This window comes from Cololabis saira, chromosome 5 (genome assembly GCF_033807715.1).
Source record: "Cololabis saira isolate AMF1-May2022 chromosome 5, fColSai1.1, whole genome shotgun sequence".
In the NCBI taxonomy this organism is placed as follows: domain Eukaryota; kingdom Metazoa; phylum Chordata; class Actinopteri; order Beloniformes; family Belonidae; genus Cololabis; species Cololabis saira.
The window spans coordinates 6,285,374-6,357,462 of record NC_084591.1 but is presented as its reverse complement, the minus strand read 5'-3'; the positions used below and the strand labels follow the sequence as shown (position 1 = coordinate 6,357,462).

The 72,089-nt window shown below is 40.0% G+C and overlaps 1 protein-coding gene across 1 annotated transcript; it reads right to left on the bottom strand.

The window, feature by feature from the left end:
- Nucleotides 1-15,564: 15,564 nt before the first annotated feature.
- On the bottom strand, nt 15,565-57,633 carry sin3aa (SIN3 transcription regulator family member Aa). The gene is made up of 21 exons (XM_061720840.1): nt 57,451-57,633; nt 51,516-51,732; nt 50,173-50,355; nt 42,866-42,972; nt 42,098-42,392; nt 40,455-40,703; nt 39,354-39,506; nt 34,039-34,194; nt 33,827-33,916; nt 33,188-33,305; nt 32,887-33,098; nt 31,739-31,855; nt 31,415-31,653; nt 29,473-29,656; nt 27,456-28,044; nt 25,379-25,548; nt 25,124-25,297; nt 22,432-22,524; nt 22,198-22,292; nt 19,788-19,980; nt 15,565-17,413 (listed from the first exon to the last, which is right to left on the bottom strand). The coding sequence occupies exons 2-21, from the start codon at nt 51,699-51,701 to the stop codon at nt 17,183-17,185; spliced, it is 3,834 nt and encodes a 1,277-aa protein (XP_061576824.1). The 5' UTR covers nt 51,702-51,732; nt 57,451-57,633; the 3' UTR covers nt 15,565-17,182.
- Between the last annotated feature and the right edge of the window lie 14,456 nt (nt 57,634-72,089).

Below are 72,089 nucleotides of genomic sequence, written 5' to 3'. Positions count from 1 at the left end.
ATACCTGCTGAAAGGTTGGGCTGTGAACTCCAGTGGTCTGCTGTGCTGCTGATGTGTCATTCATTCATCAGCTGACCGGTCTGGTAGCCTCGTCGAAATTAGTTTGCCCCTTCGTCCCCAATGACGGTGTTGCTTACCTGCTTCTGGATTTCAATAGACTTTCTGATCTATAGTTTGAATTCACTGGTCTCCAACGTAATGATCTTTGCCTTGACCCAGTCCATGACATGGTTCATCCTCCTGCGGTCATCTGTGATGGCTGATTTCTTGTTTTTACCTTGTTACCTCTTTTCTTATCATTTTATTTCAGTTATTTGCAGTACTCGAGTTGTAAAAATAAATCAGGGGGGATGGTGGATTTTATCATATGGGGACAGATAATTTGTGCTGATTACAAATAATATAATATATTACAAATAATATCAGCGACCAAAACACCTGCAGAAATACTGCAGGAATGACATAGCAGCAGTTAAATGCAGCCTTCTGTAAGCTTTAAATATCCACTGGGCTTACATCAAATACATCAAAACACTACAATTAAAAACACTTTTCTGAACTTATCAATATGACTCTGTCCTTCACAGGATAAGTTAAATGGATCACTGCAAAAACTCACAATCTTAACAAGAATATTTGTCTTATTTCTAGTTAAAATGTCTCATTTTAGTAAAAAAATCTCATTACACTTAAAACAAGACTCATCCCTGGAAAAAACAACAATTTTCACCTGTTTCGAGTAGATTTTCACTTAAAATAAGTAGAAAATCTGTATGTGGAAAAAGATTTTTTTGCTTGTAATGAGAAGATAAATCTTGTCCCACTGGCAGATTTTCCTACTTATTTCAAGTGAAAATTGACTTGAAACAGGTGAAAATTGTCAAATAAGTTATTTTTCTGGTGATGACTCTAAATGTTGAAATAGCAGTAAAACCACATTCATTGATGAAATGACATAAGGGATGGCAGTTTTACAGGGGGGATGATTTGGACCGTTTTTATTTCAGGGGGGGATGCCATCCCCCCTCAACTCCAGTACTGCTTATTTGCTATTTAAAGGAGCATGAGGCTCCTTTTAAGAAATGAGACTCTCTAGCGCCACCCTTCATCACGACGGCCGTTGGGGGTACTGCAGCCAACAGTGAAGCCAGCACGGGAGAACGGGGAGAACGTGCATGCAGCGTCATGTGACGTCACATCCACAGGACAGCGCGGGAAATTCGGGACCGAATTGCAGCACATTTTGCAGCACACAGCCTGTTCAAGGCAACGGAGAGATACACTAGAGGAATCATTCTTTTTGGTTTGGAACGCTTCATCTGACATTATTACCAGAAAACTTAAAATGTATACGGATTTTTTTCATAAATCTTGCCACAATCCGGCCTCAAGCTCCTTTAAACGTACTCTTAAATTAAATACTTTCTGAAAACCGCAAATGAGATGTGTACGTGCAGTACTCTACTGCCCTTAGTTTTCAGCAACTTGTGCTTGTTATTATTTTATCTTCTTTTCTCATAATTTTATTTCATTTTATGTGTTATTTATTGTTTAATTATGTCTTGCCGCTTATAATGTTAATGTAAAGCACTTTGAATTATCTTGTGTTGAATTGTGCTATATAAATAAACTTGCCTTGCCTTTTTTTGTTCTGTTCTGTTCTTCTGTGTCCCGGTGAGTCGCCCCACCGTTTCTTTTTCACATTGTTTTTTATGTTCTTTCTTCCGTGTGTACTAAGCCTTCCCCGTTTTCCCAATGTACAGGACTGTCTCAGAAAATTAGAATATTGTGATTTTCTGTAATGCAATTACAAAAACAAAAATGTCATACATTCTGGATTCATTACAAATCAACTGAAATATTGCAAGCCTTTTATTATTTTAATATTGCTGATTATGGCTTACAGCTTAAGGAAACTCAAATATCCTATCTAAAAAAAATTGAATATTCTGGGAATCTTAATCTTAAACTGTAATCCATGATCAGCAATATTAAAATAATAAAAGGCTTGCAATATTTCAGTTGATTTCTAATGAATCCAGAATGTATGACATTTTTGTTTTTGTAATTGCATTACAGAAAATAAAGAACTTTATCACAATATTCTAATTTTCTGAGACAGTCCTGTATACTCTCTGACATCATTTGCAGAGTATTTGCTAAATGACGTTGCATTTTTTTGTCCAGTTCTATCCTTTGGGTGTACTAGTTTGGCGTGTGGTTTGACAGGATGCCTCGTATCGGTTCTGTTATAGTTTATAGGCAGGAACAAATGCTTTCTAAGATAATAGCTGATGCCTTTCCTCCTTGGCATTATGTTAACACACACCTGAATGCTCCAAAGCAGCAAACTGCTTGAGTTTGGCCACATTTTTAGTTTGGTGCCTACTTTTAAATACCGATACACCACAGATAATTATTCTTTTAATTGTGTGGTGATGTGTAAAACAGTAGACGTGAAAGAGCGTGCACTCTCTTTCTCGCCTGACCTTATGTGTGTGGTTGGTTGGGGGGTTGTCACTTTAAATTACCAGGCGTGCTTTGTGCCTCTGACATCCCCGGTTACTTTCATCTTGTGGTATATTTAGTCACGCTTAAGTCTCAATAAATGGCACTCTCAGGAGGGAGCACACATTTTCAGAGCACTTTCCCAGAACAACTATGCACCAATTCCTCCTGAGAAAAGAGAACCATAGAGGAAAAAAGGAATACATGTGATAGTTTGGATGACAATGAGAATATTGCTGTGAAAATAAATAAATAAACTCATGCAAAAAGGCCAAGGATGACAACACGTCTCACGGTTTTCAGCCTGATTTCCTTTCCCTTCGTCAGACAAAAACAACCAATGTGTGAAACCTGCCAGTGATTCTCATAAGTGCTTTAGTCCTAGATCAGGGGTGTCAAATGTGCGGCCCGAGAGAGATTTTCATGCGGCCCGCGAGAAGTTTCCAACGCAAAAAAACGAAATGTTAATTTACTAAAAAGGAAGGCATAAATAATTGCCATGAATCGCAGCATATCCGATAATATATTTCTTCTACAAATCCATCGTTATTCCACAAATAGAGCAGTTTTCGAATTTTTTTTAGTTTTCTAGAATGCATTTGCCGATTTTATTTCTTTGTAGACGGTCGTTTATTTTTATTAAATGACTACTATTATATATTTTCGCAGGAAAAATATCACTGCTAAAAAAGATGATAGAAGATATTTATTCAGAGAATTTCAGTTTTGAATACGGGGATAGTGACAAAGTAAAACAGTTAAAAAAGAAGTGCTGACTTTTTCGGCACACTGGCGTAAATATCCGCGCCAATTTTTAAAAATAAATACACTAATTTTACTGGAAAAATCTCTAAATCACAAAGAAACACTCTCGGATGTAATAAGAAAAATGTTGCTTTTAATTAAATTTCCTATAAAAAAGCGAAATATAAAAAAAACATACTTGTTTCTGTTTATCTTTGTAAAATGATATTAAAAGTATCTTACATAATTAGAAAAAAAACGAGAAATTTCAAGAAAACATCCTGAAGAAATATATTTTACATAATTAGAGTGTAAACAAAGTGCATATTTCCTTTAAAATTAACTAAACTGATATTGGATTAGATAACAATAGTAAAAAAAAGAATTAGAAAAAAACATTTTTGCACCGTTTTTGTTATTTTGAGCGTGCGGCCCGCGAGAAGAAAATTGCTAAAATCCGGCCCCCCAAGCAAAATTAGTTTGACACCCCTGTCCTAGATGCTTCAAACTTAACAAAATATATTTTTTAGAGCTGGATTTGAGGACTCTTGGATAAACGAAAACAGCTCCTACAATAAAATCCAATTTTGAATAATGACACCTAATGGACTCATTTATTTCCTTTCATTCAGGAAGTTCATACTGAGTTTGTCCCTCCAAGATTTTGTCTCATCATCCCCCAACAAATATGAATCATCTGCATTCATGGTCATTTAGCTAATGCCTTTTGCTGCGACCCAAAGTATTAACTAATTAAAATTCTGTTTCGGTAAGACGCCTCGTAAAATAACGGTCCCAGTAACTGTTAGCATGAGCTTCTAATTATTTTCTGTGACTCAAAACACATTTGTCATTGGAAATGTTTTTGATACAAGTCCGTGTTGTGAGAGATAAAGTTGGCAATAATATGAAAATCATATCAGTGGGATACAAAGTCGTAAATATAATTGAATAATCGGTGACATAACTGTCCCAAAGCTCCTGAACCGGGCCAAACTTGGGTTTTGGCACTCGATGTATGAGTCAGACGGAGCCCAAATCTAATCAGCGAGCTTTGACACAGGACACAGCGAGTGTTGGGGCCCGGAGAAAACGGAGAGCTGGGTCACATCTCCTGGATACGTAGGCCAGGTTTAAGCAGTTGATCCATCCGTCAAAGCTAAATGTGGGCCAAAAGAAGAATGATGTCATTCCTAAGAATCAAACTACAGCTCGACCACCAACTGTTTTTGTCTTCAAATTTTCAAATTGTATTTTTTTTTTTGCTTTTATGAATATTATATTCATATATTCAACACCTTGGTGGATATCCATCCTCCAATGCTACAATCAGACCACAGAGCTCCACTGAAGGTAATACATGAGGCTTTAAAGCCACTCTATGTAGTAATGCCACATCTGACCACAGGGGGGCAGAGCTGCTGCGTTGACCAAATGAGTGGGGGTGGGAAGGCCTGTCTTTTAATACCACTTCGTGACAATAGACTTAGGCCCTGTCCCAATACTACCACTACCACTCGTTTTCATCCCTCCCCCTAAATTTTGCGCGTTCCCGTGAGGGTAGTGGTGTCCCAATTCCTCTTTTCACCTAGGGGGAGTGGGGAAAACGAGGGCGAGTGGCTATTTCAGATGCTGACTCGCTGATCTAGGGCCAGAAAAATTTCCCAGAATGCTTTTCGTCGTCATTTGCCGACTGAATCCAAAAAAAAAAACATGGCGGACATTTCTTATTTTTTAGTGAATAAAATCAATATTTTGAGTTAGTTTCTGCATAAAAATTAGTTTTGATTACATTTCTAGCGAGAAATATATATTTTACTTTCATAATATTCACTCAGTGAATGTACATAATCACTTTTTTGCCGGTTGTTCACGAAGGTCGCGCTGGAATAAAGGCTGTTAGGTTACGCCGTAGGCTACATAAGCTACGCCGTAGGCTACGTAACCTACGCCGTAGGCTCTGCGTCGATTTGACTCGCCGACCGAGGGCAAACATTTGCAGACTCATCTCAGATTGTGTCCGAGGGAGCAAGCATTTTTTTGTGAGAAATAGAGAGAAATAATCCTGTGACTCGTCAGATTGGTTTTGGATGTTTCTGATATAATAGTTTTCAGAAACCACAAAGCTGTTATCTGGGTAATTTACACACTTTCAGATAAAGCTGAAGTGAAGATAGCGGAGCTGATTTATGGGTCCGCGTTAATTTGACGCAGAGCCTACGGCGTAGGTTACGCGGCGACGCCGACGACGAGAACCATAAATCAGCTCCGGAGCCGGCAGTCAGGTCCATCTGTCCGTGGCACTCACGGCTTTTAGCGCAGCAACGCCATGCTGCCACTCACTCGCTTTATTTTATACTATCTATATACTTTTTCTAATTTAACTGTGACCACCAAATAATGTGGTTTTCCTGTCCTCCACCGCATCCACAACATTTTGATCTCAGTCTCCGTGAAATTTAGTGGCACGGTGGCTCAACACGTCTCATTCATCCTGACGCGCAGCAGAAACAGACTGCAGGAAGCCACTGCGCATGCTCAGCAGGCTCATTCATTGGCAAATACAGTCATGGAGTAGTTTGCATTGCCCATTTATGGTAAAAAGTGGGCGTGTAGAGGGCGGATATGAGGCAAATTCACCTGCGCAACCTTCCAGCTGGACTGTGATTTATAAAGCGAACATTCCGTGCAACTATGCGTGCACACAGTTTTATAAATCCGGATTTTTTTTGCGCCCGCCATTTTCGGCTTTTGGGTTTACGTGCACTTTTAGTATGAATTCTACACACTCTTTTATAAATGAGACCCCAGGTCCTCGGGAAGTCCAGCTCCTTCCTAGGTTGTCCTCTGGACCCGGTGCGGGAGGTGGGGGACAGCAGGGTCCTTGCTAATTCGGATCACACCCCCTGCAGGACAGACGGACCCCCCCTCGCTGTGTGAAAGACAGATCCACTGTGGGACAAATAAAAGTTTTCTTCTTCCTCCTCCTCCTCCTCCTCTTCTTCTCTGCTTGAGTGCCACCTCCAAAAACAGAGGTCCCTGACATGATGAGCTGTGTCTTGTCCTGCTGACGCCTCCGGCTGGAATTAGCACGGAAGCCTGTCAGTCAGGGATCATGGCAGCTGTGAAAAAGAAGGTGGAAATCAGGAACTATTTTAACGACGAGAGCGTGACTCGTCGAAGAAAGTAGTCCCTCAGCTGCTAATGAGTCCAGAGTTCCCGTCAGTCGTGTCTTAATCATGCTTGGTGACGGGACCATCATCCTGATGGAGAGAAGGGTCAAAGCAGTTTGGAGGTGAAATTAAACTTTAATGGTCGTTATTTCATGATCAAACGGGAAAAGATGAGTAAACCCAAATAAAACAGGTGGATAAAACTTGCTGGGTTCACGGATACAACCAGCAGGCATGCATTTTGATGAGCCTCATTGAGAAGGAAACTAAACTAAATAAATAAAATATAGCCAGAAGGGTGGATATGTCCCCTAGCTTTTATTTTTGACTGGACATTTTTAGATATTCTGTAAAAGCTCATCTTCCCTTTTTTAGGGACCGAGCACCAGCAAGGCTTGTGCGAAGCCCTATGGAAATCTGTACGATTATTATTATTTTATCCGAAAACAATTGCGTTTTTGAGGCGCATAACTTACTCAAAAAGTTGTGAAACTTGGAACGCACGTCCCATGTGGCGAAAAATTACGTATTCTAATAGTGTCAAAAAGGGGCGTGGCCTAATGGCTCAACAGCGCCCCCTAGAAAACTTTGTGCCTCAAGCCCCACAATACGGTTTGACGTACATGCATGAAAATCGGTACTCACAGGATGGAGACGCACATTTTGATGTATAACACACCTGGGTGCACGTTACGGTTCAGATTCTGAAGCGGCTGAAGAAATGCCATAAATTTCGCAGAAATGACGATTAATTTAAAATGTTCAAAATGTCCGACTTCCTGTTGGGTTTCGGCCATGACGCCAAGAGACTTTTCTTTAAGTTGCGACACGATACAGGTGTGTACCGATTTTCGTTCATGTACGTCAAACCGTATTGTGGGGCTTGAGGCACAAAGTTTTCTAGGGGGCGCTGTTGAGCCATTAGGCCACGCCCATTAATGCAAACCATGAAATATCAAATTTATCGCCAGGCCTGGCTTGCGTACAAAATTTGGTGACTTTTGGGGCACTTTTATTACTTTCAATTTCCACCAAAAAAACGATGCTGAAGACTTCCTTCCACACGGATCTGAGGTCCTGAGACAACAGCTGTGTGTGACCCCTCAAACTGAGAGGGACCTCAAGGCTGGGAGAGCGGTTGCAACCTCGTCTTACCAGCAACACAGGGCGGTGACAGTTCAATTCAATTTTATTTATATAGCGTCTAATACAACAAAGGTTGTCTCTAGACGCTTTACAGAGACCCAGAACATGAACATAAACCCCCGAGCAGTCATTACATAAACAATGGCAGGTAAAAACTCCCCTAGTGGGAGAAAAACCTTAAGCCAAACAGTGGCAAGGAAAAGTCCCCTTTAGGAGGGAAGAAACCTTGAGCAGGACCAGGCTCATAAGGGGGGACCTTCCTGCCGAGGGCCAGACTGGTGGTTGGGGACGGCAACAGCACAGCAGGCAGGTGGAAGCAGCAACGGGATGACCGGGGGTGGGGACCGCAGGCCAGCACGCAGCTCCCGAAGCTCCGGCCCAATCAGCAAGTCCCAGGTTGGGGTGCAGGGCCAGGGAGAGGAGTCTTGAGGGACGAACCTTCTCCGCCGCCCAAAAGGGGCCGTTACCCTGCGGGGGGCAGGATCCGGTGTTGTGCATTCGGAGATGCTCTTCGCCACCGGCAGAGGATGCTGCAACATGTACAAAAGAGCGCAAGAAACTACAGGAGCGACCCTAACACACTAGAGTTTACACTACCTAGAGATTTACCAACACCAGCTAGAGGTTTACTAAACACTAACTATAGGCTTTACTAAACAGAAATGTTTTAAGTTTAGTTTTAAAGGTGGTGGTGTTGTCAGCCTCCTTAACCCAGATTGGAAGTTGGTTCCATAGTAATGGTAACAGTGAACCTTCGGATGAGGAAGCCTCTTCTGTTGGGTGTCTGTGAAACCAGAAGTTTGAGATTCTTTCTTTCCTGCTACAGCAGGGCATATAAACCGGTCTGTACATCCCAGCGGCTTGCAGAGTTTACATAAGAGCGTCAGACTCGGCTAATCGGTTTATGGAGGAGAGGAGCCTGCGGCGGGGAAATGCTTTCTCATCCCGGAGACAGATCGTTCTGTAAGGCAGAAATCTCCAGACAGACGACAATCCTCCCGTAAACACACGAACCCCCCCCCCCCCGGATGCTGCAGGTGGGAAAATAAAAAGTGATGTGTTTCTGTTATTAATAGCTTGGATTCTTTTCATCTGTCAGGCTTTAAACCGTAAAAACCTTCCAAAAATAATCCTGGGAACAGAGACATCTTTGGACGCGCCGTCCTCATCCGACAAGGGCACAGCTGTGTTGGGTTCACACGGTGCGGGGGGGGGCAGTCGGCGAACGCCGGCGAGGCCGTGCCAGGACCGCCCGGAACGCCGCTGCTCACCGTGATGTACGACAAGTGCAACATTACGGCTCGTCAGTGAGCAGAAATGCCCCGCTGAATCCCCAAACACTCGACAAACCAGAACAATGAGCGGGGGATCCGCATGGTTACCCGGTAAGTTAATTGCTCTGCATGTCAGGTGCCAGGGCCCCCAAGCCGGGGGGGGGGGGGGACAAAGACATCTCTGTGGCCGAGACAATGGCTTTGCTCTTTGAGTTCAGAAGTTGCGGAAGTGCCGACACTGGGAAGCTGAAAGCTGTGGAGAGCTCAGGAGTGTGCACTCCGAGGAGGTAATCACCCAGAAGAGGGTTGGGGGGTTCTGGGGGCAGTGGCGTCAATTCAGTCAAAGCTAAGGTATGGCAAGGTTACGAGTCACAGAACTTAACTACAGTATCAACCAACATGCACAGTATACTCATCACAGAAGTCTATGCTATGTAGCTTATCTGTGTGGTCAAGAAAATTTGAATTTTTTCAATAACAGCCTCATTCACATCCTGCTAACTATGAACACTACACTTAAGGCTGATTTATGGTTCCGCGTTACACCAACGCAGAGCCTACACCGTAGGCTACGCCGTCGATTTAATGCAGAACCATAATTCAGGTTTTACGTGCTGATAACGCAATACACATCCGTTTCGGCACAGACAGCAAGCGGCAGAGTTAGAATTAGAGAGCAGAAAAAGCGTATCTGACAAACGCCCTTTAACTCATTCTGTTCACTTCATCCACTTTGTCAGTGCAACAATATCACGTGGACATCCCAGTTTAACTTAAAACAGTTAAAGTCCAAATGCAAAAAGGACAGGGAGGGAGCAGAAGAGAGAAAGAGAGTAATAAAAAGTCAAATATTTCCCTTAAACAGATTTATAAGAGGGTAGGGTGATTTGATATCTTACCTTAAGATGAACTTGCATAATTAATCCATCAGTGGCTAACAGCCTTGTTAATATCCTGACTGGGGCAACATTGGACCATCACTTGCCTTCTTTCTTTGAAAAACAATGATGTCATACAAAGATGGTTATTAATATTATTATTATTATTATGATAGTATATCATATTATTATTAGTATAGATATCGGATAGGTGAATGGATGAATGAATGGGATGCCTGGGTCTGGGGCCCTCCGTTGTCGGGCCCGCGCGAGTGTCGCCCTGTTGGGGGGTTCCCTCTCTCCGGGCCTGTCTCCGGTCCCCCCCGCTGCCTCCGCGGCGGGGCGCCCCTCTGGTCTTGGAGGGCCACTTTCGTGGGGGCGGGTGATCCTGCCCACGTCGGCGGCCGGGGCGGCTCTGTCTCTCCGGGCAGGCTGGTCCCTCGCCGGGTGGGGGTCGTTGGCCTGGGGGGTGAGGGCCTCCTGGCCGCCGCCGTCAGGGGGAGGGGGGGGTCGCAGGCGGTGGGTTGCCTCCCTCCTACTTCTCCCCTCTCTGGGGTTGCTGGTGGCCTGGGTTCCAGGTTCTTCCTGGTCAGCCCCTGGTCTCGCGGGGTGGCAGGGTGGCTCCCCCCCCTCCTCCTCCCCCACTATAGATACACTTCAGGTGGAGCTTTGATAGGATTATTATATATATACACACACACACACACGCACACGCACACGCACACGCACACGCACACGCACACGCACACGCACACGCACTGGCCTGTTCACCTGCATGCTTGCTCTGTAGTTTTTGGGGTTAGTTAGCGGTAGCTTAGCTCAGACTGTGATTTGGGTCGATTGCTGCTTGTGTTTTGGTCGGCTCTGTGTTGGTTTTGTGTTTTGTTTGTGGTTTTTGTTGCAGATTTCCAGTGCTTGTGACGTGACGTGTGCCTCCGTGTGTTCCTGCTTCCTGGATTGGCAGTGGACAGCCCCGCTGGCATGCGACCCCCTCACCACGAGCTGGAAGCAGGTGAAGCTCCGTGTGAGCGACGGGTTCTCACCGAGCTCAGGACGGGTGTTTTATGTGAGGGGGGTTGGGAGGGCTGTTGACAACTCAAGTGCAAACGTTTTGACCCCAGTGAAGGTCAAACAAGTGCAAAGAACTCCAGACGTGTCCGCCAGCTTCTCTGTAGACCTAAACTACTGCGTATGAACGTGGTCGTCATAGTGACGAGGCAGGATGGACAGACGAGAGGATGAACCAGGCCCCCCCGGTCTCGCACTCAGCAGGCACGCCGATTTTTCCCAGTGGCCAGCCGCGGTACTGCAACAAAAAATCCCATGGGGTCCAAAAAGCTTTTTTCCCATAGACCGCAATAGTAAAAGAGAAGCCTCTAAAACTGTTCACAGGAACCTCCAGCTGTAATCACCGGCAATTACTAATCTTTGTATTCTATATTTTTAAGTCATGGACTTTATATCCGTCAAAAATGTTTTATAACGGCCAGAAAAGTCAAAGAAAAGTCTCTTTCTGGCCGTGACGTCACGACTGAGGTAACAGCCGTGTCCGTGCATTCCACGGATGTTTTATATTAATACATATTATATAATTATATTATATTAATACATTAATAATATATGTAATAATATACATGTAATAATATACATTAATTAATAAATTACATTAATACATATTATATTAATATTCGCGTCATTGCCCCAGAGCATCATGGGAGGTGACTCAACTGCGCATGCTCTATGGGCCCCACAACGCGGAAGTAAACCTGGAAGTCAGGAAATGTTTTCGGCGTATGCGCTGAGTGAGCAAATTGCATTGAAATGAACGGCGGCCATTTTCCTGTCCGGTATCCAGTTAATATAATACATCCATGTGATGAACGGACGTCAGGGTCCATGATGACATCATGACCTCCAGCTCCAGTTCTAGAGTATTTGGGTGTAAAATACTGATGATTCTTGTTCAGTTTGAGGGCAGCTCATTAACACGTTTACCGCTGTGCAGGATCCTCTCGTCGTTTAACAACCGTCTCTCCGGGGCACGGACCTCAGGAGAACAGCTGCTGGAGCTCCATGTTTTCATCGGTGACAGAACGGCTCAGCAGCCCAACTTTTCTACTCCAGAAGTTCACTGTAAATAGATAGTCTAACTATCTAACTAACTAAAACAAAAAACATCTGCATGTGAGCATTTTCTGCTCTACGATCTGCATCCTTATGTTTCCTTTCCAGATGTGAACCCTGTCCTGCAGGAACTAATGTATCCTGAACGTCAGAGGGCTGATGCTCCGTCTCCTCTCAGCATCCACGCTTTCATTTCATCTGACCGGAATCAGCGGAGCAGCAGTCGGCTTTATTCTGTTAGTTGAATGTAGACAAACCAGCTGAGCTCGAGGTAAACTGCACAGTTGTTCAGGACGAAATACCTCTATGTGCAAAACTCGGTAATTAGAGGCTAGATCAGGGGTCGGCAACCCGCTGCTCTAGAGATGCATGCGGCTCTTTAGCGCCGCCCTAGTGGCTCCTGGAGCTTTTTCAAAAATGTTTGACCTTTTTTTCCTTTATTCCTTTTTTTTTTCCTTTTTTTCTTCTTTTTTCCTTTTTTCTTCTTTTTTCCTTTCCTTTTTAATCTCGACATTTCGACTTTTTTCTCAACATTTCAACTTTTTTCTCGACATTTCGACTTTTTTCACGAAATTCAAATTATTTCCTCGACATTTTGACTTTTTTCTCAACATTTCTCCTTTCGCCATTTGCCTTAATTCTAAGGCTTATACAAGATTTTTCATTTTTTGAGGGTCCAGACATATTTGTTTTTGGTCCAATATGGCTCTTTCAACATTTTGGGTTGCAGACCCCTGGGCTAGATGTTAAAAAAAAAACATCTAAAAGTTTTTCAGACTCTCCTATACGTGTGTCTCTCCTATAATGTCTGCAACATCAGTTTCTATTCTGGGTTTCCTGAGTCTAGATGAGGCTGAAAAACAAACACAAACTCTTATAAACCAACTGAGACTGAAGACAGTTAACAGCTGATCACTACACTAATATAAATGTTTCACTGGAATGAAACCAGAGTTCTGTTTGAACCGTCTCGTGTCCTGCAGACGACTGACATCGAGTCTTTGACTGGGAGTAAAAACGATCAGTGGAATCGCAGCACCAGCACTGCAGTGCTGTCAGAGAGGAGACGGGGAGCAGCGGTGGTGTTGGATGGCGCGAGAGCGCCCTCTGCAGGACCGGGATGAAATGGAAGAGTCTCCACCAGTGCCCCCGATGAACCGGCTGTGGCTGTCGCCGGTAAAGGACACGTGTCCCGGGCGTACGCCGCCCCGCTCAGCCACGCCTGGGACAGACGTCAGACCAGACTCCAACCCCCGACAGGCCAGAAAATGGATGGATGGATCCTGAAGAATCCCTTTCCTGGAACATCTCCTGCTGATTATTGGTTAAATACAGATAAAAGAAGCCCTTTATGCTTTTCAAAGTATTTTAACCACCAAGTGCGTCATTCTGAAAATAACCCCTTACTTGTCCTTCTGCCTCCAACCTCCCGCAGGTGGGGGAGGTCCAGGTCCCCTCAAGTCATTTTTTGATTGATTGATTGACTTACTTGCTGCCCTGCCTGTCGGTGTTTGTCTGATGTCACCTGTCATGTTGCCTATTAGTTTGTCTAGCTATAATGTTGCCTTTTGTGCATGGCTTTTTATTCTGTTTTTAGTGCTTTTGTCTTGTTTGTTTTTGGCCTGTTAGTTTGTTATTGTGTCTTGTGTTATTAATGTTGATGTTACTGTTGCTGCTTCATGTTGTTTCTGTTTTCGTTTGTAGCAATTGTCTGTTGTTGAGCTTATGTTAACCTGTGTGTTTATGTATTTTAGCTTAGTTTTTAACTTTTTTTACCTTTTAATCTCTATTCTGATATAGCCTTTTTTCATTGATTGTATCTAATAATTTTTTCTTTTAGGTTGACTATTTTTACACCAGTCCAGGGACAGCGGATGCAAAATAGCCTTTTTGGCTAATTCCGGCACATTTGACATTTGTTTAAATGTGTTATTAATGTGCATTGTCCCTGTTATCTAAACCTTTAAATAGATAAATAAATAAATAAATTTAATCGAAAATAGGCGCATGAACCGATCACAATGAAGATTATTCCAATATTTCTCTCATTTAGAGGTGATTCCAGAGCAAACTGATCTCTGCTGATGGCGGGTGTTGAGTCGGAGACATCTGGAGGAGTGTGTGTCTGCATGTGTGAGGATGAGGATACAAATCAGGATGCATCGTTGACTGGATTCAGGACTGGATTGAGCCTAATGGCACTTTTCCACTAGTATCTACTCAGCTCGGCTCGCCTCCACTCGGCTTGGTTCTTTCCCACTAGGGGTCTAACGTGCAGAGTAGATACTTTTCTGTATCTATTCTGCCGAGGTTCTAAGCGGCTGAGTCGGCTGTATCTGATGTCATCACACTACAGGCCACCGATTGGTCGGGGGGTTGGAGTCAGACGTCTGAGTCAGGATGTGACATCAGAGAAAAAGACTCTGACGGAGCTTCTTGTTCATTTTATTCCAGCAGCAACGGCAGCAGAAGTCTGTTTCATGATCCAACTCTGAGGTGCAGATGTTCATAAACCTGGTGCTGAGGAGAGAATTAAAAAGGGATGTAGACGGAGATAAGGAACGAACAGATCTACCAGGAGCTCTGTCACTTCATAGCTGCTCACGGCTCCAGCTGACTTTTCAGCAGCGCCGAGACAAACTAAAACAAAATAAAAAGTGTTGCCGCTTGAAGCTTCTCTCACTCTCATTTTTTAACTTGTTATTGAACACAAGCCACAGACCCAGCAGCACATCTATCATCTCCTCCAGGTTCTACATCTTTAGTGTTGTTGTCTTCTTTGTTTAGACCACACAATTAAATACGCAGAGGTGTCAAGTAACGAAGTACAAATACTTTGTTACCTTACTTAAGTAGAAATTTTGGTTATCTATACTTCACTGGAGTAATTATTTTTCAGACGACTTTTTACTTTTACTCCTTACATTTTAAAAACAGCCTTGTTATTCTATTTCATTTCGGCCTTTAAAAAAAAACTATCCAGTTAAATTGCTCCATCCGGATAGAGTGAATTTGGTTGTGGTTGTTTCAGATGTTCTTGTCCAGTTTTGTTCTTACATCCGTTCCCTCAGATTCCTGCAACTAAACTTGGATGTACATTCCAATAAAGGTTAGGATAAATGATAACATGCCTCTGAAGTTTGACTTTTTGCACCATAACAATACTTATAGACAACTAGTCATCATATCTGCTGCTCTCTGAAACACATGTTAATGCTCAATAGTACACATATATGGTTCTTTAATATATTTACATTATACTAAGATGCATTCATTTTCAATGGCTTTTGTCCTTAATGGCTTTTTTCCCCCTTACATTACTTTTACTTTTATACTTTAAGTAGTTTTGAAACCAGTACTTTTATACTTTTACTTGAGTAAAAAACTTGAGTTGATACTTCAACTTCTACAGGAGTATTTTTAAACTCTAGTATCTATACTTCTACCTGAGTAATGAATGTGAATACTTTTGACACCTCTGTAAATACGTCACAGCAGTTTCTCCAACCTCCTTCTTCTGCTCCAGGTGCTGAATTGTTATGGAAAAGAAACCAGGACAAGTAGAGTTGAGTGGAACTGAGTAGGTTCTAGTGGAAAAGCTCCATTAAAACGGTGCTGCTCTCTCGTCACGTCCAACACGGACACACGGCGCTCGACATCTCAGGAGAAATCAAATGATAGGACTCAAAAACTCCACAAAAGGCTATGTAAGCTACAAATGTGGTTTTTATTATTACTTTAAATAATGTCTAAATAAAGGGACTAAAGACATGCTCGTGTGACTTCTTCCATTATCAAAAATATGGTGGCGGGTCGAAGTTTGCAGCAGAAGTCTAGTCGGGGGGGGGGAGAACGACGCGGCGAGTCTCGCCGTCGTCAAAAACAGGGAGGGGGGCAGTGATTTTTAACCAAACAATCGTCACATTCAGAGGAGAAAAGAAAAAACATCTTTTTCTTATATAAAAACTCAAAGACCTGGATACATTTCTACTTTTCCCCGTGTTTTTACTACAGAAATTAAAAAGCAAAAAAGACATAAAGGAACAGACAAAGGGGGCAAAAAACAGCTATTCCAATATCAACTCCCTTTGGTAAAAACGGTAATAAATGGTCTGGCATTCGTCTTTTTCATATACATTACTAACTTGAGCCATTTATCACTGAAGTCCACAGTAAGCTGGGGAAGTTTTTTTGTCTTTTTTTTGTAGTTTTTTTTTTTTTTTAACTAGCACAACAACACAGATCTGTCATAAAAAGTCTGAGACTATTTACAGTGTATTTACAGCATGAGCGGTACGTGGACAGTCCTCCCACAGAGACGAGTGTGTACGTGTGTGTGTGTGTGTGTATAAGCTGGTGTATTGGCAGAGAGGGCATCTTAAAATGGTTGACGTCCAGGGCGGCGAGGATCATGTGTGTTTATAGAACTATATATAATATATATACACAACACATACACTGGAATAACATGTCAGGATCTGACATTCACGAGCTATTTTTTTTACAATTTTACAGTCTGAGACCCAACAGTGTTGTGAGGCTAATGTTCTTTATACATTAGATGCAACAGTGCTTTTTACTATGTTAACCCCACAATACAGCTCAGGGCTCAGGCACAGTTTCTAATAATGCTGCCATGTGTTTTGGAACAGGAAGTGTCAGCCCCCACCCGTCTGTCTGGTGACGATACATGATTGTGATTTTGGCCGTAACGCAGGAATGTCGGACGTCTCAGGCGGCGGACTGAGCTCCCTCCCAAACCCTCTTCCTAAATAAGTGCACTTGTCCATCGTATCGTTCTCCGGGGCTAGCTTAGGGGGCAGCGCTGCTGTCGCCGCGGCTCCCCCGTGGGACTGTATTTTTGCTGGAAACGGCTCGGCGTGCCACGCGGGGCCGGTAAAAAGCTAAACCGGAGCTCAGTTTTGCGATAAAGTACAAAAAAAAGCACCACCGTCTCTCGCGGAGTTGCGGGGCTCGCCGCTTTGCTCTTTCCCCCCCCGGGCCAAGTCCAGTCGTTCTGGCTCGGAGAAAGGTGGTGGCGTCGCTCCAAGTGCTGGTACGAGCTCAGGTCTGCGACTGGACCTGACTATTCCTAGTTTTGGCACCGAAGGCCCTGTGGAAAAAAAACGAAATGGGCCCAGCTAAAAACGCTGGTAAAAACTCGGTAATCCTGCCGCCCTGGGTGCAACTACGCCTGGTAGCTGGCTTCATTGTGCTCCCATATTGACCTTAAAAACACGTTAGTAAGCCCTCGGCCCCGCCTCTGCTCCTGACCCGTTTGGTTCTCTGACCAAAACCCCCCGGAGGTGAATCTGAGTCCTGGTTTCCCCCGCGGCTACGGCGCCTTGCTGGGCGGGCCGTATTTGACGCGGTACTTGTTGATGTTCATGAAGTGCAGCACCTCCGGGTGGCGGCTGGTGGTGCAGGGCAGCAGGCCGTCCCGGCCCTCGCCCATCAGCCACTTGTCTGTCTCGGCGCTCATGTCGCGGGTCACGTGCTCCGCCACCCAGGCGTCCACCCAGGCCTGGAAGCGCTTGTGCAGTCGCGTGCTGACCCGCTCGTGGGACTGGGGAGAGAAAAGAGGGAACAGACGGTCACCGAGTGGCAGCGCGACACACACACACACACACACACACACACACACACACACACACACACACACACACGGAAACATGACATTTAACACATTAAACAGAAGTTCAAAACAGCAGCGAAGCAACGCTGCATTGGAGCTTCCTCCTTTTGCAAAGTAAACTAAAATCTGCGGATTTTCCTGTTTTATATGTGCAAAAAATAGGCCTGTGTTGAAAAAAAACGATTGCCCAATTCTAAATCAATTCTCATATTAATTCCTAAAAATCGATTCATATGTCTGAAGGTATTTTTTTTTTTTCTTTTATTTATTTATGTATTTTTTTTTTCATCATTACATTACAACTTTTGGTTATTTTTTTGTTTATCCCCAAAAAAGGAATGTTTTGTTGGAGACGAGAATAACTAGTGCCATATTTTTGCCTTTAAATATGTTTAAAGGTATGAAAACATTAAAGTGTTAAATTAAAAAAATGCTAAAAACCAAATGGACCGAAAAAGGAACAAATAAAAATGGAATGTGGGAAAAAATAAAACCAATTTCACCGTCTCTGTTTCCTCCCTGGATCTGTTTGGTAATTCTGACCCACGATGTTTCTGAAAGCAGTTCTATCAGCATTCTGGGAGCTGATTGGTCCTTACAGCATCATTAGCTGCAAATACTTTCTGTTTAATCTCAATATAATACTAGTAGTAATATTTTGCATAACTACAGTCATATAATTCATGCAACAACTCAAAAAACAGTTATTTAATAACACTAACCCAAATCGATATTGGAATCGAATCGAATCAAATCTTGATAATCGATTCTGAATCTTAAGAATCGGAATCAAATCGATTCTTGACATTTGAATCGATCCCCAGCCCTAACAAAAAACCTAAAAAAATATGAAATGTCGCTACGCTTTGAATGGTGTTGCTATCGAATGGCAACGGCGTGACATTGGAGGAGAACTGCTTCATCACAAAGAACTTCTAAACTCTCTCTGCTTGGGTTTTTCTTCCATCTCTACTTTCTCGAGTCTGCCTTCCTCCTTTCAGACAGACGGCAGTTTCAGGGAATTTATCTGAATGTTAAACCGGCCACTGCTGGAGTCTGAACCAGCAGAGCCATTCGCCTTGTCGTGTTATTACATAACACTTATTTATTTTGTATCCATATAATTCTATTTATGGCACTGCACTTTTTATTTTTTTATTTCTATTTTTTGTTTCTATTTTTATCTTTATATGGGTGTTTGATTTGTATATGACAGTGCTGAGTGAGTGAGATGGAGATGTCTATTTCCTGGAGGGAACCTCCCAAAGGGATTAATAAAGTCGTCTGAATCTGAATCTGAATGTGAGACGTGGAGCTAAATAAACTGATATGTGAAGCATCACATACAAATATTATATAAATACAAACATAGAAAAAGAGGTGAAAGCAGACTGGGATGAGGGCTAAGTGGAGGAGCAACATCTCTCTGCTGACGCAGAGACTCATCAGAAGTCTCCTGAATTATTTAATTCTAATTAAAGGTTAGTTGCATCTCCACATATTATCAAAACAAACTAAATAAAATCAATAATTAATTAATGAAATACCATTTGGTCGGTGACAGAAACTAGGGCTGGGCGATATATCGAGATTTTAATATTTATCGATATATTTTGATATAGCTTATTTTGTGACAAATGACTTGTGACTTGAATGTTTTATTTGAGATTTGCACAAATGTTTTGTTATTTGCACAACTGTCAACCTCAGTGGAAAAGTCTGCCTGTTACTGTCTACATTGTATTAATTGCACAGTGTATTTTAATTTAATTGTTATGCAGGAAAGGGATATTTGTTTTATTTTATTCAAGAAGCATTTTTATTCTATATCTGCAGGCAGTTTATTTTTATTTCATTTGTTTTATACATTTTGATATTGTGCAGACCTCTGTTAATAAAGGAACCTGTGTGACATTTGGCACGAGGCTTTGTATTAAAACTGACTGTTTTTTTAAGGGTTTCCCTCAGAAAAAATGAAGCTAACAGAGATGCTAACAGAGATGCTATGCTATAATTCTTTGGGGGAAACCCCAATTATGGCACAGAAAAAATATCGATATATATCGAGTATCGCCATTCAGCTAGAAAATATCCAGATATAACTTTTGGTCCATATCGCCCAGCCCTAACAGAAACCATAGTAGAAGGAAATTATTTTCATCAATAATCCTTAACTGGGTTTCAGACAAAATATGGCGACTTTTAGTGAAGCAGATTAATCAAATAGAGCAGAATAAAAACTTTTAAGAATCTTTCAGGCCTGGGGCTCATAAGAGCCCGTCAGAAGAGCGACGCTCTACTGTACCTGGTGAGCTCGCATCAGGGCCGTGCGTCGGTACATGTAGTCCTCGGACTTGAAGACGTACACCATCTTGTAAGAGTTGAGCTTGAACATGCACTCCATCTTCTCCTTCTCCAGCGTCTTCTTCCCGCCCTCGCAGGCTTCCTTGTCCATCTGTTCTCTCCCCTTCTGGTACTTCCGGATCCGCCTCAGGTTCCTGGTCCAGGGTGCAGAGATAAACGGATGAGAGCCGCTCGTGAGGCGCTGTGGCGTCGGACGCCAGCGAACGGGTCACGCAAGATTTAAAGGGGACCCATTATGGCATCCAATACCTATTTTAAACAGGCCTTGAATGTCTTAAAAACAAGCTTTTGGTTGTTTTTGCTAAATAAATTAGAAATTCAGCCTCTAAACCAGGGGTGTCAAACCGCACGCTCAAAATAACAAAAACGGTGCGGAAAATTTTTTCTCTAATACTTTTTTTTTTAGTTTAGTTCATTTTAAAGGGATTGTGACATGAAAAACACATTTTTCTTGATTTTTTGTGTTTTGTTGGGTGTCTTGACATCAATTACACCCAAAAAACAACGAACTTTTAACATTCAGTGTATTGTGTGCTTTCTGGGATTTTCCGCATAACTGTGCAAAAACGGCGCATGTGGTTTGGTGGCGGATCGTTACGTAACGGCCCGCTAAATCACCGCCCCCTCCACCCAGCTCCCTGCCTCCGCTCCTCTCCAGCGCACCATAAAGGCTGATTTATGGTTCCGCGTTACACTGATGCAGAGCCTACGGCGTAGGGTTACGCGGCGACGCGCACCGTACGCTGAACCCTACGGCGTAGGCTCTGCGTCGATTTAACGCGGAACCATAAATGAGGCTTAACACGCCTCTTTTGTTCTGATCACCGGAGGAAAACTGCTAAGAAGACCTGCGGCCACTGACTGGACTTAAGATAAGGGGGACAGTGCTGCTTGCATGCCTTTATTTTTATGATTGTTTGCTGTGGTTCGCCCTCCTGCTTTTCCGTGCATGCTTCGCCTGTCGCTCCGACGCCGCTGTGAGCGTATGGCTGGAGGAGGAGGAGGTTTGGAGGAGGAGCGGAGCAATGATTGACAGGAAAGGGGGGAAAGGAAGCATTTTTCACGGCGCAAAAAAACACTGTAATAAAGAGCCAGGAAAAGAGTACTAGAGTGAAGTTTTTCTTGTTACACTCTTTTAGACACATTTGAGGGATGTTGCCCAAGACTTTTAATAGTGTTAAAAGCATGTTAAAAATGATGTCACAATACCTTTAAAGGAAATACGCACTTTCTACGCACTTTTCTTTTCTTTACTTTCTTAATATATTTCTTCAGGATCTTTTCTTGTAATGTCTCATTTTTTTTCAAATTATGTAAGATACTTTTAATATCATTTTACAAAGATAAACAGAAACAAGTATGTTTTTTTTATATTTCGCTTTTTTATAGGAAATTTAATTAAAAGCTAAATCTTTCTTATTACATCCGAGAGTGTTTCTTTGTGATTTAGAGATTTTTCCAGTACAATTAAGTGTATTTATTTTTAAAAATTGGCGCGGATATTTATGCCAGTGTGCTGAAAAAGTCAGCACTTTTCTTTTAACTGTTTTACTTTGTCACTATCCTCGTATTCAAAACTGAAATTCTCCGAATAAATATCTTCTATCATCTTTTTTAGCAGTGATATTTTTCCTGCGAAAATATATAATAGTAGTCAGTTAATAAAAATAAACGACCGTCTGCAAAGAAATAAAATCGGCAAATGCATTCTAGAAAACTAAAAAAATGTTGAAAACTGCTCTATTTGTGGAATAACGATGGATTTGTAGAAGAAATATTTTATCGGATATGCTGCGATTCATGGCAATTATTTATGCCTTCCTTTTTAGTAAATTAACATTTCGTTTTTTTGCGTTGGAAACTTCTCGCGGGCCGCATGAAAATCTCTCTCGGGCCACACATTTGACACCCCTGCTCTAAACCATGTCTTTATCTTCCCAGTCTCTAACCTCATTATCTATGTGGGATTCTCAGTGGGTGGGGCTATGGTAATGAGGCTCTGTGCTGATTGGCTGCCTGAATGACGGGATACACCACTACGAAAAAATGGCCGGCAGAGTTAGTTTAGGGCAGGTTTCCCGAAGCGGAGGCCAACCGATGTAAATCGCATTTTCGTTACGTAACGACGGGAGCAGAATCTGAACGGCTCATAGATCCACATCACACTGGACGGCTCATCCGGGCGGCTGTACAGATGCTGCAGAATTTGGTTGCTTTGCTCCTTCTCTGAGTTTACAGGCTGAGGGGAGACCACTTTATACATTTTAAAGCAAGAAAAAATCTGTTTTTCATAATAGGTCCCCTTTAAAAGGAAGAAGAAGAAGAAGAAGAAGCCAGATGGGACAACTCACCTGGGAAGAAAGACCGGTTTCTGAGCGAGATGCTCCCTCAACTCTGGAGTGGTGGAATCTGGGTTCAAGTAGCGGCCCACGTAATCGGACCAACGCTGCAGACACAGGATGAGCACAGAAACTCATTTAACAGAACGTGCATGAATGCAGCCTCTGCTCCCGAAGTGTAATCATCATTCTGTAGGATATAAAGACACTAAATATTTTAGGAGCCGACCCGGTTCAGGTTCTTACCTCGACCTCCATGGGCTCGTCCGAGTTCTCCTCGTCCGTGTCCAGCAGCTCCATGGTGAGCTGCACCTGCCCTGCGTTTCTCAGAAACATCACCTGAGGAAACGGCAGCCGGGAGGAGGAGAGTCAGGTACATTTACGGTGTGAGGGAATTACAAAAAACGAGTCTCGGGGCGTCAGAGGACGAGAAACCCCGGTCCTCTGTCCGTGACAAGCTTCCCAGAATCCCCCCGGTGGTCACTTTCAGAACTGAACTGAACTGGCAAAACAATATGAAGGTTAACTGTATATTGTTATGTGTAAAAGTTAGTGATGACTCTCAGCGCCGTTCCTAGTGACCAGTGTTAAAATGAGAGCAAATGGGGAAGTTGTTATGTTTTCCCTCGAGCCGTCACACAGGAGCTTCACTCTGAAGACTTCCTTTGTTACGATGCTGAGAGGCTTTAGTACCGCAGAACAAACTCAAGAACGTAACTCGAATAAAATGATATGAGAAATCCCAATTATTTTTTTTTTTTAGTTTTTATAAGTGCGCAAAACAAGAACAAAAACACATACAGGTACAGGACAAGAGGGGACACTAGAAAACAAACTAAACAAACAGACAAAAAAACAGCAGAAAACAACACAATCATTTTTTTTGCTCAGATTTCTTCTGTGTGTGTGTGTGTGTGTGTGTGTGTGTGTGTGTGTGTGTGTTTGTGTGTGAGTATAATGGTTTTCTAGAATGATGGTTTTTTTAGAAGAGACAGAGCAGCCAAAAAAATAAAGAAAATACATAACTAAATAAGGAAAAATGATGAAAAAAGGGGGTTTAAAAGGGGGAGTCAGTAACGCAGAAAGATATGACAGAGAAAGGGAGGAGGGGGAAGAGAAGAGAAGAAGAGAACAAAGGGAAAAACAAACAAGCAAAAAGAGCCCATGATCTTGAGAAATCATAATTTAATATAAGTGGGATGTTCCTGCAAAAGAAACAACAAAAAACAAAAAACATCCATCATGTGGAAGAAAAACTCTTCTGTTAAGTTCGGCTCTTGGACTTTAAAAGTTTCATAATCTCTTGGAACCACGTGACACGACCCTTACGTGACCTCTACGTCAGTGGTCCCCAACCTTTTCTGAACCGCGGACCAGTTTAATGTCTGACAATATTTTCACGGCCCAATCTAAAGGTGTAGTTGATAAAAACTAAATAAAATGACAAGATCGGCATTAAAAACTGTGGGATTTTCTCTATAGTAATAATAATACTGAATAATAATAAAACATAATTTTCGAAAAAATAAAATAAAATAATGGAAATTGTAAATTACCTTTATGAGTATTTCCATAAATGTGTTTTTATGTTTTTATGTCTCATTAACGTTATTTTAAGCCAGGCTTTTATTTTATTTATTAAGGAGATCGATATTTAGTGCTTTTATTTTGAAGGCGTCTCGCCGAGACCTTGTAAACATCCGGTGCTTCGGACTTTAATGGTAAAAGTTTAACGGCAGTAGAAAGTGTGTCTGAAAGACTAAACTAGTGTCGGGAATGCTAAAGTGGAGCCTAACTGACACAAAAAGCACCTTCTGATAAGATTTGTTTTCTTTGCAAATGTTATGCCGTATTTATGTACATATTGAGTTTGGCTGTCATGGTTACTCATGTATTGTGGTTAGCGGTTAGCGGTTAAATCGACGGCGTAGCCTACGGCGTAGGTTGCGCGGCGACACACACCCTACGCCGTAGGCCAGGGGTATTCAACTAGATTTGGCCGGGGGCCACATCTGCAAAAGGACTGTATGGAGAGGGCCGCACAATTTGAAAATGTGGTGGTTTTCAAAATGTATTTTGCACTCAAAGACGATGACTTATGTAAATATAATACATTTTTATTATACATTTGAATATATCTAGTTTACATATGAATTATGTATTAATTGTCTCAAGATTTAGTAATTGTGAATGTTAAATATAATATTCAGATAAAGAAATATTATTTTGAATGCAAGTTCATTTTGAAACCGTGCATTGTGCAAACTTAATGAAGTTAATATTGACCTACTTTTAATAAAACACGCCATAATGACAAAGCACCACTTTCCACTAAGATTTCCTTATTTGAATATTATATTAAGCATTGAGCACAACCATTTTAGTCCATAGTAGCCAAAAATATTAAAAAAAAAAAAAAAAAAAAAATGTATTTATTTTTTATTTTTTCCAACAAACAACCCCTTTTTTTGAAATATGACCAGGGGCCACATAAAAGCTCCTGGCGGGCCGCATGTGGCCCGCGGGCCGCCAATTGAATAGCCCTGCCGTAGGCCCTGCGTAGGTGTAACGCGGAACCATAAATCAGCCTGTGTAGCTGTTATTACCGACCGAGCAGCAGCTGCGTCAGTCTGTATTTAAGTTAAATGAAACTTATATAAATGTAGGAAGACTAACTTTATTTTATTTTACTCCTTTATAGCTCTTACAGTGTGTTTGCAGTGTATTTACATCCAAGGAATAAAAACATTGTGAACGATCAGTTTGAGTCAACCATCATCAGGGGAGGCCACAGAAATTATTTTTTCTCTCTGTGCGGCCCGGTACCAGATGACCCACGGCCCGGTACCGGGCCGGGGCCCGGGGGTTGGGGACCACTGCTTTAGGTGACCTTTACGTGACCTTTACGTGACCTTTCCGCGACCCCGCCCGAACCCACCTTGAAGCAGTTCTCGTCGGACATGATCTGCTCGGCTTTCCGCTGGTACATGGCCTCGGCGGCGCTCCGCGACGGCTGCGTGGACACGGCTCCTCCGGCGGCGCCGCTGGAGCCCTCGGCCAGGTACAGGTCCGTCACCTGGACGCAGATCTCGTCGCTCACTATGTGCTGGAGCTGGAAGAGGAGGAGAGACTGGGTTGGGCGGCTGAGTGAACGGACGGCGCTGCGCTCTGCCTCCGAGGGAAGGAGGAGTACCTGCCGGACGATGCTCTGGATCAGCTTGTCCATGGTGAAGGCGATGTAGGCGTGGATGGTGAACATTTCCCTCAGCGAGTCCTCGTACTGGGACGACTCCATGTTTCCATCCAGCAAATTCCTGACCATCTCCAGGAAGGCCGAGTAGTAGTCTTCAACCTCAATGTCCACTGCAGCAACAAAGCAAATGTTCATTTGACTGGTAACTGCTTCAGTTTGACAATCTGTGCTCAAAAGCAACCTGTCGAGTCTCCTGTTTTAGCCGGGAAACCACTAGGAATGGGCGATATTTTACCGTTCACGATTTACCGTCAAAAAAATTCCCGACGGTAAGAATTTGTATCTCGCGGTAAAAAACGATAAATTCCCGTGGATGACGTTTTTGTGTAAAGCTGATTAATGGTTCTGAGTTAAATCCACGCACAACATACGTGAAGGAAGGAAGGAAGGAAGGAAGGAAGGAAGGAAGGAAGCCAGAAAGAAAGAAAAAAAAGAAGAAAGAAAGATAGATATGAGCCTAAAAAGAAAGAAAGAAAGAAAGAAATGAGCCTAAAAAGAAAGAAAAAAAGAAAGAGATTAGCCTAAAAAAAGAAAGAAAGAAAGAAATATATTAGGAAGGAAGGAAGGAAGGAAGGAAATGAGCCAGAAAGAAAGAAAGAAAGAAAGAAAGAAAGAAAGAAAGAAAGAAAGAAAGAAAGAAAGAAAGAAAGAAAGAAAGAAAGAAAGAAAGAAAGAAAGAAAGAAAGAAAGAAAGAAAGAAAGAAAGAAAGAAAGAAAGAAAGAAAGAAAGAAAGAAAGAAAGAAAGAAAGAAAGAAAGAAAGAAAGAAAGAAAGAAAGAAAGAAAGAAAGAAAGAAAGAAAGAAAGAAAGAACGATAAATTCCCGTTGATGGCGTTTTTGTATTGGTATTTTTTTTTTTATCGTTATCGGGATAAATGCCAGAAATTATCGATACATTTTTTTAGTCCATATCACCCATCCCTAGAAACTACTGTATTTTACTCCTCTTTCCCGCCGTCATCCCGTATTAGTATTTTCCCGCAAATTTCCCATTTAATAATATAATAATTTTGAAACTGCAAACTGAATTGTCACTAGCCTGGAGAGAACTGCCCCCTGCAGTATCCTGGGTGGAAGTTCTCGCGAAGTTAGCGGTTACATGGGGAGGAAACTCGGAGGAAACAAATCAGAGATGGATGGATGTGACCAGAAAGAAGACATTTCTGGCAAAAAAGAAACTGAAGTTATTTTCCTAAGAAAGAAATGAGCAAGAAAGAAAGAAAGAAAGAAAGAAAGAAAGAAAGAAAGAAATGAGCAAGAAAGAAAGAAAGAAAGAAAGAAAGAAATGAGCAAGAAAGAAAGAAAGAAATGAGCAAGAAAGAAAGAAAGAAAGAAAGAAATGAGCAAGAAAGAAAGAAAGAAAGAAAGAAATGAGCAAGAAAGAAAGAAAGAAAGAAAGAAATGAGCAAGAAAGAAAGAAAGAAATGAGCAAGAAAGAAAGAAAGAAAGAAAGAAATGAGCAAGAAAGAAAGAAAGAAAGGAGCAAGAAAGAAAAAAAAGAAAGAAATGAGCAAGAAAGAAAGAAAGGAGCAAGAAAGAAAGAAATGAGCGACAAAGAAAGAAAGAAATAAGCAAGAAAGAAAGAAAGAAAGAAAGAAAGAAAGAAAGAAAGAAAGAAAGAAAGAAAGAAAGAAAAAGGATAAATTCCCGTTGATGAGGTGTTTGTGTAACAAACATGGCGGATCTGAGAGAGAGGAGTTTGAGTCATTCCAGTTTTGCAGTACAGGTGTAACTCATTTAATTGGTTTTTATCAATTCATTTTAATTGGTGTAGTTTAGTAGCATTTATTATTTATATTCTTTTAGAGCAGTGATTTGGGGGCTCCAAAGACTGAATGTGTTGATAGATTTATAGTTACAAAGGTGGAGTTGAATTGGTATTTTTTTTACCGTTATCAGGATAAATGCCAGAAATTATCGTGATACATTTTTTAGTCCATACCGCCCATCCCTAGCGGTATCAAAAGCAAGCGAGTACGATGAGAAGTAACGAGACAACACAGATGCTTTTACTCACTGGGCTCCTTCAGTCTCAGCTGGATGGCTGGGTTGTCGTTCTTGTCCTTCTTGAGTCCCAGGACTTCCCGTTCCCAGTCCCGCTCCCGGACCTCCTCCTCGATCTGCCGCTCCGCCTGGCCGTACAGCCGCAGCAGCCGCGAGCACAGCGTCTGGTGCAGCCGCAGGAAGATGTACCAGTTGTTGTTGACGAAGAACAGGTTGTAGGCGTCGTCGTGGCAGCCGCGCAGCTTCTGCGCCGCCGTGTTGCCGAACAGCAGCTTGGACTTGGAGGGGCTCCTGCTGCCGGGGACGCCGTTGTGCTTTTTAGAAACCCCGTCTTCCAGCTCCAGCTCCTCCTCGTCCTCCTCGTCCTCCTCCTCCTCCACGTCTGAGAGCTCGCCGCGCTGGGAGAACAGCATGTCGGGGATGAAGTGGTAGATGATCTGCTTGATCTTGTACTTGTCCTCCTTCTGGATGCCGGTCTGCCGCTTCACGTGGTGGATGATGAGCGCCGCCGCGTCCTCCAGGATCTGGCTGTCCTCGTGGGCCAGCGTCAGGTGGGGGCCCATGATGGGGCTGGCGTTTTCTTCGGAGGCCTGCTCCTGGCGCTGCAGCGACAAAGAGATGGAAGAGGTTAATCACAGCTGCCTCTGTGTCAACTAGGCCTGTGTTGAAAAAATAGATTTCCCAATTCTAAATCGATTCTCATATTAATTCCTAAAAATCGATTCATATGTCTAAAAGATAGATATTTTTTTTTTTTTTTTTTTATTTATTTATGTTTTTTTTTTTCATCATTACATTACAACTTTTGGTTATTTTTTTGTTTATCCCAAAAAGGAATGTTTTGTTGGACACGAGAATAACTGGTGCCATGTTTTTGCCTTTTAAATATGTTTAAAGGTATGAAAACATTAAAGTGTTAGGTTATAATTACATAAATTGTCTATATTTCATTACTTTATATACTGTCTTGGGGTTAATTTTGCAAAAAATGCTAAAAACCAAATGCTCAAAAATTAAAAACCAAAATAGACCGAAAATGGAACAAATAGAAACGGAAATATGGGAAAAAATCCGATTTCATCCGTCTCCGTTTCCTCCCTGGATCTGTTTGGTAATTCTGACCCACATGATGTTTCTGTTTCAGTTCTATCAGCATTCTGGGAGCTGATTGGTCCTTACAGCATCATTAGCTGCAATACTTGCTGTTGAATCTCAATATAATACTAGTAGTAATATGTTGCAGAACTACAGTCATATAATTCATGCAACAGCTCAAAAAACAGTTTTAATAACACTAACCCAAATCAATAGCGGAATCGGATCGAATCAAATCTTGATAAACGATTCTGAATTTCAAGAATCGGAATCGAATCGATTCTTGACATTTGAATCGATCCCCAGCCCTAATGTCAACTTAGAAAATTACTGTCTGGTTGAACAACAAGCTTTTTAAAGCCGTCTACATTCATTAAAACAAACACAAACACAAACGCACAAAAAAGATAGGCGTGGGTATTGCCAAACACCTCACGATACGATGCACATCATGATACAATGCAATATTGCAATATCCAAATTTTGCGATATATTGCAATACAAAGTTATACAAAGTTTGCTGAAAACTGTAAAAGGCATTATGCATCTTAAAATCTGAGTTGCACGTACATCAGACTATGGTGATAATTCATGGGACAAATTATCAAATTATCCATGCCATTTTATTGTAACTATATAAGCTAAAGTTACAACATATTTGCATGTTTTTCATATTATTTACGTCATATGAAATGAAATCAACATTAACAATATTATTTAAGCCCATGTATACAATAAAGTCGTACTGGATTTAACATCAGTCTGAAACAGGATTTATTATTTGAAGAAGAAAGAAAAAAAAGGTTTTAATTCGATATTCAAATTTAGAATATCGATATAAGTATCAGCCGGCAAAGTATCGCGATATATTGCCATGGATATTTTTTGCCCATACCTACAAAAACTTCCGATCAGTTTACTAAGAAAAGCTTTACCTCATCATAGATGGTTTCGATTTCGTTGAGCAAGGACTTGGATCGAAGCACTTTGGTGTCATTCTGTTTGAAGTTGATGCCTTGATGGTCCAGAGATTTGAGGTAATATTTCTCGTTCTGCTCCCTCCAGATCTTGTTGAAGCCCCGCTGGGCTTCCCGCCACTCTTCTTCCTTCGTTTTTAACCTGGTTGAGAAAGATCAACGCTCAACACTCAACACTAGAAACTAGGGGTGTAACAATATATTGTGCCACGAAATTTCTCGATACAAAAACGTCACAATACGTGTCGTGGAGGTGACAAACTGTATCGCGATATTGGGTTATTAATATTAATCTATTGTGTTGACTAGTAACGCGCATCCAACCGCGCCTCGACCCGCGGACCAAAATCTTACTAAACTCAGAAGAAACTAGTCCCATTTTGAGCTCTGAACTTTTACTTATGTAAGGCTGGTGTAGAGTTGAGCCGTACCTTATTAAATTAAACCTTTTTGGGGTCGTGAGTAGGATAAACACGGGGAAACTTCTGCTGAGTTCCAGTGTACTTTAATGTCCCTCAACAGTGTAGGATTTTAGAACATCAACACAGCAGCTAGTGCCGTACTGTGGCGTATCACTCCGCCCAATCTAAAACAGACTAATCACTACAGATAAACTGACTAGTGTCATTATAGTCCCTGATTTACATCAGAATATAAAGAATATATTTATAAAATAATGAACCCTGAATTACCAAAATTACCTTCTTAACAAAAATAAATCTCCTCTTACACTTATAAGGTGAGCATGAATCAATCTGTTTTATGATGTAAAATTGTATGCATTTATTTACTTCTATTTATTTATTTATTTAATTTTAGTTGTTAAATTTCTGGAAAAGAAAAAAGTCAAATCATACATGAGAGAAACTATTCAATTTGTGGCAAAATATTTTTACTTGAAACTGAAGATGCATAATGCAAACCTGACATTTACTTTTAGTTCAGTTTGTGGAAAATGGTTGGCCTGGCTTTCTCTTTAAAACTCAAACAGTTATAAAGCATTACAAACTGTAACAATAGGACAAACGTACAGCATTGTTTTGTATTTTGTGTCTTTCAAATAAAAGACCATTTTTTCCAGTCATATGTTCCTCATTCAAGGTTGTTAAAAAAATACTGCTATAATATTGTATCGTTATCGTGACCTCAGTATCGTGTATCGTATCGTGAGATTAGTGTATCGTTACACCCCTACTAACTGTCCACCCGGGTGTGCTAGTAAATTTTTATTTGTGCTACTAAAATTTTTAACTTGCTAGCACCAGTGCTACCATTCAAAAAAGTAAGCGTACAGCCCTGTACGAGACAATATCGTTTATATCGATAAAAAAAAAAAAAATATGATTTTGATATAGCTTATTTTGTGACAAATTGACTTGAATGTTTTATTTGAGATTTGCACAAATGTTTTGTTATTTGCACAACTGTCAACCTCAGTGGAAAAGTCTGCCTGTTACTGTCTACATTGTATTAATTGCACAGTGTATTTTAATTTAATTGTTATGCAGGAAAGGGATATTTGTTTTATTTTATTCAAGAAGCATTTTTATTCTATATATGCAGGCAGTTTATTTTTATTTCATTTGTTTTATACATTTTGATATTGTGCAGACCTCTGTTAATAAAGGAACCTGTGTGACATTTGGCACGAGGCTTTGTATTAAAACTGACTGTTTTTTTAAGGGTTTGCCTCAGAAAAAAATGAAGCTAACAGAGATGCTATGCTATAATGCTTTGGGGGAAACCCCAATTATGGGACAGAAAAAATATCGATATATATCGAGTATCGCCATTCAGCTAGAAAATATCGAGATATGACTTTTGGTTCATATCGCCCAGCCCTACCACGACTGCAAGACATTGCATGGAAACAAGGCAGAGGTGTCGGTTCAACGCTGACCTTTTTAACACGATGGGCACTGAGGCCGCTGGGTTTTTCTTCAGGCCGTCGATGATGTCGGGCGCCTTTTCTCCGTATATCCTCTGGATGGCCTTGCGGTGTACGACCTCCGAGGAGCCGCCCAGCGTGTTGTCCAGTCGGAACTTGGCCTGCTCCTCTGCAGACATGCGGGAGATCTTCCGCTGGACCGACTCCAGGACCCTGATGGTGGCCAGGTTGGTCTCCAGCACGACGTCCAGCTGCGTTGAGAAAGCACGTTTTCAGAAAACAGCTTTGTGCTGAGGCCTAACGTTTCAGTGAGAGCGGTTTCACGGCCCTGCTCACCTCGAAGCGCTCGTCTTCACATCTGTAAATGTGCTCCTCGTACTGAGTCTTCTTGGAGCTGACGAACGTAGAGTCCTCAGACCAGGAGGGGAACGAGACCCAGGTGTCATTTAAGACCTGGGACAAGGAATAAAAGAAAGAAATAAACGACGAGTTATATTCCAGCAGGAGTGGACCGATCCATTGATCTAATCAGGAACGATCCAAAAGCATCAATGCACAGTGACAATAGTCCCGATCAATACATGCTACGCATTTTCATTCAAGGAACAGGTACCAACCCCATTTAACTGTCTACATGAACTAAGAATGGGCGATATTTTACCGTTCACAATAAACCGGCGGTAAGAATTTGTCATCTCGCGGTAAAAACGATAAATTCCCGTTGATGACGTTTTTGTGTAAAACTGATTAATGGTTCTGTGTTAAATCCACGTACAATGTACGTGAAGGAAGGAAGGAAGGAAGGAAGGAAGGAAGGAAGGAAGGAAAGAAAGGAGCCTGAAAGAAAGAAAGAAATTAGCCACAAAGGAAGGAAGAAAGAAAGAAAGAAAGAAAGGAAGAAAGAAAGAAAGAAAGAAAGAAAGAAAGAAAGAAAGAAAGAAAGAAAGAAAGAAAGAAAGAAAGAAAGAAAGAAAGAAAGAAAGAAAGAAAGAAAGAAAGAAAGAAAGAAAGAAAGAAAGAAAGAAAGAAAGAAAGAAAGAAAGAAAGAAAGAAAGAAAGAAAGAAAGAAAGAAAGAAAGAACGAACGAACGAACGAACGAACGAACGAACGAACGAACGAACGATAAATTTCCGTTGATGACGTTTTTGTGTAACAAACATGGCGGATCTGAGAGCGAGATAGATTTATAGTTAAAAAGGTGGAGTTGAATTGGTATTTTTTTTTATCGTCATTTTTATCATTATCGGGATAAATGCCAGAAATGATCGTGATACATTTTTTAGTCCATACCGCCCATCCCTACGCAGGATCATTCATAAATGAGGCAGATTTCATGTTAACATTCACCAGCGTCGACATCAACGTGCTGTCGACGCTGTCAACTAAATCACATTTCAGTAAGAGAAAGAAAACTCTGTTTCCAACTTCTGAAGACGCCACAGAGGACTTTCTTTGTCCCTCATCATCCACGCTCTCCTCTCACCTCTTTACAAAGCGGAGTTCTCCCCGTACACTTGGGTTGCTGGTAGCTCTTGGGCAGAGCTCTGTAACTGGAGCCCAGTCGCTTGCAGGAAGCATAATCGATCTCCATGGCGATGCCCTCCGTGGCTCGTTCCTTGGGGTACGTTTCAATGTGGCACATTTCCCGGTAGCCCAGGAAGTTTTTGAACCAGTTGAACAGCTCGGGGAATTTCCTGCACAACGAAAAGAAAAAGAAGATATTGATCTGATTTCTGAAAGCGATCTCGTGTCCCAACCAGAGACGCCGCCGGGGGGACTCACCCCAAAAAACGGCAGCACCAGCTGCACCAGTTCAGCCCTGGAGATCACCTCCTGGTTGAAGATGACCAGACAGCGCAGGAAGTTGTCGTAGGCCTCCGCACTTCGCAAGGCCTTGCGCACCTACAGATAGATTCAACAAGTTAGGAAGCACAAAAGGAGCAAAAGCATTTTCAAAGTTTGGGGAAAAATAGAGATGAATCAATCATCAATCAATCACATTTTATTTATATAGCACCTTTCATCCAGGTACATGAAATACAAAGTGCTTTGGCATTTTGACTGAAAAATAAGCGTAATAAACAAAAAGAAAAACAAAAAACTGGGAGACCAAAAAAATTAAAACTGGGAGACCAATGCACACTGACATACAATATAGTTACAATCTGCGTACAATCTGTTTTTGTATTATTGTACCGTAGGTTTTTTTTATTTATTTTTTTTTTTAAATTTCTCTGCACATTTATATATTATTTTGTATAGCCATGCAATTGTGGGTGGGTTGGGGTTTAAAAAGATGGCATATTTGATAGGGTTGGTTTTGATTTCTGTTTTTTTTACCATTCTGTTATTGCCTAAAAAATACAAATTTATAAAAAGAGATTTATAAAAAAAAAAAAAAATGAATATTTTTGAGGACTTGCCTTCTCGAAGAACAGGGATTCTGTGCCGGCGCCGTGCTTGCCGGGGTCGGCCCCCGACGAATCCTTCAGGTTCAGCAGCTTGGGCTTCTTCTGTAGCATCAAGAACACGGCGATAACAGAAGGTTAATCACGACAACTGTCCGTCAGATAAAACACGGGGGTGCAGAGGACACGGGGCTGGACTGCAGCCTCGCCGGGGCGGGGGTACGAACCTTGACGGGGGGCGTGGCTCCGGGGGTCGGGTGGCGACGGATCTGGCAGCCGTTCTGACTGGGCCTCTGCTTGTTGTTGAGCTGCAGCTTTTTGGTGGTGAAGCCGTGGTCGTTCCGCACCGACTCCGCCTTCTCGGCGGTGGTTTTACTCAGCAGCTGTGACCGGGGGACAACAGTGATTAGGACAACGACCTTTAACACGCGCCGCGGCTGGAACTGCTGCTCGTTTAGCAGCGTTAGCTCTGACTTTGGGACGCGCGTCCTGTAGGAATGGGCGATATTTTACCGTTCACGATAAACCGTCAAAAAACTTCCCCACGGTAAGAATTTGTATCTCACTGTAAAAACGATAAATTCCAGTTGATGATGTTTTTGTGTAAAGCTGATTTATGGTTCTGCGTTAAATCGCACAACGTACGTGAAGGAAGGAAGGAAGGATGGATATGAGTCTGAAAGAAAGAAAGAAATGAGCAAGAAAGAAAGAAATGAGCAAGAAAGAAAGAAAGAAAGAAATGAGCAAGAAAGAAAGAAATGAGCAAGAAAGAAAGAAAGAAAGAAATGAGCAAGAAAGAAAGAAAGAAAGAAATGAGCAAGAAAGAAAGAAAGAAAGAAATGAGCAAGAAGGAAAGAAAGAAAGAAATGAGCAAGAAAGAAAGAAAGAAATGAGCAAGAAAGAAAGAAAGAAAGAAAGAAAGAAAGAAAGAAAGAAAGAAAGAAAGAAAGAAAGAAAGAAAGAAAGAAAGAAAGAAAGAAAGAAAGAAAGAAAGAAAGAAAGAAAGAAAGAAAGAAAGAAAGAAAGAAAGAAAGAAAGAAAGAAAGAAAGAAAGAAAGAAAGAAAGAAAGAAAGAAAGAAAGAAAGAAAGAAAGAAAGAAAGAAAGAAAGAATCTGAGTCATTACAGTTTTGCAGTACAGGTGTAACTCATTTAATTGGTTTTTATCAATTCAATTTAATTAGTGTAGTTTAGTATTTAGTATCTTTTAGAGCAGTGTTTTGGCTCCAAAGACTGAATGTGGTGATAGATTTATAGTTACAAAGGTGGAGTTGAATTGGTATTTTTTTTATCGTCATTTTTATCATTATCGGGATAAATGCCAGAAATTATCGTGATACATTTTTTAGTCCATACCGCCCATCCCTAACGTCCTGTGACATTTATTTCCAGTCAGATACCTACATGTTAAAAATCTAGTCACAGAATATGCCAAAGACTGATCAGACCAGCCTTTCTCAACCTTTTTTCAGTCATGACACCTTTCAAAAGTGAATAAAATCTCACGACACCCCAGAGTAAAATATAATTAAAAACCACACTGCATCGCTCTGACGTTAAATGCATATGACGCGCACGTATGGTGCGCGTCGCCGCGTAGGCTACGCCGTCCCCTACGGCGTAGGTTCTGCGTCGATTTAACGCGGAACCATAATTCAGGCTTCACTTTGAACGGTGGGTTCACACCGACGTCCAGCGGTTGGAATTCCTTCGTCAGACCTCCCGGAATAACAGCAAGCACAGCGTTCATATGTTTCACTTCTTTCTTTACATTGTCTGTGAGATGGGCGGCATAGAGTCCCAGATCAGCAGCGATGGTGATGTGTGGAAAAAACCACCGGGTCACCTTACATAGACCTGCCTCAGCCACTTGATCATCATCCCTTCATCCATCCAGCCCTTTTCATTTGCCTTTATAATGACTCCAGCTGGAAAAGTCTCTTTAGGCAAAGTCTTTCTTTTAAAAATCACCATAGTTTCTGTCCATCAGCGTGGCAACCAAGCACAACAGTGAACGATGACTTCTCATCGTCACCGTGCTGGTCCCCTTCCTCTCCACCGTGTGATTCACCGGGATGTAAGTCAGCTGGTCTCTAATGATGATGGTCTCTAACACGTTCGCAAACCACGGGTGATTCACGCGCCCCTGCTTCCTCCTTTAACGTTCTCATGGTGGCCTCAATTACGTCCGCCTTACAATAACACAATGGACGCATTGCGTCATTGGGCGCCCGGCACAGTTTAAAAAAAAAATAAGACGTTTATATGCGCCTAATGGTCGTCAAAATACAGTATCTTATTTATTTATTTATTCATTCATTCATAGGCAAAAAGAAAGCATTTATGTATGCATTCATATATTTATAAATGAAATGTCAGAATAGGTAATTTTTTGACGACACCCCTAAAGCAGTCAGAGGACACCCCAGGGTGCCGCGACACCCCTGTTGAGAAAGGCTGGATCAGACCATCACTCTCTCCCCTGCTCTGCTCACCCTGACCCGCCCATCGCCCTGGAACAGGGGGAATGTGAACACTTGTTGCTAGTGGAAACACATTAACCACTGCAGGTTTTATTCTACCACTGTGCTCCATCTTTCAATTTCTGCTCTCAATTTGAACAATATACAGTTGTGTGAAAAAGTGTTTGCCCCCTTCCTGATTTCTTAATTTTTTACATGTTTGTCGCACTTAAATGTTTCAGATCATCAAACAAATGTAAATATTAGACAAAGATAACACAAGTAAACACAAAATGCAGTTTTTAAATGAAGGTTTTTAATATTAAGGGGGAAAAAAAATCCAAACCTACATGGCCGTGTGTGAAAAAGTGATTGCCCCCCCTGTTAAAACATGAATCCACTGTGGTTTATCACATCTTTGGAAAGCTAAGTTCAGTTTCTCCAGCCTCACCCAGGCCTGATTATACTGCCACACCTGTTCTCAATCAAGAAATCACTTAAATAGGACCTGCCTGACAAAAGTGAAGTAGAGCAAAATATCCTCAAAAGCTGGACATCATGCTGCCATCCAAAGACACAAATGGGAAACAAAGTAATTGAGATCTATCAGCCTGGGAAAGGTTACAAAGCCATTTCTAAAGCTTTGGGACTCCAGCGAACCACAGAAAATGGAACCATAATGACAAAATACATGGAACAGTGAACCTTTCCAGGAGGCCGGCCGACCAAAATGACCCCAAGAGCAGCAACGACTCATGCAAGAGTCACAAAAGACCCCAGACCAACATCCAAAGAACTGCAGGCCCCATTTGCCTCAATTAAGGTCATTGTTCATGACTCCACCATAAGAAAGAGACGGGGCAGAAATGGCTGCATGGCAGAGTTCCAAGATGAAAACCACTGCTGAGAAATAAGAACATAAAGGCTCGTCTCAGTTTTGCCAGAAAACATCTTAATGATCCCCAAGATTTTTGGGGAAATACTCTGACGAGACAAAAGTTTAACTTTTTGGAAGGTGTATGTCCCATTACATCTGGCGTAAAAGTAACACGGCATTTCAGAAAAGGAACATCATACCAACAGTAAAATATGGTGGTAGTGTGATGGTCTGGGCTGTTCTGCTGCTTCACCTGGAAGACTCGCTGTGGTAAATGGAACCATGAATTCTGCTGTCTACCAAAACATCCTGGAGGAGAAAGTCCGGCCATCTGTTCGTGCAGCAGGACAATGATCCAAAACACACCAGCAAGTCCAACCTCTGAATGGCTTAAGAAAAACATAATGAAGACTTTGGAGTGGCCCAGTCAAAGTCCCGACCTGAATCCGGTTGAGATGCTGTGGCATGGTCTTAAAAAGGAGGTTCATGCTCGAAAACCCTCCAATGTGGCTGAATTACAACAATTCTGCAAAGATGAGTGGGCCAAAACTCCTCCACAGCGCTGTAGAAGACTCATTGCCAGTTATCACAAACGCTTGATTGCAGTTGTTGCTGCTAAGGGTGGAACAACCAGTGATTGGGGGCAATCACTTTTTCACACACGGCCATGTAGGTTTTTGATTTTTCTTTCCCCTTAATAATAAAAACCTTCATTTAAAAATTGCATTTTGTGTTTACTTGCGTTATCTTTGTCTAATATTTAAATTTGTTTGATGATCTGAAACATTTAAGTGCAACAAACATGCAAAAAAATACATCGGGAAGGGGGGCAAACACTTTTTCACAAAACTGTATAGTGCAGGGGTGTCAAATGTGCGGCCCGAGAGAGATTTTCATGCGGCCCCCGAGAAGTTTCCAACGCAAAAAACTGAAATGTTAATTTACTAAAAAGGAAGGCATAAATAATTGCCATGAATCGCAGCATATCCGATAATATATTGCTTCTACAAATCCATCGTTATTCCACAAATAGAGCAGTTTGACAGTTTTTTAGTTTTCTAAAATGCATTTGCCGATTTTATTTCTTTGTAGACGGTGGTTTATTTTTATTAACTGACTACTATTATATATTTTCGCAGGAAAAATATCACTGCTAAAAAAGATGATAGAAGATATTTATTCGGAGAATTTCAACAAAAGTGACTAAGTAAAACAGTTAAAAAAGAAGGGCTGACTTTTTCGGCACACTGGCGTAAATATCTGCGCCAATTTTTAAAAATAAATACACTTAATTGTACTGGAAAAATCTCTAAATCACAAAGAAACACTCTCGGATGTAATAAGAAAGATTTTGCTTTTAATTAAATTTCCTATAAAAAAGCGAAATATAAAAAAAACATTCGTTTCTGTTTATCTTTGTAAAATGATATTAAAAGTATCTTACATAATTTGAAAAAAAAAAACGAAAATTTCAAGAAAAGATCCTGAAGAAATATATTTTACATAATTAGAGTGTAAACAAAGTGCATATTTCCTTTAAAATTAACTAAACTGATATTGGATTAGATAACAATAGTAAAAAAAAAGAATTAGAAAAAAACATTTTCGCACCGTTTTTGTTATTTTGAGCGTGTGACCCACGAGAAAAAAATTGGTCAAATCCGGCCCGCCAAGCAAAATTAGTTTGACACCCCTGGTATAGTGTCTCAATTGACTTTAGGAGTGTGATATTTTATTTTGTCCATGACGAAAATCACCACTTTTATTATAAACCTGTTCATTCTGTATGGAAAATGTCACATACACAAATGTAAATACTCCAAAACTCCAACCCACTTTAAAGGTTTCTTACTTGAGTTTAAAGAGTACATTAAATCCCCTAAACGGACACCAAACAAAGTACAACATCCGCTGATATATACTAGAAGTATATATTTTATTTATTCACCCGTTTATGTGTCATTCTCCCTACTTCTGTTAATTTCACTGGGAAAAAAAACCACTGCCGGTGGGGACCTCTTCAGGTCTGGGGAGGAACTGCAACCTGCTCAGCAAAACAACATGCCCTAATAAGTCCTGAAATCATGACTTTGCCTGAGAACAGTAGAAAAACAAAAAGAAGCTGGACTCAGGTACGGACGTACGGAAGCACATCTGCTCTAAACGGCGGAACGGCCCTGATTTGATGAAATTTCTCTGCTCACCACTGAGCTGTTGGCGTCCGGGAGAAACTGGCCGAACTCCGAGAGCAGGTCCTCCTGGTTCTTGAAGAGCCGGGCTACCTGAGCGTACACTTCCTGTTCAGTCAGAGCCGGCGTGTAGTTCCCTCCGGCCTCTTTAGCGTTGCGCTGCTCTTTCTGTGGCACAAGCATTAAAAGGTGCAGAGGAATTCAGAACAAAAGCATCCTCATTTTAAAAGTGAGCAAAAATGCAAACATCATCAGGGGTGTCAAACTCATTTTGCTTGGCGGGCCGGATTTGACCAATTTTTTTACCGCGGGTCACACACTCAAAATAACAAAAACGGTGCGAAAAAAAAAAACTTTTTTCTAATTCACTTTTTTTTTTACTATCGTTATCTAATCCAATATCAGTTTAGTTAATTTTAAAGGAAATATGAACTTTGTTTACACTCTAATTATGTAAAATATATTTCTTCAGGATCTTTTCTTGAAATTTCTCATTTATTTTCAAATTATGTAAGATACTTTTAATATCATTTTACAAAGATAAACAGAAACAAGTATGTGTTTTTTATATTTCGCTTTTTTATAGGAAATTTAATTAAAAGCAACTTATCTTATTACATCCAAGACTGTTTCTTTGTGATTTAGAGATTTTTCCGGTACAATTAAGTGTATTTATTTTTAAAAATTGGCGCAGATATTTACGCCAGTGTGCCGAAAAAGTCAGCACTTCTCTTTTAACTGTTTTACTTTGTCACTTTTGTTGAAATTCTCCGAATAAATATCTTCTATCATCTTTTTTAGCAGTGATATTTTTTATAGATAATAGTAGTCAGTTAATAAAAAATAAAAATAAACGACCGTCTACAAAGAAATAAAATCGGCAATTGCATTCTAGAAAACTAAAAAAATGTCGAAAACTGCTCTCTTTGTGGAATAACGACGGATTTGTAGAAGAAATATATTATCGGATATGCTGCGATTCATGGCAATTATTTATGCCTTCCTTTTTAGTAAATTTCGGTTTTTTGCGTTGGAAACTTCTCGCGGGCCGCATGAAAATCTCTCTCGGGCCGCACATTTGACACCCCTGCCTTAAATGATGTGGAAATCACTGACCTGGTACGTGTGGAGGATCTCCAGAAAAGCTTTGTAGATGTCTGGCTGGCCCTGGAAGCGGTTCTTGATCTTGTTGACGTAGTTGATGGCGTGGTTGAACTCCACGGGCTGGTTGTTCTGCAAGGGCGGCCCGGTGGGGGTCCCACTGATGGGAGGATGGAGCTGCACGGGCGGCGAGCGGGGAGAGGTGTACGCGGGGATGGACGGATTGCTCTGGCTGCTCGGCGTCACCGCTTGCGGCTGAAGAGGCTGCAGCATTGACACAAACACAGTAAGTACCACAGAATATATCATTCACTGCAACGTGCAATATGTAAATAACCATCTGTAAATATCCGTCTGTTATTTTTTTATATACCAGTATTTCTTATTATTTATTTTTCTTATTATTATAATTATGGTATATACCAGTTTACTGTTTATAGTGCGTCATACTGATATTATTACTGTGTTATTACTATTTCTATTGATGCCTGTTTTTGCACTATCCCCTTTGCTGCTGTAAACTACAAATTTCCCCTCTGTGGGACTATTAAAGCATTATCTTATCTTATCTAGAAACACCACATTCTCTGGTGACCTCTAGGCCTGTGTTGAAAAGATCCATTCTCCGATTTTAAATCGATTCTCATATTACATTTGTAGAGACTCACATCCGACACTTTAAAAACCCCATATTGTACATCTCTGTTTATATTGTTCATTTCTGTTTATACATTTTATCTGTCATCTGTCATCCTACGTCACTTTTTGTAAAGATTCATATCCGGCACTTTTTAATCCTCATATTGTACATTTCTGTTTATTTCTGTTTATACATTTTACTTTATTCTATCTCTTACTTTATCTCCATATATTTGTTTGCTTTTATATTTTTATTTTTACTGTATTGCACCAATCACCACAACAAATTCCTTGTGTGTGTTAACAAACTTGGCAATAAACCCCTTTCTGATTCTGATTCTGATTAATTCCTAAAAATCGATTCATATGTGTAAAGATTGATTTAAAAGACTTTTTTTTTTTTCCCATCATTACATTACAACTTTTGGTACTTTTTTTGTTTATCCCCAAAAAAGTAATATTTTGTTGGACACGAGAATAACTGGTGCCATGTTTTTGCCTTTAAATACGTTTAAAGGTATGAAAACATTAAAGTTTTCAGTTATAATTGCATGAATTGTCTATATTTCTTTGCTTTATATACTGTCTTGGGGTTACATTTGCATAAATGTTAAAAACCAAATTCTCATAAATGGGGAAAAAATAAAACCGATTTCATCCGTCTCTGTTTCCTCCCTGGATCTGTTTGATAATTCTGACCCACATGATGTTTCTGAAAGCAGTTCTATCAGCATTCTGGGAGCTGATTGGTCCTTACAGCATCATTAGCTGCAATACTTGCCATTTAATCTCAATATAATACTAGTTTTAATATGTTGCATAACTAGACAGTCATGTAATTCATGCAACAGCTGAAAAAACTGTTTTATTAACAGTAACCCAAGTCAATATCGGATCGAACTGGATCGAATCAAAGCGTGATAATCGATTCTGAATCTTAAGAATCGGAATCGAATTCTTGATATTTGAATCGATCCCCAGCCCTAGTGACCTCTGGGGTACGACGTCGGGGCTCATGCCTTGCTTATCTTGGCCGGGGTGGGCTGCGTGAGGATGGCTGGAGCCGCGGTGGTGGTGACGGGGGGGAGCGGGGACTGGTGCTGAGTAGACGCTCCGGTGATGGGGATGTTCTGGACCGAGATGCCGTGAGGGGTGATGTGGTGGATCTGACCGGGCGTCGTCACGTTGACCAGGTCGTTGGTCTGGACTTCAATTTTGTAGCCGGGAGGAAGGAAAGTGTTGAAGCCCATGATGAGGTCAGGGTGGCCTTTGAAGAGCTGCGAAACTCTGCTGATGACCCCGGGAGTGTCGATGCTGAAAAACACCGAAACAAAAAAAGGTGTGAATTTACAGGACTGTCTCAGAAAATTAGAATATTGTGATAAAGTTCTTTATTTTCTGTAATGCAATTAAAAAAAACAAAAATGTCATACATTCTGGATTCATTACAAATCAACTGAAATATTGCAAGCCTTTTATTATTTTAATATTGGTGATTATGGTTTACAGTTTAAGATTAAGATTCCCAGAATATTCTCATTTTTTGAGATAGGATATTTGAGTTTTCTTAAGCTGTAAACCATGATCAGCAATATTCAAATAATAAAAGGCTTGCAATATTTCAGTGGATTTGTAATGAATCCAGAATGTAGGACATTTTTGTTTTTGTAATTGCATTACAGAAAATCACAATATTCTAATTTTCTGTGACAGTCCTGTAAATTCCCATTCGAGTTCGAGTCAACAATGTTTTGAATCCTTCAAGTGAAATCAAACAAGTGTCTTACCTTTGGGACTTGAACTCTTTCATTATGTCTAGAAAGTCATTGTAGACCTGAGGTTGGTTACCGAACTGTAGCTTCACTTGATCCAAGTAAGATAAAGCATCTTCCACCTGACACAGAGGGAACAGGATGGACACAATTCTGTTAAAACTTAGCAACAGAGGTCTGATCCAGACTTTATAACAGGGTTTTTAGAGTAAAACCAGTCTTTTTATTGCACTGTGAGAATGCAAATGTTTGCAACTTTAGCTCCCGAGTTACTGTCAGCTTGTGCATCATATGTGAACCACTACCTCTACCACTTAAAACCAAAATATCCAAATCAATTGCAATATTACACAAAGTCAAACACCTTCTTAATCAATCATCACTATACACCTTGTACTGCTCCTTCATACTTCCATATATGAGCTACTGTGTGGAAGTGTGGGGGAACACATATAAAACAAATACGGATACAATAGTCAAACTTCAAAAAGTAGCAATAAGAATTGTAAATAAAGCGGCCTTTAGAGAATCAACAAACCCACTCTTCATAAAACTGATAACACTCAAATTTAAGGATCTGGTCGACTTCAAAACTTTACAAATCATGCACAAAGTAAATCCTCATCAGTTGCCACAAGACATCCAGAAGTTGTTTCAAATAACAGAAAATAAACAATCTCAGGGGAATATGCAATTTTAAAAAACAGCATGTACGAACAAAGGGAGTTAATCTGTGGAACAACTGCAAAGATATAATGAAATCATGCAAATCACTAAGTAAGTTTAAACAAATCTTTAAAATCCATACTCTTTATGGATACAAAACGAAAATGGACACATGAACTGACAGCCAGTGACCAGAGTGCCTTGCTCAGCTGAACCACCTTTTCTTTTCTTTTATGCTTTTCTTTTAGAAGTTCTATGAAATGAAGAAATGGTAAAAACAGAACATTAGAAGGGGTAGGACTAGAAAAGTTTTTTGAAACTTCGTCCTACACCCTTTCAAACAGGAAATATTTATCTACATATAGATTTGTCTCTTTAATTTGCTTTGTTTTGCTTATGTTTTTTTTTTTGGTATATACATTTTATGTATTCTGATTATTTTTTTGATTTTGTTTTAACCTGTTTGAATAAATAATTAAATGAATGAAGACAGCAGGTGCAGAGGAACCTACACATGCAGATAAGGCTTAGTACTTCCTGTGGGAGGGAGTTATGATGTTAGCACTTTCAAATAGCAGCTAAATCACACATTTCTCACAGAAAAATATAATTTCTCTTCATTTTCACTTCCATTCAAAGGAATATTTGATTAATATTTGTAAATATCGTCTAGCTCTCATGATCCCTTGTGCCTACCTTTATAGTTGTTGCAGTACGTGACACATCAACGACAATGAAACCAGCTCACAGAACGACCAAGCTAACCAAGTGACTCAAAAACAGTAGCAACGGAAGAGAAAACAAGAGAATGACTGAACGAGTAAAACGTGGACATTTTTGTCAAAACAATTTAACCTCCACGCCTTTGAGCTAAAAAATGTCAAACATTCCCTCACGTCACTTTAAGCTACATCTCCCCTCGTTTCTACTTGCACTAACTGCCATAAAACAAGAGATCTAGGTCCCAGTAAAATGCTAAAGTGAGACTAGAAGCTGCTGAAAAGCCGGAAATTGACCCAGTAAAACCTTCTGTAGTCAAGATCTCGGAAAAACAACTAACAAACAGACAAAAAGTTGCTGTGTCTACCATGACAAAACAGTGTATCACCTACCGATGCTAGCGTTGCCATAAGTAGGCCTGTGTTGAAAAAAATCGATTTTCCGATTCTAAATCGATTCTCATATTAATTCCTAAAAATCGATTCTTATGTCTAAAGATCAATTTATTTTTATTTTTTTTTATTTTTTATTTTTTATTTTTTTTCCCCATCATTTTCGCCAGGTGAACTTTAATCCCGGTAGTCGGACACACAGTTTGTCATAACACTTCTGAAAAATGCAGGTGCTTCATGGCAATATGTGTGCGTGGTGACAGAATAAATTAGATAAGCTAAAATGATTTGTTTACTGCATGAACTGTTGCAATTTCTTTCTTTTTTGCACTTTAAATGGATATTGAAAGGCCTGTTTGAGTTATTTATATCTGAGTCATATAATTCAGGCAACAGCTCAAAAAACATTTTAAATAACACTAAGCCAAATCAATATTGAATCGAATCGAATCATGATGATCGATTCTGAATATTAAGAATCGGAATCGATTCTTGACATTTGAATCGATACCCAGCCCTAGCCATAAGTTAAGGAAGTTTGATGTTAAATTCAAATTCTTTCCCAAAACAACATGACAGCAAAATAAACAGCTGGCATGAAAAGTGTGTGTGAAAGTGTGGATGGGGTGGGTGGGTGTCAACTTTCAAAAATGTTGACATAGTTCCCGCCGTACCGGTACATTTGCTCAATCACATAAAGGATACATTCAGATCCAAATGCCGGTGATATCAATACAAACATTCATCGGGGAGTCTCAGCAACTAATTCTGAGGTGCATCAAACGCTTTGTCCTCTACTTGAGTGTCACGTGACACGTCCGGCTTTGAGGCTGCGTCTCCTGCTGTGAGGTGGACGTGCCAACGACAACTGCAGAGGAAGTGTGGGCCCGGCTCCCCGCTCATTCTCCAGAAATAAGCTGACGTTCATGCGTGAAATACTTTTGGTAGTAAAACACTCTACAATGACCAGAGTGATCGAATTTTACACATTTGACAGACAGAACTAACAGAGCAGCTTTAAATCAATAGAAAGTGCATAAAAAAAAAAAAAAAACATTTTCAATTTCCCAAAAAGCTGTAACAGTGTGTTACAGTGGAAACATCCCTTGCAATTTAATGGTTTTCTGCATTAATTTTCTATAAAATGTGATTTGATCTTAAACTAAGTCTAAGCTGCCAGCAAACAAAAACTGTTTTATCAAGTTGTCTTTCTTTAAAAGATACATTAAAGATTTACAGTGCTGGAAGAAAAAAACAAGAGAACAAACAGGCTAATTACTTCAAGCTAAGTTAAAAGGAGTTTGGACTCCAATTAATAAAAAATATCGAATATACTCTATATATCGCGGCTTGTAGAAAATGACTATGTTGTGAAACTCGAGTATACCTTGTCACGCATTTGCTTTTAGCCGCGGATATTTAACTCCAGGCTTTTCACTCTCTCATCTCTCCCTCGTGTGCGTTTTCCACCAAACCGGTTCCTGGTTCTGGGCCAGTGCTGGTTCACAACTCGTTCAACTTGCAAACCGGTTAGATTTTTCATAGCTCGGGACAGGAATGACGTTGCACGCAACCGTGCACAAAATACAACTACTTTTTTTTTCTTTTTACTTACATGTATTTCATAAACTGAAACTAAAGATCTGAACTTTTCCATAATGAACCTCATTCACCTTTTGTGAATTGTTATATGTTGAAGTATTGTGTTTGCAAACACAGGATTGTAAGACTAAAAAAAACTAAAAGGGTCTTTTAATAAATACACTTTTTTCTCGCCATTTGAATTCATTCCATTATTATGCAGCAAATTTTTTTTTTTTTACTGATTGTGAAATTACCAGTGAAATCCTGCAAAAAAGTGCATTATATATTTTTTTTAATATCCTATTGGCATTATGCACAACAGGTAAACTTTAATTTAGTTTTGTTTGAAAGTCATCTTAGTGACAACATGCACAAAAAGGCACTTTATTTGTTTTAAAATACTGTAGTGGCTTTACGTACAAAAAGTGCACTTTAATTTTGTGTTTTGAAATGCCAAGTGAGTTACATCGCGCACAAAAGTGCAGTAATTTCTTGTTTTGAAATGTTGTGTCTGTGACATTTTTTTTTTTTTGGTTTGTTTCTGTTTTGAAATGGCAATTTTACGTTTGTGCCACTCACTGTTTAATAAATACCGTTTAGGTAACTTTGACTTAGTTGTGATTTCCCCTAAGTTTAAAATTAGTATATAATTAGCAAAATTAAAATGAGTAATAATGTTTTAATGTAGAAATATAGAATGTTCATACTGGTGTGAATGTAAAAGGCCACATGGACCAGGCCTACCTGGAGGTCTTGTTTGGCTATACAACATTTAAAGTTTGCTGATGTGAACATGAATTCTGAACACAAACGGCCTGATCAATAACCTACCTAAGGTTTGAAAGTAAACTGAGTGGGTTATGGCAACCATCGGTCCGACTCCACATTGTAAAACATTATCTCTAAAAGGCCAAAAGAGCTGAAACTGCTCTTCCTAGAGGTGGCCGCCCAGTCGAGACAACTCCAATCATCAATGAGGTAAAGACGTACCACGAGTAACAGGCTAAAGTCTTGGAGACGTCACTGGAACAGACTGTGTGTCCATGACAGAACAGCACAAAGGAAGCCAGTGCTCAAAAAGAAAACTTACTGCATGCCCGACATTTGGCAAGGAGCACTTCAGCAATGTGCAACGTTCTGGGAAAAGGTTTTGAGGACTGATGAAACAAAAGCGGAGCCGTTTAGGAACGACGCTCAGAGCTACGGTGCAAAGCCTTACCACGGGTGAAGAACGACAGAGATCATATTCTGGCCGTGCTTCATTGCCTCAGGGCCTGCTCCACTTGCCACCATTAAGGGGGAAATACAAGTTGACTTAAAGCAGCACAATGTAACTCTCAGCTTTTGTTGAGTTTGGCAGCTCCTTTGGACAAAAGCGGTAGTGCTTTACCAGAAAGAACACTACGTTACCCATGAGCACCAGCGCGTACTGCCGGAAAGATCCTGTGCCCGTCGCGTGCATTTGTTTTGATAGCGAATGAAGACGGGACGGACTTTCAAAACTACTTTTCTGTTTCACCAAGTGAACAGACGGAACGCAAAAAAAAAGATGTGAAACTGCTGGAAAGGAACTGGAATTTACCGGGATACCTTAAACAAGGAAGCCAGGGAGTAGTATATGTATATTATTATTAACGGTTTGGATCCATATGAAATCCCTATCAAAGAGTGGACCTCCGATGAGGATTTACTGCCGCAGTTCTGCACAACCCACGTCTTACTACCTTGTTTAGGAGTGTTTGGCAGCTGCTTTGGTAAATGTTTGACTCGCCATGTGTTTCAATAAATTTGTATAATAGTACAACATACAGTACATGTTTTGTATTACTCTTACTTCTCTTTTCTTTTTTTTTTTACTACTATATTATGCTGAAGAGGCTTCGAGGCGTGATCAATATTTTTGTTTTCCTCGTGAGATTATTTTTTCCTCTGCAGCTACAAATAGAGTTAATATTTTTTCCTCAACAAACTAGTTTTATCTGAAGATTGGGGTTAATTGCACCGCAGAGAGCTGTCCAGCAACTGCGTTTTGCTGGAGAAGTGGGGATTAAAACCCGTGTTTTGATCCGACCCCGGTCTGCGTGTTTGTTTGTGATCATGTGTGGAAGTTTATGTTTGGTCGTTACAGCCGCGATCCAACCGACCCGACGACTCTTTTACTCTGTTATATCAGATACTCGGCCTCCGTGGTTCTGCCTCCGAGCAGGAAAGCGGTGAGAAGTTAAACCATTAGGATCTTTTCCCCACATCTGTTGTGTGGAGCTGCTGCAGCTACAACAGCAACGGGTTACCAGCTTCTGCAGAGCTGTGCTCCAAGCCCCGCCCATTTTCGTCTCGACTACGAATCAGGAAGGAGGGGGAAGTGACGTATGCCGTAAAGCAGTCAAAGACGTAACAATGTGTAGTTTTTTAAGTGTGGCAGGGTTCCTACCATGCTCCTCAAAGTTACATAGTGCCAGTGAAGGCGATACAGACTCCCTCAGACCATGACAGAGGTTCATTAAACCTGTTGGAAGTTGATGTACCATCACAATGACTCTGGAAATATGATATTAAGGTGGAAAAGTTACATAGTGCTTCTTTAAGTTTCCTACAAGATGATGTCAGGGTGTCTGTCCACCGGCTGAAGTCTAGCCGGAGTTGGGTGACACAGCAGGACAGTGACCCTGAGAACCAAGTCAACCACAGAACGGTTCCAGAAACATCAAATCTGCCCGTCAGAGCCGAGACCTTAACCCACAGAAATGCTCCCAGCTCACACCAGACGACTTAGAAATGTATCTGAGGTGAAGCAGTCTGTAAAAGCGTCCGCCTGAACATTGTGCAGGTCTGAGTCACATTTACTCCCCCCCCCCACCAGCAATGTGAATGTTCAATAAAAGCATGCAAGATTATAATGGTATGTTATCATCTTAAACACGTTATTTTTATCTGATGTTGTGACTTTGACGAAGGTCAGATAAACACATTTTATAGCAAATTGATGTAGTCAACCACTTTAATCTAAGGCAGGGGTGTCAAATGTGCGGCCCGAGAGAGGTTTTCGTGCGGCCCGAGAGACGTTTCCAACGCAAAAAACAAAAAATGTTAATTTAAAAAGAAGGCATAAATAATTGCCATGAATCGCAGCATATCCGATAATATATTTCTTCCACAAATAGAGCAGTTTTCGAAAAAAATTTTGTTTTCTAGAATGCATTTGCTGATTTTATTTCTTTGTAGACGGTCGTTTATTTTCATTAACTGACTACTATTATATATTTTCGCAGGAAAAATATCACCGCTAAAAAAGATGATAGAAGATATTTATTTGGAGAATTTCAGTTTTGAATACGAGGATAGTGACAAAGTAAAACTGTTAAAAAAGAAGTGCTGACTTTTTCGGCACACTGGCGTAAATATCCGCGACAATTTTTAAAAATAAATACACTTAATTGTACTGGAAAAATCTCTAAATCACAAAGAAACACTCGGATGTAATAAGAAAGATTTTGCTTTTAATTAAATTTCCTATAAAAAAGCGAAATATAAAAAAAACATACTTGTTTCTGTTTATCTTTGTAAAAGGATATTAAAAGTATCTTAAATAATTTGAAAAAAAAAAACGAGAAATTTCAAGAAAAGATCCTGAAGAAATATATTTTACATAATTGCAGTGTAAAGAAAGTGCATATTTCCTTTAAAATTAACTAAACTGATATTGGATTAGATAACAATAGTAAAAAAAAAAGAATCAGAGAAAACATTTTCCGCACCGTTTTTGTTATTTTGAGCGTGCGGCCCGCGAGAAAAAAATTGGTCAAATCCGGCCCCGCCAAGCAAAATGAGTTTGACACCCCTGATCTAAGGGGTCTGCAGACTTTTCCTTCACGCTGTTTATTCATTTCTTTCAACTTACTTGGAGCTACGAATCCATGACGTTATGCATGGGATGTAAGACATGCGAGGTGGCTAACTGACCTTAAGCCTCTGGAACTGCTGGTGGCCCTGAGCGGAGGCTTGCGGGGCCGCTGTGTGGCCGTGTCCTGACATCACCGCGGGCCCGTGAGGCTGCACCGCTGGACTGTGGTGGTGAGGTCCGGGGTGGACGGCTGGGCTGGGAGTGTGCCCATGACCGCCGCTGTTCTGGGCTACAGGGGGGACCTGGGGGGGCAGACACCTTTCATTTAAATCACTGACCTGCAGGCCCTGTGACCGTGTCATAAAAGTCAAGAAGGGGTGCACAGTAAATCAAATCAAATCAAATCAGTAAATCAACTTGATATAAAGTGAGATGTGCTGGAAAAAACACCACATGAGAGCTCTTAGGGAAACTAACTGCTGTTTAACCTTGTTTTAACTGTAAAGTATCAGAGGCTCGCTCTGAACAAACGGAGCATGTAGTACCTGCTAGGGATGGGCGGTATGGACTAAAAAATGTATCACGATAATTTCTGGCATTTATCCCGATAACGATAAAAATGACGATAAAAAAAATACTAATTCAACTCCACCTTTTCAACTATAAATCTATCTCGCTCTCAGATCCGCCATGTTTGTTACACAAAAACGTCATCAACGGGAATTTATCCTTCCTTCCTTCCTTCCTTCCTTCCTTCCTTCCTTCCTTCCTTCCTTCCTTCCTTCCTTCCTTCCTTCCTTCCTTCCTTCCTTCCTTCCTTCCTTCCTTCCTTCTGCTCTCTCCTTCCTTCTTCCCTTCCTCTTTTCTCCCTTCCTTCCTCCTTTCCTTGTTTTCTCCCTTCCTTCCTCCTTTCCTTGTTTTCTCCCTTCCTTCCTCCTTTCCTTGTTTTCTCCCTTCCTTCCTCCTTTCCTTGTTTTCTCCCTTCCTTCCTCCTTTCCTTGTTTTCTCCTTTCCTTCTTTCCTCGTTTTCTCCCTTCCTTCCTCCTTTCCTTGTTTTTTCCCTTCCTTCCTCCTTTCCTTGTTTTCTCCCTGCCTTCTCCCCTTTCCTTCTTATTTATTTCCTTCCTTCCTTCCTTCCTTCCTTCCTTCCTTCCTTCCTTCCTTCCTTCCTTCCTTCCTTCCTTCCTTCCTTCCTTCCTTCCTTCCTTCCTTCCTTCCTTCCTTCCTTCCTTCCTTCCTTCCTTCCTTCCTTCCTTCCTTCCTTCCTTCCTTCCTTCCTTCCATCCATCCATCCATCCATCCATCCATCCATCCATCCATCCATCCATCCATAAATCAGCTTTACACAAAAACGTCATCAACGGGAATTTATCGTTTTTACCACGAGATGAACAAATTCTTATCATGAGGAATTGTTTTGACGGTTTATCGTCAACGGTAAAATATCGCCCATTCCTAGTACCTGGTATCCCTGTGGGACGGAGTACTGGACGCCGGCGGTGGGCTGCATGTTTTCGGAGACGGCTTCATACACCGCCGGTGCTGGAGCAGGGGCCAGGACACGATGCTGGAAAGCCTCCGTGTTGCCAGCGAGGCGCCGCTGCTGGGACGCAAAAACCGTTTCCTGATCCTCCAGACGCCGCTTCATTATGAACTCATACTCTTGAGAGCTGCGAGACCTGGGAATAAAAGACAAGGAGACCATTTAAAACCGAGAGACTTATGTCAAGTTATGGCAATCTATTAAATCAGCTTCTTGGTGGAATGTAAAGACCGTTGAAGAGCATATGGCAATACTCTTTAACTTGTAACGTAACAATACATACAGTGCCAGCAGGTCAGCTTTGCCGCTTGGCTTAGACCAGGGTAGGGCTGGGCGATATGGACCAAAAGTCATATCTCGATATTTTCTAGCTAAATGGCGATACTCGATATATATCTCGATATTTTTTCTGTGCCATAATTGGGGTTTCCCCCAAAGCATTATAGCATAGCATCTCTGTTAGCATCTCTGTTAGCATCTCTGTTAGCTTCATTTTTTTCTGAGGCAAACCCTTAAAAAAACAGTCAGTTTTAATACAAAGCCTCGTGCCAAATGTCACACAGGTACCTTTATTAACAGAGGTCTGCACAATATCAAAATGTATAAAACTAATGAAATAAAAATAAACTGCCTGCATATATAGAATAAAAATGCTTCTTGAATAAAATAAAACAAATATCCCTTTCCTGCATTACAATTAAATTAAAATACACTGTGCAATTAATACAATGTAGACAGTAACAGGCAGACTTTTCCACTGAGGTTGACAGTTGTGCAAATAACAAAAGATTTTTGCAAATCTCAAATAAAACATTCAAGTCAATTTGTCAGAAAATAAGCTATATCAAAATCATTAAAAAAAAATGTAAATTTTTTTTTTTTAAATCGATATAAACGATATTGTCTCGTACCATATCGTGTTTGAAAATATATCGATATATATTAAAATCTCGATATATCGCCCAGCCCAAGACCAGGGGTGTCAAATGTGCGGCCCGCATGCAGCCTGAGAGAGATTTTCATGCGGCCCGCGAGAAGTTTCCAACGCAAAAAACCGAAATGTTAATTTACTAGAAAGGAAGGCATAAATAATTGCCATGAATCGCAGCATATCCGATAATATATTTCTTCTACAAATCCATCGTTATTCCACAAAGAGAGCAGTTTTTCGACATTTTTTTAGTTTTCTAGAATGCATTTGCTGATTTTATTTCTTTGTCGACGGTGGGTTTTTTTTTAAATTTTTCGCAGGAAAAATATCACTGCTAAAAAAGATGATAGAAGATATTTATTCGGAGAATTTCAACAAAAGTGACAAAGTAAAACATTTAAAAGAGAAGTGCTAACTTTTTCGGCACACTGGCGTAAATATCCGCGCCAATTTTTAAGAATAGATACACTTAATTGTACTGGAAAAATCTCTAAATCACAAAGAAACACTCTCAGATGTAATAAAGATTTTGCTTTTAATTAAATTTCCTATAAAAAAGCAAAATATTTTAAAAAAAACATACTTGTTTCTGTTTATCTTTGTAAAATGATATTAAAAGTATCTTACATAATTTGAAAAAAAAAACGAGAAATTTCAAGAAAAGATCCTGAAGAAATATATTTTACATAATTAAAGTGTAAACAAAGTGCATATTACCTTTAAATTTAACTAAACTGATATTGGATTAGATAACAATAGTAAAAAAAAAATAATTAGAAAAATATTTTTTTTTCGCACCGTTTTTGTTATTTTGAGCGTGCGGCCCGCGAGAAAAAAATTGGTCAAATCCGGCCCGCCAAGCAAAATGATTTTGACACCCCTGGCTTAGACATACGCTGACCACTGATCTGATGAGATTTCTAACTCTTTTAGCGGGACAAATATGCCAGTAGCTTCAAAGTAATCAGCTACTCGGGATTGTATGCACAAGTGTGCCATTTGTATGACACTTGCATGTACCACTGTGGAACAACATCACGGGTCTGATTGCACTTTTGCCTGAACATGGGGATGTTTTGGGGCTTTTCAGCAAATATGGGTGCGCTGATCCAAAATCAATATCTCTTATTTCAGGCCCAATATTATCTAAATAGTTGGATCGGGTATAGAATGATGATGGGGTACAACCACGAGGCAACAGAGTCGCTTTAATCCTAATTGTTGATACATCACATGTCAACAGCCTTAAGTGACATCGGCAGTTGAAATAAACAAAAAAAGAGAAAGCATTTGCCCTGGAATTAAAAGCTTTTCTGGATTTATTTGCCAAAAAAAACGCAATGTTATATGATCTTCCTGGAAGTCACAATAATAGACACTGTTTCCTCCAGCACTATGAATGTTAAATGGGAGTGTTATCAGTGTGAGCATATTGTTTTTGTCTATTATTGTAAGTTAAATCAAGATCCTATCACATTTTTTGTGAAGTGTTTAAGTAAAGCCAGATGTTTTTAGTTTGTTCCACACAAAAGTAGTGTTGGATCGGGATCAGTGGGTTTTACAAATGCCTCATAATCTGTGCTGAAAAAAAAGATCCCTACCAACAACATTAAGGCTAGAAAAGTATGCACAGATGATACTTTTTTTTTAACAACTGAGAAATTGTAGAAGGAATGTAGAAAAAAAAAAAAGAATGATCATTATTTATGCCAAAACCTCCAGACTCTTCCCCCAAGCTGTTGCTCTGATTAACTCTCAACACTCAGAGTCTCAGAGTAATCAACCACTGTGCAATAATAATAATAATAATCATAATAATAATAATAACCACAATCATATGCTGTAACAATACACCTTTCAATAACCATGACTACTTCATACTGCTGCACCTTTCACTTTTAAATTGTATCATAATCAGGTTTATTGGCCAAGTCAGGGAATTTGACTTGGTTATTTCCCTCACTGTACAGTAAATAGACAAATGGCTCTTACCTCTTATTAACATATACCGGTACATTTTTTTTTTTTTAATGAAAGGTGCAGCAGTATGAGGTAGGGCTGGGCGATATATCGAGATTTTAATATATATCGATATATTTTCAAATGCGATATGGTACGAGACAATATCTTTTATATCGATTTAAAAAAAAAAAAAGTATTTTTTTTTATGATTTTGATATAGCTTATTTTGTGACAAGTTGACTCGAATGTTTTATTTGAGATTTTCACAAATGTTTTGTTATTTGCACAACTGTCAACCTCAGTGGAAAAGTCTGCCTGTTACTGTCTACATTGTATTAATTGCACGGTGTATTTTAATTTAATTGTTATGCAGGAAAGAGATATTTCTTTTCTTTTATTCAAGAAGCATTTTTATTCTATATATGCAGGCAGTTTATTTTTATTTCATTCGTTTTATACATTTTGATATTGTGCAGACCTCTGTTAATAAATTTACCTGTGTGACATTTGGCACGAGGCTTTGTATTAAAACTGACTGTTTTTTTAAGGGTTTGCCTCAGAAAAAAATGAAGCTAACAGAGATGCTATGCTATAATGCTTTGGGGGAAACCCCAATTATGGCACAGAAAAAATATCGATATATATCGAGTATCGCCATTCAGCTAGAAAATATTGAGATATGACTTTTGGTCCATATCGCCCAGCCCTAATGACATCCAGCGTCAGTGCTGTCAGCTCTATGCTCAGGCCAACAAGCTGCTCGTAGATTCCATATGTGCACAGCTCATCTTTATTGGCCAAGTTTGAACATTGTCCAACAGGGAACTTGACTCTGGTTATTTCACTCGCTGTACCCAGATTTAAAAATAGCAAACAGTAAATAAACAAATGTGGCACTTATTAACATATATACAATTACAAAACTGAAAGGTGCAGCAGAATGAGGCAGACATGGTTATTGCTGGAAGGTGCATTGTTACAGCATGTGATAGTGTTATAGATAATTACTGTTATTATTGTTATTGCAGGGTGATTGGTTTCTCTGAGACTCTATTAATTATGAGAGTTCATCAGAGCAACAGCTCAAGCCCAAGCTAAAGAAGTTGCAGGTAGCATATAATGATGCATTCAGGATCCTCCTTAAGCTTCCAGGATGGACAAGTGCAAGCACTTTATTTGTTAATTGTTACGTCCCCACCTTCCATGCTCTGCTGAGGAATTTTATGTTTAAATTTATGTCGACTCCATCAGTGCATCTGAAATGCCATACCAAACAGTATATACTAAAAAGTTTACTTAAGTTAGGCACACTTTTGAGTAAATATCAGTAGTGTGCATTAATTCGGACGTACTATTAAGAGCGCACACGTCACTTCCTGCCGTTGGGAGGAAGTGACGTGTCACAGCAGCAGTAGCAGCTGTTACCATGGTAACAGCAGCAACAGCAGCACTGTTCCACTCTTTACCGTTTATCCTGGCTGAAACAAGATGACATTATATAATATTATTATATACGAATATTATAATATTAATAATATTATATAATAATATTATTATACTTTATATTATACTTATGACATACAGTGGGGAGAACAAGTATTTGATACACTGCCGATTTTGCAGGTTTTCCCACTTGAAAAGCATGTAGAAGTCTGTAATTTTTATCATAGGTACTCTTCAACTGTGAGTGATGGAATCTAAAAAAAAAATCCAGAAAATCACATTTTTAAAACTTTATTTTGATGTTATACGGTAATGTGTTCCATCCTGTGATAGCTCTGTATATAACAGTGTGTTTTACTGTGATGTGAATCTCCCCTGAATTCGTGAATGTCTCCGTTACTGTTTTTACCGTGCAATACTTCTCCTGGACCATCTGTGCAATATTCCACTACATGTGTAACTATATACTATCATCTGTAAATAGAATCTCAGGTCTTCACTATTCAAATGCACCTTAACATTTTTTATATTTTTTATATTATTTATATTTCTTATATTCTTATTGTTTGCACTATTGTTTCTTATTTGTCTTGCACTGGAGAGGTGATGCTGCGTTCAATCTCACTGTACCCAGGTACATTGACAATAAAGTATTCTATTCTAATTCAGCTCTGATCTGTGATGTGAATCTCCCCTGAATTCAGCTGTGATCTGTGATGTGAATCTCCCCTGAATTCAGCTCTGATCTGTGATGTGAATCTCCCCTGAATTCAGCTCTGATTCTCGCTCAGCCTCCTCAGTGACGTCACCTCTACGTCACCGGCGCAGCGAACAGGTGCTGCGGGAACGTGGGAGCCCGTCTCCATTCACAACTTCCCCCAGCACTATGAATGAGTTCTCAAAAGGACACAACCACAAGAAGTCTGGTTGGCTGCAAATAAAGAAAACATCACCAGCAACAACAGTCGCCCGTCAACACCGTACACACACATACGTCTACGGTCGACACCATAACAAACGGCGAGGCTCGTCCTCGCTCGAGTCAAACCCACCAACAAACTCGCCTTTTTGTGACTTATACCAATCCAGCTTTCTGTTTTGAAGCCCTTTTTAAAAAAAAATAAATGTATTTTTACGTATTTATTAAAATAAACGTGGCTCCACTGTTTGAGGCCTTGCAGCGCAGGGAAGCACCGGGCTCGAGTTTGCGCTCACCCGCCATTGGGAGCGCGGAGCCCGGGGGGGCAGCACAGCCCCGCCCCCGCCAGGATCTCGTCGCCCGGGAGTAGCAGTTAGCTCCCAGCTAATGTAAACAACACGGGGGGCTGTTGGCGCTCACGCTCGCCGAGGGCGAAAGCATTCACAGATGCATCCATAATCCTCCACGGAGCGCCAGGTACGTGCGAGTGCGAGGGAATGGCATGCAAAGGGACGCCGATCTCCCGCGGAGAGGATACTTTAAAAGCAGCCACCGAGCTAGCCGCGTTAGCTTTGCTGAATGGATTCGGCTGAACTCACCCCTCTCTCTCTCCTCTCCAAAGAAGTTCACCGATGGGGGATTTAAGGATCCGTTACGTGTGGCTTCGCCTCCTAACGTGGTGAAAAAAAAAGCAACTTGTCAGTGGCGTGTGGTTTAAAATAAGGAATTGGAGAAGCAGTGGCTGCAAAGTGGAAATCAGGAAAAACAATCCCCGCTCGGCAGCAGCGGGAGTGGGCGGGGCTAACGCAACAGGCCACGCCCCCGGCGTAACGCTATTGGTCAGTTCATCCCGAGGACACGCCCATGGGCGGGGCGAGGGATTGTGCTGGGAATTTGAACTGTCAAGGATCTAATGTACAGTAGACTGCACACACACATGTCTCCGGCTCTCGGGTTAGGCTATCAGAGGTGTCAAAAGTATTCACATTCATTACTCAGGTAGAAGTATAGATACTAGAGTTTAAAAATACTCCTGTAGAAGTTGAAGTATCAACTCAAATTTTTTACTCAAGTAAAAGTATAAAAGTACTGGGTTCTAAACTACTTCAAGTATAAAAGTAAAAGTAATGTAAGGGGGAAAAAGCCATTAAGGACAAAGGCCATTGAAAATGAATGCATCTTAGTATAATGCAAATATATTAAAGAACCATATATGTGTACTATTGAGCATTAACATGTGTTTCAGAGAGCAGGAGATATGATGACTAGTTGCCTATAAGTATTGTAATGGTTCAAAAAGTCAAACTTCAGAGGCATGTTATCATTTATCCTAACCTTTATTGGAATGTACATCCAAGTTTAGTTGCAGGAATCTGAGGGAACGGATGTAAGAACAAAACTGGACAAGAACATCTGAAACAACCACAACCAAATTCACTCTATCCGGATGGAGCAATTTAACTGGATAGTTTTTATTTAAAGGCCGAAATTAAATAGAGTAACGAGGCTGTTTTTAAAATGTAAGGAGTAAAAAGTACAGATAATTGCGTGAAAATGTAAGGAGTGAAAGTAAAAAGTCGTCTGAAAAATAATTACTCCAGTGAAGTATAGATAACCAAAATTTCTACTTAAGTAAGGTAACAAAGTATTTGTACTGTGTTACTTGACACCTCTGCCGGCTATGTGGTGTTAGAAATGATGTATTCTTCATCATACACGATATTCTAGTTCCAAACATGGTCAAAGCCAATGTTTTTGTTTTGAGAGAAAAGTGAACACGTTCATATAGATTAGTGGTGAGATTACTTTTTTTTGTTTTCATGGGAAGTGAACAAGAACATTTTCAGCTGTTACTATAAGATGTTTTGAAAAAAAGAAGAAAGACAGAAGAAAGAATACTATGTATGTATGTATGTATATATATATATATATATATATATATATATATAATATAAATCTAATCACAAAGCTATAAAATGACCCTTTTCCATATTACCTTTAATTGTAACAGATTAAAATTAAGTCTCCTTACTTTCATGAGGAAGTTGATTAATAGTAAAAAACCACAATATTTCGCAGATCTGATAGTGCTCACTAGAAACGTCATAAATATCCAACCAGACAATCATGTTACGATCATTTACTGGCACCTAAGCCAAGAACAAACTTTTTAAAACACACTGTTATATACAGAGCTATCACAGGATGGAACAAATTACCTTATAACATTAAAAATATTACATCAAAATACAGTTTTAAAAAGGTAGATAAAGACTTTTTACATAAAATTCAATGAGTAACAAATATATCACATGCTATAATTTATTACAGAAATGTATTTGTTGGTTATACTTCGTGGTATTGTAATGACTATGATTCTTTTTTTTTTTTTTTTTTTTCACCACTAATGTATTTTAGACAGAAAGTCTGCTGTTAGTGTATATTATGACTCCGTGTTACGGTGATCCGTAACTGCAATATATGTGTGTATGTATGGACTATGTATGTTCTTTTAAAATTGCATAGGGGGCCCCAGGAAGAATAGCTGATGTTGCGACATCAGCTAATGGGGATCCTATAAATAAACAAATAAACAAGTAACAAGCACATTATACTGGTTTCTTCCTGTTTTTTTTTTAATTAATTTAAATGTTCCACCTCTACTATATGGTAGTTAAATGTTACAGATGACAATTTGAAATTGACCATAACAGCGTAGGCTAGTAGGCCACAGGTATCTTTCTGTGAATGACCTAGTCCTACAGCAGGACATGGACATGTTCACACGCTGGCAAAAGTGCAGTTCGTCTTGTTACGAGTTGATATGCTGCTAAAATAATTCAACAAACATTGTTAAGGTTTTCAAACTCTGTTGTGTTACTTTAAATAAGAATGCAGTTGCTGTGTAAGTTAACTGGTGGTGATTTGGAGTCGCTTAAATATTTAGTTCATGACAACAATTAAAAAAATTGAAAATTAAAAAAATATCAATCTGTCATTTGTCACTTTTCTTGCATTTACATTCAGTGTAGACAGTAAACATTCAGTAGACAGTGCTACAAATATGATGTGTTGGATGTGCAGGATGTGTTTTCAAGCCAAGTTGAAGGATATATTTCTGCAATGTCACTAAAAATGGCTGTTCAACAATTTTGTCATTAACAACTCACATAAGATATGCTTTACTTGTTATATTGCTGATGGACAAAGGAAGTAAACTAAAATAATCTCGGAGCTGCAGAAAAGAACTTCCACTTCCACTTAGCATTTGGTGGTATGATTACAGTGACACAATCAACAATGGTCAAGTATAAACAGCAGGATCAACATAGTAAGCTGTAAAGTGTATAGTGTACATATCTTTCATCTTGCGAGATGAAAGATTTTCAACCTGAGTATTATCGTTGACTATATACAGTGTATCCATAATTCTGCATGGAAAGAGTCAGAAACTGTGATGGGAATAAACACTCGTGATCTCTGTTTCTTGAACAAAAGGTAGGTAATTTGCAGAGGAATTCCTACTTTCTACAATTATTAAAAATGACTTCAAGTGTCCAGGCAATATAGTCCTGTACAAAAGTCAGATTAGTTCAAATGTATTGTTTTTTTTCTCCACCGGTTTCTTAGACCACTCTTAGACCTGTTATTAACATCTGTCCTCAGTCAGCAGGCGAGTTTTGGCGAAGTTCTGCCGTCTGTCATTAAAAACAGAGTCAGTATAAATATTAGAAGTCCATTGTCACGAACATGGCATGTCCTTTTGATGAAGACACAATTGATGAAGGTGCAGCATTAATGCGCAGAGAAATAAATATTCGTCGGGAGATGGTTATCAGACCACGTAATACATGTACATTACAGTACACAGTCTCATTACAGGCAAAGCAATATATGTTAATCCTTTATTTGTTATAATTTTGATGATTGAATTGTTTATTGATTTCATAATATATTCAAATTTTTTGAGATTTTTTATTTGGGGTTTTCATAAACTGTGAGCCATAATCACCAAAATTATAACAAAAAAAGGCTTGAAATATCTCACTTTGTATGTAGTGGGAAATAATATTTGTTTCACTTTAAGTTGAATTTACTACGAATGAAGTTTTGCAATATATTCAAATGTTCCGACCTCCACCTGTATATTATTACATAAATAAATAAGAGCATAATATGTGTCTGTATTGGTCCAATACGGAACGCAACTTCTAATTCCCAATTACGGTGTGTGGCAATTACAATGTGGGTTTTTATCCAAAATATGCTCTCATACTTGCCATACGCACGTATTAACACTTCTAACTCCAGTGGCGTGAAGTATGTGGATCTTCAGATGCAAAATAATGTTTCCTCAAAGGGATTTTGTAAATTGAAATGTTAAATAAAGTTTTAAAAAAAAAGAAAAGGTATGTGGATCTTTTGTTGTCGCCGGTTGCCATGGAATGGCTAGGAATGGGCGATATTTTACCGTTCACGATAAACCGTCAAAAAAATTCCCCACGGTAAGAATTTGTATCTCACGGTAAAAATGATAAATTCCCGTTGATGATGTTTTTGTGTAAAACTGATTTAAGGAAGGAAGGAAGGAAGGAAGGAAGGAAGGAAGGAAGGAAGGAAGGAAGGAAGGAAGGAAGGAAGGAAGGAAGGAAGGAAGAAATGAGCCAGAAAGAAAGAAAGATAGATATGAGAAAGCAAGAAAGAAAGAAAGAAAGAAAGAAAGAAAGAAAGAAAGAAAGAAAGAAAGAAAGAAAGAAAGAAAGAAAGAAAGAAAGAAAGAAAGAAAGAAAGAAAGAAAGAAAGAAAGAAAGGATAAATTCCCATTGATGACATTTTTGTGTAACAAACATGGTGGATCTGAGAGCGAGATAGATTTATAGTTGAAAAGATGGAGTTGAATTGGTATTTTCTTAAATCGTCATTTTTATCGTTACCGGGATAAATGCCAGAAATTATCGTGATACATTTTTTAGTCCATACCGCCCATCCCTACTGGTCAGTTACCGTAGTAACAGACTCTCTGAACCTAACCTGGTCAGTTACCGTAGTAACAGACGCTCTGAACCTAACCTGGTCGGGACCAGGTTTATCTCAATGAACCTGGAGTTTCTCTCCGTCTCCTCCCTCTTTCAGAGCCACACGCACATTTGATTTCCTCATTCATTCAGTCAGCAGGCGAGTTTTGGCGAAGTTCTGCCGTCTGTCATTAAAAACAGAGTCAGTATATCAGAGGTCCATTGTCACAAACATGGCATGTCCTTTTGATGAAGACACAATTGATGAAGGTGCAGAATTAATGCGCAGAGAATTAAATATTCGTCGGGAGATGGTTATCAGACCACGTAATACATGTATATTACATAGTCTCATTACAGGCAAAGCAATATGTTAATCCTTTATTTGTTATAATTTTGATGATTGAATTGTTTATTGATTTCATAATATATTCTAATTTTTTGAGATTTTTTATTTGGGGTTTTCATAAACTGTGAGTCATAATCACCAAAATTATAACAAAAAAAGGCTTGAAATATCTCACTTTGTATGTAGTGGGAAATAATATTTGTTTCACTTTAAGTTGAATTTACTACGAATGAAGTTTTGCAATATATTCAAATGTTCCGACCTCCACCTGTATATTATTACATAAATAAATAAGAGCATAATATGTGTCTGTATTGGTCCAATACAGAACGCAACTTCTAATTCCCAATTACGGTGTGTGGCAATTACAATGTGGGTTTTTATCCAAAATATGCTCTCATACTTGCCATACGCACGTATTAACACTTCTAACTCCAGTGGCGTGAAGTATGTGGATCTTCAGATGCAAACTAATGTTTCCTCAAAGGGATTTTGTAAATTGAAATGTTAAATAAAGTTAAAAAATTTTTTTTTTTTATTTTGATATAGCTTATTTTGTGACAAATTGACTTGAATGTTTTATTTGAGATTTGCACAAATGTTTTGTTATTTGCACAACTGTCAACCTCAGTGGAAAAGTCTGCCTGTTACTGTCTACATTGTATTAATTGTACAGTGTATTTTAATTTAATTGTTATGCAGGAAAGGGATATTTGTTTTATTTTATTCAAGAAGTATTTTTATTCTATATATGCAGGCAGTTTATTTTTATTTCATTTGTTTTATACATTTTGATATTGTGCAGACCTCTGTTAATAAAGGAACCTGTGTGACATTTGGCACGAGGCTTTGTATTAAAACTGACTGTTTTTTTAAGGGTTTGCCTCAGAAAAAAATGAAGCTAACAGAGATGCTATGCTATAATGCTTTGGGGGAAACCCCAATTATGTCACAGAAAAAATATCGAGATATATATCGAGTATCGCCATTCAGCTAGAAAATATTGAGATATGACTTTTGGTCCATATCGCCCAGCCCTACTGCTTTGTGAAACGGACCCCAGCTCTCCACCGAGTGCTGAAACACTAGAAAATGACTGGTCCTACCCAAAGAACCACAGTGGTGTTTAGAATCCCCTTAGAAGTGACTGTTCGCGCTGCTCTGCTAAAAATATGTGCCAAATCTTCTTCGATGCTCAACCACGGCTGGGCTGTTTTAGTTCACGTACAGCAAGTCGTGCTGTCAGGAAGTTAGACACAAGAGAACTAGAGAATCGGGTCAATTTTCCATATAAACTACAGCACGACAGGCAGGCTACTACTTGTACAGAAATCTTACGTTTAACTAGTGGTGGAAAGTAAACAGGTCAGGAGGTTTCAGATGAGATTTCAGCCACAAAAGGACAAAGGGTTATTTTAAAAGCCGTAAAGCATTTTATACTCCTTTATTGGTTTCTGTTCTCTCGCAATGTGAAAATAATCACACGATTCTCATGTATCTAACTGACGAGATGCACTGCAAAGTTTTTTGTTTCTGAAACACTCCCAGAGAATGTTTAAGTTGCACTGAGCGTGGAGGAAAACCACGGCTCGGCCAGACCCAGAGGTAAACACATCTGTTCACACCTGTGTTAACATGTGTTTTGAGTAAAAGCTGTGATTGGATCTCATTCCTGTGACCTACATGCACATGCAAATTTTCTTGTAATATTCACTGTGTTGATAATAAATATGTCTTCCTGCCTACACAAATAATGTCAGTTATTTAGATGGTCATTCAATGTCAGGGGTGTCCAGAGTTGGTCCTCAAGGCCCACTGTCCTGCATGTTTTAGATGTTACTCTGCTTCAGCACACCGTGATACAAGTGGCTGTGCCATCAACAGAATCGTGCAGGCCTTGACGACAAGCTAATTAGGACCATTAATTAGAATCAGGTGTGATGATGAAGGGACAGTGTGCCCCGAGGACCAGGGTTGGGAAACACTGTTCACACACCTGTTTCTAATTAATGCTCATCATCAGCTCGTCTTCAAGGTCTGCACAGCTCTGTTCATGACACAGCCGTGTCCGTCAGGGTGCGTTAAAGCATGGAAACATCTAGAACCTGCAGGACAGAGGCCATCAAGGACCAACTTTGGACACTAGGGCTGGGGATCGAATGTCAAGAATCGATTTGATTCCGATTCTTAAGATTCAGAATCGATTATCAAGATTTGATTCGATCCGATTCGATTCCGATATTGATTTGGGTTAGTGTTATTAAAACAGTTTTTTGAGCTGTTGCATGAATTATATGACTGTAGTTCTGCAACATATGAATACTAGTATTATATTGAGATTCAACAGCAAATATTGCAGCTAATGATGCTGTAAGGACCAATCAGCTCCCAGAATGCTGATAGAACTGAAACAGAAACATGTGGGTCAGAATTACCAAACAGATCCAGGGAGGAAACAGAGACGGATGAAATCGGTTTTATTTTTTCCCACATTCCGTTTTTATTTGTTCCATTTTCGGTCTATTTTGGTTTTTAATTTTTGAGAATTTGGTTTTTAGCATTTTTTGCAAATGTAACCCCAAGACAGAATATAAAGTAATGAAATAGACAATTTATGCAATTATAACCTAACACTTTAATGTTTTCATACCTTTAAACATATTTAAAGGCAAAAACATGGCACCAGTTATTCTCATGTCCAACAAAACATTACATTACATTACTAAACCCCCACCCCCCAAAAAAAAAAAGAAAATTTAAAAAAAAAAATCGATTTTTAGACATATGAATCAATTTTTAGGAATTAATATGAAAATCGATTTAGAGTTGGGAAATCGATTTTTTCAACACAGGCCTACTGGACACCCCTGTTCAACGTGGTCCAAGATAAAAATAAATATTTTTTTCCTTTAGTAATTCCACAATGGGGAAATTCTTCCTCTGCATTTAACCCATCTCTAGTCACACTAGGAGCAGCGGGCAGCCATTTTTGAGCAGTAAGGGTTAAGGACCTTGCTCAGGGGCCCAAAGTGCTCTGTAACCACTAGGCCAGTGTTTCCCAACCCTGCTCCTCGGATTTGAATTTGTGTCAATTTGAATCAGGTGTGTTGATCCAAGGAGACATCTAAAACATGCAGGACAGTGTTTCCCTGAGGACCAGGGGGGGGAAACACTGCACTAGGCTACCGCTCCCTCAAGATGCATTGCATTAAAATTAAGTAACTTCCCTTCAGAAATTGATTAAGTATTTTTGAATTGAATTTACACTTATAAAAGAACATGGCCATATAGACCACATATTAATTTGGTGTGAGTGATTGGATCGCATTGTGTGCATTTACATGTACTTAATGCTGTCCACCTGTGATTGGTTCACACAAGCGGTGCGTCCGAAATGCCATACTAAACAGTATATACTCAAAAAGTTTACTTAAGTTCGGCACACTTTTGAGTAAATATCAGTAATATTCATTAATTCGGACGTACTACTGAGAGTCACACGGCACTTCCTGCCGTTGGGAGTAGGAGTTGTTACCATGGTAACAACTCCTGTCACAGCAGCAGTAGCAGCACCGCTCTGCTCTTTCCCGTTTATCCTGGGGCGAAACAAGATAACATTATATAATATTATTATATACAAATGTTATAATATTAATATTATGTAATCATATTATTATACTTATGACATATACGTATCTGCGCAGCACTTAGCAACCAAACACTGCTGCATTGCATTGTGGGAAGTTTCTGCTTAGCTAGTGTCCATCAATCCATACTAAGGCCCAATCCCAATACACCCCCTACTTTCTTTCACTCGCCCTTCTTTTCTTCACTACCCCTAAAAAAGAAGGGACCGATTTTTGAAATCTTCCCAGGGGCCTGTCCCAATTCTCCCCCTAACCCTCGTTTTCATCCCTACTCCTAATCAGGAAGCTGAGAGCCAAAAGCTGTTTTAATTTCAGCTGTAGCGCTGTTAATATGGCACTTCATTAAGTTTTAATATTTTTTCAGGCGTAAAAGTAAGCGTTAAGATCCCCAACCTGGGCTCAGTTTATCCAAATAACGCCTGTTAAGAAATTTGATCCGATGTTTTCCGAGATCAGAAGAGCCGCCGGCTCGGAGCAGCAGCAGCCGGAGTACAGACGTGATCGCGCCGCGCCGTCGTCCCAGGGGAGAAACCTGCAGCTCTGTTGAGAATTACCGCTGGCTGAAATAAATCATTTAGGAAGATAAATGTTGGTTTAATAGCTGAAATCTAACAGTTGTTGTAGCTACGCCTGTTAAGAAATTTGCTCCGAAAATTTCGGGATTTCTGCCTGCCTGCTCAGGAGCTGATTTATGGTTCCGCGTTAAATCGACGCAGAGCCTACGGCGTAGGGTACGGCGTAGGGTACGGCGTCTCTGCGTAACCTACGCCGTAGGCTCTGCGTTGGTGTAACACAGAACCATAAATCAGCCTTTATTGTGGCGAGGTTGCAAAAAACAGGCAAAAAAGTGATTATGTACATTCACTGAGTGAATATTATGAAAGTAAAATATATATTTCTCGCTAGAAATGTAATCAAAACGCATTTTTATGCAGAAACTAACTCAGAATATTGATGTTATTCACTAAAAAATAAGAAATGTCCGCCATGTTTTTTTTTTTGATTCAGTCCGCAAATGACGACAAAAAGCATTCTGGGAAATGTTTTTGTCCCTAGAAAACTAGTGAGCATCGGAAATCCCTCGGTCCGTAGGGACAATTCATAGCCCCTACCCCTAATTTTCTCCACTACCCCTAGATGAAAAGAGGAATTGGGACACCACTACCCGCACGGGAACGCGCAAAATGTAGGGGTAGGGATGAAAACGAGGGCTAGGGGGAGTATTGGAACAGGGCCTTATAAATGTTTCCGGAATGAGTATGAATAGCGCATACTATTGTGTACGTACTAATGTTTCGGACCCACTAAAAAATCTCACATACTGTTTTTGCATACTCATTAGGGTGGAAGTTTGGGATTTCGGACGCAGCTCGGTCTAAAAAGGGACCAATTTTTTTTTTTTTTGATCAAGTAATCCTGCAATTTTTCTCCGCACTTGTGTTCCCAAAGTCACTATTTTTTCCCCCTTCAATCCACCTAATGGATGGACTGAAATCTATCTACATAATTGGCTACTTCCTGGAGGCTGGCAACACGTGACCTTGCACTCGCTCCTTGGCCCCGCCCACCGATCGATGACGCGGAGATTGCAGCCAATCAGCGCGCGCGAAGCTCATTACAAATGCTGCCAAAGGGCGGGACTTCCCAAGCGAAGCATCGCCCACGAGAGGCGGAGCTGCGAGAGCAGCCCGGGATTCCTCTCCCCAGCCCAGGCGGTGGAGTGCTCCTTCCTCCGAGTGCACAAAAACTGGTGCTTGCTGATTAAAAAAGCACATTTCAACTGGTTTATTTAGTCGTTTTAGTCAAGTTTGGTGCGTAAAAATGCAGGAAAACGGGGCTGCATGCTGTCGGGGGCCTCGGCGGCGAGCGCTGCAGGAGCAGTTACCCTTAAACAATGCCAAAGTCAAAGGAAACGGGAACTACGTGGGCACTAATGGAAACACACCAGCACGTAGTCCCTCTCCCTTTTAAAAAAAAAACAAAAACAAATAAAAACATTAACCCCTATCCTCCTGCAGAGAGAGACGACCGCGCTTTTGATTTTTGGTACTGCGTTACACCGACGCAGAGCCTACGTAGGATTTAACGCGGAACCATAATTTAGGCTTAATATTCTTTGTTTACTTCAACAGTCGTGGGGTAAAATGTCTAACCTGTCTCACCACAACAACACCCCCCTCCCCTGTCTCTCTCTCTCTCTCTATCTCTCTATACAGATCCATTTGTAAGCAAATCTGCAGACCGAATGGTGCCAGTTGCGCAGCCGGAGCGCGGTGCGCTCATCCCGGGGAGGATGGAGCCCCGAGCCGCGGATCTCAGCCATGATCCCCCCGTGCTGGTCCTGGCCGTCCAGCTGCCCTCAAACCAGCAGAAAAAGCCCCTATTCCAGAAGCTCCCCCGACTCTCCCTCGTTAACCGCCCTCTTGTTTTAAGAGCGGGGATGTTTTAGTATTATTTAGTTGAAGCAGCTGTTACATACCCGAGGAAAGACTCCGGACTCCGGGTTCGTGTTTGTAACAGAAGAGTTGGCCGCGCCCCCTCGGCCGGCATTGGTGCAGGCTGCGAGACGCGTCACTTTATTTTGAATATCACCCGCTAAAAAGCAAAAGCTGCACCGCCTTCCCTCGCTCACTGGAACCATAGACATGTCTATGGCTGGAACAGCCCAGTCTGCGGGACTTCAACCCGCAACCTTTAGTCCATGGGCCAGACCAGATCAGGGGCGTCAATTGGGTATGAAGGTACGGCAGCTGCCACACCTCGGCTTCAAGGGAAAATGTAAATGTTTGTTTTTTATGGAATTACTCTGTGTCTATTTGTATTGATTATTACTTAATACATATAGAATAACTACAAATGCAAATCAGAACAACATGATCTCACTAGTTATTATACACTGCAAAAACTCAAAATCTTAACAAGAATATTTATCTTATTTCTAGTTAAAATGTCTAATTTTTAGTCAAAAATCTCATTACATTTAAGACAAGACTCAAAAACAACCATTTTCACCTGTTTCAAGTAGATTTTCACTTAAAATAAGTGGAAAAATCTGCCAGTGGAACAAGATTGTTTTGCTTGTAATAAGAAGATAAATCTTGTCCCACTGGCAGATTTTAAAATAATATACTGTATATGTTTTATGTTGAAAATCTTTCTTAAATGATTGTTTTTCTTCTTTTTCCTACCAACGAGCGCTTCTTTAGAAACTCACTTGAAACATCTTGGGTTCAACCTGAAGTCAAATTAAAGGTAACTGGTGATGTGTTTGAATTTTCTGATTAATACTTGTGATTAAAATATGTCAAAATACAGGATGGTTTATGGTTCTTCTTCCACTTGTTGAAACATTTGGGGATTTTATCTATTTTTTAGGTTTATTGTTTTTAGTATTACAGAAGTAGTTAAAACGGTCTCAGTTATGGTATTTTAATTCGGTACATAAAGGCAGAAGTTTTAAGTTTAACCTTACATTTTGTAGATAAGATAACATATTCTAATTTGGGTAATTATTATGATCATCCAATCCAAATATGTCCTTGACAGTTCTACTACAAACAATACACATTTACCCATTTCAGAGGTGATTTTATTAGAAGAGGGGGGGAACTATTTCCCCATGACCTTAAGAAACTTCTTCCAGCTTGACATTTTGGAAGCTATTTTGAATATTCGTGTTCCTCAATGTCCTGTTGTGTGTTTATTGGGGATTGCAGTGGAGAACGTGCGTGGGAAGATTATGCAACGTATCACTTCTCTCGCTTTTCTGTCTGTGAAGAGGTCAATACTCATGAACTGGAAGATTCGCAAACCAAACTGCTTTCACAAATACAATTGGCTGAAGGACTTTTTGGATTTATTATCAATGGAAAAAGCAACTGCAATCCTCAAAGATAATGAAAATGATCAATTTGCCCCTTGGACTGTCATTAGACAACAGTTGAGAATAATGTAATAATAATCAGAATCAGAAAGGGGGTTTATTGCCAAGTTTGTTAACACACAAATACTTTGTTGTGGTGATTGGTGCAATACAGTAAAAATAAAAATAAAAATATAAAAGCAAACAAATATATGGAGATAAAATAAGAGATAGAATAAAGTAAAATGTATGAACAGAAATAAACAGAAATGTACAATATGAGGATTAAAAAGTGCCGGATATGAGTCTTTACAAAAAGTGACGTAGGATGACAGATGACAGATAAAATGTATAAACAGAAATGTACAATATGGGGTTTTTAAAGTGTCGGATGTGAGTCAGGTACAAATGTTACGGGGTTGGAATATTTACGTTAATGTAACGGACAAAGTAACACGCACCAAATCACCGTGGCCGCCATCCTCTACGGCGCCAGAATAATATAATAATATGACCTGTTGTGTTGGTCACATGCTTATTTTATTTTACTTATTCTTCTTTTAGAGCTGGATAACTTGATGACTGGATGACTGACGCTAGAGGCACCATCATTCTTAAAGTTTATCTGTACCAACCCTTCCCCCCACCCCCTTGTCTTTTTTTTTTTTTTGATTATGTGAAATGTGGTGTTGTTAACCTTTTTTTTAATTATTTTTTGTCACTGTCTTCATTTTGAAAAAAAAAAATAAATAAAAAAAAAAAAAAAAAAACTTCTTCCAGCTTCAGAGTCTTGGTAGTCTCGGATGAACCTCACATATTACTGCTCATTCTCTGGAGATCTCTTGTCTGAGTGTCTTCTGGCCGCTGTAGTGGGAACAATGGGACATATTGTGGGGGAAAAAAAAAAAAGACAACGCTTGTTCTGCGCTTGACAACCATTGTTTGGGTGTGTGAAGTCACCAGTGACTCAGAAACCGTAAAACAACACAGTCCTGGCACTTTATTTTGGGAACACATTTGCCCTTCTGCTCTGGAAGATGAGATCAACCTGAAATAGAAATGTAGACCGAATCACACCGAGTCAGCGAAACCTGCAGCTGCGTTTGCACACGAAGCCATCTCGTCCCTTTGGAAGATCAGGGGATGTTTGAAAAGTCAACCCTGTTGAGGGAGAAGTGCCACGCGTTGCTGAATTCAGCTCCCAGCAGGCCTCACCGGTGCCATCCTTCTTTGTAGTGGTGTACTCGGTACAGGAGTCATCCCCCCTGTAAAACTGCCATCCCTCCTTTCCATCCATTATGTCATTTCATCAATGAATGTGGTTTTACTGCTATTTCAACATTTAGAGTCATCACCAGAAAAATAACACCAGAAAAATAACTTATTTGACCATTTTCACCTGTTTCAAGTAAATTTTCACTTGAAATAAGTAGAAAAATCTGCCAGTGGGACAAGATTTATCTTCTTATTAGAAGCAAATTAATCTTGTTCCACTGGCAGATTTTTCTACTTATTTCATGTGAAAATGTACTTGAAACAGGTGAAAATGGTTGTTTTTGAGTCTTGTCTTAAATGTTATGAGATTTTCTTTTACTAAAAATTAGACATTTTAACTAGAAATAAGACAAATATTCTTGTTAAGATTTTGAGTTTTTGCAGTGTATAATAACTAGTGAAATCGATCATGTTGTTCTGATTTGCATTTGTAGTTATTATAAGTAATAGAATAATCAATACAAATGGACACAGAGTAATTCCATAAATGTATTAATAAAACAAACATTTAGATTTTCCCTTGAAGCCGAGGTGTGTCGGCTGCCCTACCTTCATACCCAATTGACGCCCCTGCATGGCGAGGCAGCTTTCTGCTTCTACGGCCCGACAGCCTGGAATAAACTTCCAGTGCACCTTAGACAGGCATCCTCAGTTGACATATTTAAAGCACAGCTCAAGACCCACCATTTTACTCTTGCTTTTAGTTGAATTTTAAAGGTTTGTTCTTACCTGTGTGTGACCCTATTTATGCTTACTGATGTGCCTGTTTTACTCTTTTACTCTTTGCTTTTATTGTTGGTTTTATTCTGTTTGCTATATTGTTTTTCACTGTCTTAAAGCTGCTTTGTTTTGGTTTGCTTGCTTTGCTTATCTTCTTTTGACATGTAAAGCAATTTGAGTTGCATTCTATGACATGAAAGGTGCTATATATAAAAAAAAAAAAGTGTATTATTATTATTAGTTTTATAAACTCGACTTTTTGTATTAGTCAATAGTGTCGCACAAGAGCATCGACCTCGTCAACCTGAAAGCAGAGTTGGGTAGTAACGAGTTACATTTACTCCGTTACATTTACTTGAGTAAGTTTTGG

What these genes read in the sequence shown, in the direction of transcription:
- sin3aa (XM_061720840.1), bottom strand. Translation starts at nt 51,701, where the DNA reads ATGAAGCGGCGTCTGGAGGATCAGGAAACGGTTTTTGCGTCCCAGCAG. An exon ending in CGGACGCCAACAGCTCAGTG is followed by an intron (nt 34,195 to 39,353) that starts GTGAGCAGAGAA and finishes CCCCGGTCACAG; the next exon opens with CTGCTGAGTAAAACCACCGC. An exon ending in TCGAAACCATCTATGATGAG is followed by an intron (nt 28,045 to 29,472) that starts GTAAAGCTTTTC and finishes TTGTCGCTGCAG; the next exon opens with CGCCAGGAGCAGGCCTCCGA.